The sequence below is a fragment of the Eupeodes corollae genome, chromosome 3 (genome assembly GCF_945859685.1).
Source record: "Eupeodes corollae chromosome 3, idEupCoro1.1, whole genome shotgun sequence".
NCBI classification, from domain to species: domain Eukaryota; kingdom Metazoa; phylum Arthropoda; class Insecta; order Diptera; family Syrphidae; genus Eupeodes; species Eupeodes corollae.
In genome coordinates, this window is record NC_079149.1 from 136,538,927 (window position 1) to 136,611,015 (window position 72,089).

At 32.1% G+C, this 72,089-nt stretch overlaps 2 protein-coding genes across 2 annotated transcripts; both read right to left on the reverse strand.

Annotated features, from left to right (window-relative positions):
* Positions 1-25,934: 25,934 nt before the first annotated feature.
* On the reverse strand, positions 25,935-28,321 carry LOC129952092 (fork head domain transcription factor slp2). The gene has a single exon (XM_056064520.1). The coding sequence runs from the start codon at positions 27,665-27,667 to the stop codon at positions 26,381-26,383; it is 1,287 nt and encodes a 428-aa protein (XP_055920495.1). The 5' UTR covers positions 27,668-28,321; the 3' UTR covers positions 25,935-26,380.
* A 17,710-nt stretch (positions 28,322-46,031) lies between these two features.
* On the reverse strand, positions 46,032-47,362 carry LOC129950106 (fork head domain transcription factor slp1). Its single transcript, XM_056061922.1, has one exon. The coding sequence runs from the start codon at positions 47,250-47,252 to the stop codon at positions 46,353-46,355; it is 900 nt and encodes a 299-aa protein (XP_055917897.1). The 5' UTR covers positions 47,253-47,362; the 3' UTR covers positions 46,032-46,352.
* Positions 47,363-72,089: the final 24,727 nt, after the last annotated feature.

Sequence of the window (72,089 nt, forward strand, 5' to 3'; positions counted from 1 at the left end):
CTGAAAATGAATTCAAGAAACAAAAAAAAAACTAAAGATGATGATGAAAAATGCAATAATAAGCCTTAACGCATTATGGGAACACTAATCGCCACATGAAATCATTTCAAAAACATATTTTTTACAATTTCTCGAACATATTTTCCAAAAAAAGCAAAGAATGCAAAAACTAATTGAACCAAAGTAGCTTGCGAAAAAATAAATTCCCATTTAGCGATAGCGGGAAACAGTGCCAAAGTTAAGGGCTTTTCCAGTTCCATCATCATCAGCAATCATCAGCACCAACTTGAAGAGTCAAGAACTTGTAACTAATTGCGAAAAGAAAACGCCGTGTCGGCCGCCGCCTCGCCCGTCCTAAAAAAATATTGGCTTTAATTTTTTCTATTACTGAGACTTCAAAACGAGAAAAATCAAATCAACCCTCAAGGCTCCGCTCAGAGGTAGGTTAGGTATGTAGACGTAACTTTATAGGTAGAACTGTGTGAAAGCAATTTGGACATGAATACGTATGAGGAAAACAACTCAATCAAAAGAGAAATAAAATCGTCGTCATCGATTCCAATCGACTGCACCTAATTAAGTGAAGTGATGATTGCCAAAATGAGTCTGCGCGAATGGTGGCGATCGAGCTCGAGCAATTGACATTATTTCCCTATATCAAAACGTTTCTTGTTTTCTTCTTAAGTAATCGTTTCCCACAACCTCCGGGCTTTGGGCTTTGACGACTCTGATTGCCGATTACCGAATTTGATGCTGATGCTGATGCCAATGCCGATGCCGGTGATGACACTTAAAAATCGTTTTCGTCTTTATCCCATCAGCGGGGTTTGCAGACACTTGAACGCCATCCAGAAAAGAACTGAATCTCAAGTTGCAGCTTCGCGTTTTCGAGAGTGCAAAACTATGAGAACTTTTTTCTTTTCGGGAAAAAATACTTCCCAGTTAGTCGAGTTGGTCGAGATTGAAAGGAAATGAGAAGCCCACACACCGTCTGAGGCCTGATGATGACTCCATATACATTCTGTGAATATGCGAATTCAGCTTCAGAGAGCAGCGTTAATAAAGTCTGTACGATAAATGAAAACATCCCGTTTGTAAATTCAATTCAATTAAGGAGCATTCGAAGTTTATTGGAGCATTCTTATGTATTTTTTATTCGTAATACTCCTCCGCGTATTTTTCGAGACATTACTAATCATTGTTGGGTCAAAATATTTACCACTTGACCCTTGATTTAATTAAACCGTTGCTGATACACTTGCCAAGGGAAAGATTGTGCTCTTTAGTTCTACGTTTTGCTTCGCCGCCGGCGCAGAACTTGTGGGTCTGTATAGAGATACAGAAGAGAATGATGTTTCGTCTGATTAGCATACGCGCTGTTGTAGAGTGCGCGCTTCGAGACAAGCTACATGTGTTAGATGGGCGCGGAGCCGCTGCTGCTGCCATCGGACAAGATGTTTACGCCCGACAAGATACAGATCCTCGAAAAGCAGAGGGTGTCACATCGAAAGATAGCAGAAATAGGTTCGGATGTGTTAATTACCGGGAATCTTACTAATTGCCCCATCCACGCAAAGTGCAGAGCATCAGTCCCGCTTTTGCAATTTGATATCCAAACCAACGACAAATACTTCGGCGGCGCGGTGACGGCGACGGCCAACAGCAACATTCGCGTCGCACGAGAAGATGGCAAAAGCCATTAGGTTTCCACCTTGTCAGCTCGTTTGTATATCTTCTTTTGGATCCTCTTTTTGTGCCGCTTTTATATACAAATGGAGGTACGACGAACATACCTTTTTTCAGTTGTTCGTGTAGCCGATCTGTATAACTTATATATCGGCGAATCGGGAGATGTTTTTATATATTTTTACATTTTATGATCTGTTTGAGTTATGGTCTCTTCTTTTCAGAGTTTCCAGAGATGGGTGCAATAAGCGTGAGAGATATATTTGTTGACTGGGGCCGCTTATTAATATTGATGGGTATATTTTGTAAACGATTTGGCTAAAGTCCAGCAGGTATGAATGTTTTACAAGCAAAGCTTGAATAAGGATCAAGATAAGGTTTGGGTTTTATTTGCGGGAGTTCTAGTTTCATTTTAGTTTTTTTTTTGAAGAGCCATCAAAAGCTTAGACATTCATATCGACATCAATAAAAAGGGTTGTGTTTTTGAATTATAAGATAATTTTGAGAGTATCTACGTATTCATTTGAAAATTAATAGAAAAAACTACATTAAAATGTTTGTTTATGATTATCTCAACAACCAATATTTAAAAATCAATTTACAGTTTTTTTCTCTTTAATTTTTAAAAGAATTGTCTGTTTTATAGAAATATTAAGAATTGTAGTTGTGATTATTTGATTAATAAGAAGAAAAAAGAAACTAAGTGAACAAATTTTAGTTTTTCGTTACTAAGAAGCTTAAAGTTTTAACGTTTCAAAAAGATACGCCAGTGGATAAGCTTTTAAGACTCCATTGCAACGTTAGGTAAATCCATGTTTCAAAAATATTATTCGATCTATCTATTTAAGATAGATATGCCTTTATTAAGGGTATAAATAATATAAAATCTTACCAAGTTGGTCTTAAAATACAACGTTACATAACCTTCATAAGTTATTTTTTGGCGTTTAAAGAGCTTTTATAATTTTACGTAGCCTCAGCTTTTACAATTATTATTGTGTATCACATCGAATTATTAAACAATTATGTAGTTTTTAAAGTAACACAGATTTTTGAACTCTATTCTTGTCGGTTTTAAAGTTGAGAACCTGAAAAATACCATTTTATTTTAAATTTAAAATACTTACCTACAAAATTAACGCCTATGACAGATCCATTCTTTGGTTAGATCTTAGATTCAGAACATTAAAATCTTTGATTAAAATACACTATGATCTAGTTATTACAGAATTATTTCGTGGACAGATTTTCGGAAATGGTTTTGCTCTGTGTCTTCTTAGCTCTTATTTGACCAATGGAAATGGTAGCCAATGCCTCATTCCAAACATTAATAAATTTGTATCCCATCTCCGAGATTAACGAACCTGAATTATGAGAAAAGAATCAGGTTCCCAACTTTTAAAGATGGAAAAAAATTCCAAGAGAAATTATTCCTCCAAAAATATTTAATACCACGAAAGTTGTTCGATCTAAAATATCGGAATCATTTCCTGCTTAAAATAATATAAATTAATTAAAAAAAAAAAAACTATAATTAAAGACTATGAAAAAAAGCTTATCATTTTACTGCTTCAAACCTTAACTAAACTTTTAATAACAGCGGTGCATCTGAAAATGTAAGCAAAGCAAAGAGATTCTGAAATCGGAGGATCATTAAAATCTCATCGAATTGTAAGAAATAATTCTATGCTAAATTCGTCAAAAACCAGAAAAATAGTCTTTCTAACTTAATCCTTTTAAAAGTTTTGTCTATTTTAGTTCTCTTAATGTCAGGTATTTCATGCAGTGTTTATGCGTTTGAAATTTTGTCCGACCTTTAGGCAACTGTAAATGCTATATAAAACCTAATGCTATAAAATATGTATTAATTGTTTTTATTTATTTAATCTTTTAAATCTTTTCACTTGAATATATAAAGAACAATTATAAATGTTGCATTCATAAAAATTTCTTGACTTTGAGTCGTGAAATGACTTATACAATAACTTGTATTTAAACAAACATTTCCAGATTAATATCCTTAATTTTTAGTCCTTTACAAAATCTAAAGAATGTTTTTAATATCCGACAATTACCTATATTAGCTTTGAGTTGTAAAAATTCTCTAAAAATAGTGTTTTGATTATTCGTTTTTATATTTTTCAAAGACTCAGGTTCTCAGCATATGTTTACTAAAAAAGGAGGGTGGGATGAGACCCACACTGATAACTTCCTATCCCGTATGTTGATTTGTATTGCTTAAAAGTTTGCCTGGTTTTGTTAAATAGATTTTTAGGCGAAAACAAATGTTTACCAATTTAAGTAAAACTTCTTAAATTTTCACAAATGGGATGAATGAAATTAATTTGAGAGATATCAAGAACCCAACATCAATTTTTAACAAATTTGCGTACTATTTTTTGTAGATTTTATGTTTTTATGAAATAAACTGTTGGATTTTTATAAAAAAAACTACTAAAATATCGAAAACAATATTTTCTGTGAAATAAAAAAGTTTGAAGACAATATTTTTAATTTTTGAAAAGCTATTTGAGTTGAAAATCAATTTTTACTAACTTTTATTAATTTTTTTTAAAGTTTTTATTTTTGGTAAAAAAAACTGTCCATTCGATTTTTCTCAACATTTTTCAGAATGTTGAAAACAATATTTCTTATGAGATAAAATAAGTTTGAAGCCTTAATCTCAAGTTTTTGAAAAGATATTTGAGTCGAAATTTAGTTTTTACCAACTTTAGGTATTGTTTTTTTAGGTTTTTATTTTGTAGAAAAAAAAACAAGCAATATTTGATATTTCTATCAACTGAACTTTTTATTTAAACAATTCTTTAACCTTTCTATCATTAAATTTTCTTGACAACTTAATAAAATTTGGAAATTTGATTATATAAAAAAATATAAATAGCAGCTGTTAGATTTCACTGCTGTTCGTTTCAATCCCGGAAAAAAGTCCAAGCACTTGCACGTCCTTACGCCACGCCATCCACGTCAAATGAATGAACGAATCCTTATTTATAAAATATTTTCCTGCCTGTTTCAGTTACACCCTGTTTATGTCAAATATTTTAATAAATAATATGACCACAATATTATAAAAGTAAACAAACTAACCTGATTTCCGTAAAGAATTATTTTTTACTGATTAATTGAAACAAGTTCTCAAAAGATAAATTAGCTGGGATAAAGTTCATAAATACAATAAATAAATCAATCACAAATTATAAATAAACATCCATATTTTTAAAAACATTTCTTTTACACTCTTTTTTGAAATGTCAAGTTGATATTTGGATAGTAAAACGACTTTACTCGGATTTAATATTTTAATGAAATAGTTTTAAATTGCTCTTCAATGTTAAAGGTGTTTTAAGGTCGGAATAACCTGGCTCCGCGACAATAGCGGATCCGGGGGGGTGGTGGTTTTCGTAGTATAGGTCATGACTCTCCTCCATCTGGAAGATAAATGTTTTTATTTCAGTAGAAACTCCCTTGAATTCAAAACTATCGCATTGTGCTAATGGATATGACACCAGTTATATTTTTAAATATATTTTTATATTTGAAAACAAAATTTGTATTTTACTTCCTTAAAATTTGTTTGCTTAAAGTACTACTTTTTACTGAAGACTACTTTTTACCGTGAACATAATATGAATCTGAAATTCAGCTTTTTTAAAATAACGCAGCACATGTTTATCCACTTTTGACCAATGGACGATCCAGGGGGGAGTCATATGAGCTAAAAGTTTATACAGTTAAGGTGTAAATCAATGATTTCTTCTAAGGATTTGTTAGTAATCTATAGACATTTATCAAAAACAACAAACTCTTTTGTTTCACGCAATTTAGAATTTGGAAAAACCTTAGGAATGCTTTAAATTATTTACATAAAAGTTGTTTCTAAGAAAAAGAGCAAATATTTAGGTTCTTAAAAAGAAACCTTGAATAAGAGATGGTGAAATTGATATTAAGTTGCCATTTAATTCCTAAAACTCGCCTTCAATTACATTTAAAAAATTCGTAATTCGAATTTCGAATTCGAGCTTTTAATCTGTCCATTTTTTCAAAAATGTTTTTTAAACTTTCTCTAAATTTTTTTCTTAATTTGGCTTCTTTCTTCAAGAAAAACTTATTTCATAAAACAGTTATTTTTGTAAGTTTTCTCAAAAATGTCATTATTTTTTGTACTGACTTTTAAAAATATATTGATTTTTGTTTACAAAACTCGATATCTCAGAAAGGGGTCACCATGTAAAATGTATAATTATAAACACTAAACAACTGCAAACCAAAAATATTTGTAAAACAAAATTTAAAAATTTCATATGTAAAGTCATTTTAAAAAAAGTCTAGGTTTTTTGAGAAATAAAATGCTTTTGAAATGTTTGAGAAAAAACTTATTTTGCTTAAAATTTAATAAATATTTTTTAACATACTTTTTGGAAGACATTAACCAGTTCTAGCGACCCAGTCCTGCATGTTATTCCCTTCAAAATTAATTTTCTGTTAAATACAAAAACTTTTAAGATCTTAAAATTAAATAAATCTACTTTTTGATGTGAATTAGATGATCGAGTACTAAGATTTAAACACGAACTTCAATAATATAAATGTCCCAAAAACAGCAAATGTGACACTTATGTTAAACTAATGCCTGATTGAAAAACATAATGAACGTTTCATATCTATTGATATATGTAAAGGCTTTGAATCGCTTGAGATTTGAAGTAAAAAGACTCTAAAACGTGTAATTTGTGAGTAGTGCACAAAAGTTTCTTCCCAACTTATTTGTTTACCTTAATTTGTTTTTATTCAATTTTTAAAGACATTGTGTATGCACAATTTCCTTAAATTTAAGAACCAAAAATTGTTCTCTTTACAATTTTTAAGTTTTGTCGACGCCTTTAATATCAAAATATTTTCTAGCATTTTAGAGTTGTGAATAAAAACTCGTCTAAATGTTAAGTGGATGACCCCCCCCCCCCTTTTTTAAAAAGTCTGGACACGCCCTTGCTCCTTCAGCAAGAAGGCTGTACTCTTTACAATGTTTTGGACAGATATCAAGAAAAGTTGATTCCAAAAGGCTCAAAATTTAAAAAAAAAAATCAAATTGCGCACACGATTGCTTTGAGGTAACGCTTATTGCAAGGCTTTTCTCACTTTTTAAAAACTTCGGTAAACGTGAAAAATAACAACTAAAAAATGTATTATATAAAAATAGTTATAAGAGTAAAATTCGTCTTAAGCTAGCCTGACTCAGATTTAAATTCAATCGTCAAATAATGGATGAAAAAGTTCTATTCAATACATCAGCTATAAAGGATAACTCCAAAATGCTTTCTGTAACCAGAAGGTAAAGATTTATGGGTAAAATCTTTTGACGAAACCAAGTGTCTGTAAGCCTTTTTTATATATAATTATAAGGATCAGTAAACGTCGTTAATTTTAAGTCTGTAACAACACCACGGATAAAAAAACACGATTCTCTATTCAGACGTTACGATTTAAACATTAAGTCATAATTTATTATTTACGTTTATGTGTAAAACACATTGTCTTAAATTTGTCAATATTTAAGATCAAACAATTTTTATTCACTCTATGGAGTCATGGCTGAAACACAAACACGCTTGAACTTCGGCTTCGCCTGACGTTTACGAGTTCAGCCATAGGAATTCAATGCATGCTATCAGAATGAAGCTTCGTCCTCACGTTTCATTTGACAATCGTAAGGAAAAGAACGTTATGCTACGTAATGTGACTCCAAACGAAAACTCTAGTTCAAATTTGCTGAGCAGCAGTAAAAAAGTCAAAAAACAAAATACATTTGCTTTGGAGAGATTCCCATTGGTTATTAGAGGCTGTCTAAGCTACTCCCGCGTTAAATTTAATTTTTTCGATTTAAAAACTCATTTTTTTTGTTTTGTATTTTGAGAAAAAATTACAACTGGCTTATGACAGAAGTGCATCTCTTGAGGTTCACTAGAATTGACTCTAAATTTACATGAAGGGTAACTCCTAAAGACAAGATAAAATCCACATAAAGAAGTAGTCGTTAATTCCAATTTAAGTTAATTTACTTTATTTTATTACATTTTTATTGATATTATTTAGCTTTCAAACATTGATACATTTATTTGGAAATATTATCATAATACTCTTAAGTCTCGTAAGGAAAAGAACGTAATGTTACGTAATGTGGCTTCAAACGGAAACAAAAAAGTCAACAAACAAAACACATTTGCTTTGGAGGAATTCCCATATAGTAAGCTACTTTCGCAATAAATTTGATTTTTTCGATTTCAAAACTTATATTTTTCTTTGTATTTTGACAGAAAAAATAACAGCTGCTAATGAGAGAAGTGCCATTTTTGAAATGTCATATCGGAGGTGTCATTAAAAGCAACCTCGAAGCCGAAGCTGAAGCGTGTTTGTGTTTCAGCTATTAATAATTCGATAAAACTTAATTATTTAATAAAGAAAATAAGCAGCAGTGGATCAAGGTGCCTCTCTTGAGGTACACCAGAATTGACTCTAAATTTAAATGAAGGGTAACTCCAAAAGACAAGATAAAATCCACATAAAGAAGCAGTCGTCAATTCCAATTTAAGTTAATTTACTATTTGTCTTATTACATTTTTATTGATATTATTTAGCTTTAAAATATTGATAGATATATATTTGGAAATATTATCATAATACTCTTAAGTCTCGTAAGGAAAAGAACGTAATGTTACGTAATGTGGCTTCAAACGGAAACGAAAAAGTCAACAAACAAAACACATTTACTTTGGAGGGATTCCCATATAGGCTGCGTAAGCTACTTTCGCGATAAATTTAATTTTTTTCGATTTCAAAACTTATATTTTTCTTTGTATTTTGACAGAAAAAATAACAGCTGCTAATGACAGAAGTGCCATTTTTGCAATGTCATATCGGAGGTGTCATTCAAAGCAACCTCGAAGCCGAAGCTGATGCGCGTTTGTGTTTCAGCTATTAATAATTCGATAAAACTTAATTATTTAATAAAGAAAATAAGCAGCAGTGGACCAAGGTGCCTCTCTTGAGGTACACCAGAATTGACTCTAAATTTACATGAAGGGTAACTCCTAAAGACAAGATAAAATCCACATAAAGAAGCAGTCGTCAATTCCAATTTAAGTTAATTTACTATTTGTCTTATTACATTTTTATTGATATTATTTAGCTTTAAAATATTGATAGATATATATTTGGAAATATTATCATAATACTCTTAAGTCTCGTAAGGAAAAGAACGTAATGTTACGTAATGTGGCTTCAAACGGAAACGAAAAAGTCAACAAACAAAACACATTTACTTTGGAGGAATTCCCATATAGTAAGCTACTTTCGCAATAAATTTAATTTTTTCGATTTCAATACTTATATTTTTCTTTGTATTTTGACAGAAAAAATAACAGCTGCTAATGACAGAAGTGCCATTTTTGAAGCCGAAGCTGAATCGTGTTTGTGTTTCAGCCATTAATAATTCGATAAAACTTAATTATTTAATAAAGAAAGTAAGCAGCAGTGGACCAAGGTGCCTCTCTTGAGGTACACCAGAATTGACTCTAAATTTACATGAAGGGTAACTCCTAAAGACAAGATAAAATCCACATAAAGAAGCAGTCGTTAATTCCAATTTAAGCTAATTTACTTTATTTTATTACAATTTTATTTATATTATTTAGCTTTAAAATATTGACACATATATTTGGAAATATTATCATAATACTCCTAAGTCTCTATAGTTAAGCAAAAATATACCCAACTTAAAAGTCGTAGGTAGTTACATGTATTTAAGTCAACGCAAGTGTGCCCTCAATTCAATCCACCCTTAACTTGTATTCAATTATTGTATATTGAGTAGGTACACATTTCATCATCAACATATCATATCATCATCATAATATAACCCTCTTTCGACTTAGTTATGTTATGTTTAAGTTGTAGGAAAAATACTTAATATCATTTCCTTATTTCTTCCTCCTCGATATATACGAATATGATGTAAATGTTCCACTTGCTTTTACATATGATGGGCTGGGAACACTGACCGTAAATTCTCTCCACTTAAACACGAACACGTAATAATTCTATTGTACCGCCACGCCATCTACATTCAAAGTGACATGATGCCATTAAACATTATCCGTATATTCCGTGGCGCTGCTGTTTTGTGTTATTCCTATTATTAAACTATAAAAGTTGTTACGTTAAACTTATTCGCTTTTCTTAACCAAATTTGCCTAAACTAAACATCGTACATCACATACAAACTTATACCTATGCCTTGACGACTACGCGACGCTTCACCGTTACGTGCGGCTATACTATTTCTTTTATCATTATATTTTCATCCAAGTTATTTGCTAGATATTTGAGTCACTTTTGCTTGCAACACAATTCCATTCAGCTTGCCAATTACCGGACCATTATTCAATCAAGACAAATTTATTTGTTTATCCAGGCGAGTGCATCATTTTCATCATTTCCATACCCTCATGATGCTATGATTCCAGTGCCAGTGCCAGTCAAAGTACTCGTATCTTCGTCTTCATCTTTTTATACATCTTCTGAATATAAAAGCTAAGCAATACGATACCATCATTCCAATTATTGAATTTCGGAGTATTATCCATTTCTGCGTCTTTTTTTTGTATTATTATTATTATTGTGAATCAACCTTAAAGACATACAACTACAACTATTTGGACTTGCAAGACTTTAGCTTTATAAATGTAGCTATAGAAAGTTTTGAAGGAGCAGCAGTCAAAGCCGCATAATAGAGAATGACCTATTATTGCCGTGGTCATTACATTGGTTGGTACACATCTATTATTTTAGTTTGAATGGAAATTATTATGCACGCTTGACAGAGAGGGAATTCTTTTGGGACGGACGGATTTTGTGGGCCGGAATAAGTCATGGTTTGGTTCTGGCATCAGCCGCCGCGGTCTTGCAAGCGACTACGGCAACGGCAACGGCAGCGTTCAACATTCAACGTTACTAGGCGGTTTTCTTAATTATTCATTTACGCGGCAAGGCGGCATCGGCTTCAGCTTCAGTTTCAGCTTGTTTTGTTGTTCCCCGTCGATTAGACAATAATTTTCACAACTCACTTTGCATGACAGCCATTGTTACTTTATTTGTTATCTGAATTTACCTATCGCGCATTTATTTATGTTCATATACAAAAACTAAAGTCTCTGTGCGAACTGGCTGAATGGCTGGACTGGACATGAACATGAATATGAATGGTGGTGGTGCTCTGGCGGCCGCGGCGGTGGCGGTGGGTTCGGGTTCTGGATTGGACTGAAAACACTGAAGAGCTATAAGGCCTTACCCCATATGAAAATACCTGAATCGAATCGCCTGAGTCTTAGTCTTAGTGTTAGTCTGAGAATGAGCCTGAGATCAGGTGTTAGTTTGCAAGCTGCCTTATGATGACGAAAGCAATTATCGTTATTAGTCTTACGTTGTGGGGCTTTTGTGTATGGACTCTTTTTGTTGTGTGCCTTGTTGAGTATCGGGTCTCTACTCTATAGTTGTGCTTCTTTGTGGTTTCTCACATCATTTGGACATGTTTTCATTGAAAAGACTATATGAACAAAAAAGTAAAAATTGAAGAATAAAGGAGTCCCTATACGAACATATGTATATCTACGTACATCTATCGGACTGAAAGGAAGAATCAAGCTAGACTTACAGACGATCTAAACGTTAAACACTATACTCGTATTCACTTCACACTCAGTATATGGCGCTACAAAAGCCAATAGGGTAATATAATATTAGCAATATAATATACAATGTAAAACGAACCGATAAAACATAAATAGAATAACCTAGGTTAATGACATTTATATGTGCCTTATAGCTAGTTTAAGCTTTAATTAGATTGCCATTTAAGGTGGGGAAAATTTAAAATTATTGACAAGCCGTTAAATAACTTAAACAATTGAACATTCCCAAAAAATTGGGTGAAAAAAGAACGATTACTTTGACGGTTTTTTTTTTAGTACCCGTGTCATGATAATTAGTGCGTTGGACTGTCATATGAGAAGTCTTGGGTTTGATCCCTGCCTGTGCCACCTAAAGTTTTATTCACCGATACCGCCTTTTGCGATGAATTGACACATTCTCCAAAAGTAATTCTTGTCATGAAAGAGAAGTGCTTTCTTAAATTAGGTGGGTGGATGCGCAAACAGGAATGGTTGTAAGTCACTAGGCCCTGGTTCTCCACGGACTGTTGCGTCACCTAATGGATAGATAGATAGAACTTTGACGGTTCGTAGAAAAAAATTTGTTTTTAATTATTGAAACCAATGATTGGAATTTTTTTAGCTGGTGGTTTAAAGCCATTATTTTTCTGACATAAACCTTTCATTGGAATTGTGTGAAATTGACAAACAAATAAATGGAACGATTCGATCCATGATTGGCATTTCTTATCAAAAAAATGGCTTAATTGATTTCAATGATAGCTATAACTACCTGCTTATAATCGGTTATACTTAAAGTCAATTTGAATTTGAAAACTTTAATAAGAAATTTTTTCGTCGAAAATATAATTTTCTGTTACATTTGGTGGCTTAAAAAAGACCTAAAAACTATTTACAGAAAAAATTGGACAACTGAAGGTATTTATTTTCTTATATAAAAAATTCCACCTGGGCTTTGAAAAAACAGTGTAAATGCTCATAATAATTATGAAAATAACTTGTTGATAAAAATTAATGGTACTTACTTACTTAAGGTGACGCTACAGTCCGGGCGGAAATGGGCCTCAACCAACATGCGTCTCCAGGCAGCACGGTTATAGCTAGCTGTCACCAGTTTCGCATGCCAAATTGGTTGACGTCTTCACCCACCTGCGTGCGTTACTTGAGTCGCTGTATTCCTTCCGGGCTGAAGCGTAATATCCATCCGCTCTACATGACTAAGCCATCTAAGCTTTTGAACTTTAATACCGGGATAATTAGTGTCTTATAGATGGTGATTTTAGATGCTCGAGAGAGGACTTTACTCCTCAATTGCCTTCTAAGTCCAAAGTAGCAGCGATATGCAAGTGTAATTCTTCGTTTGATATCAGCGCTGGTGTCGTTGTCTGTGTTTATAGCAGTGCCAAGGTAGACAAAGTCCGTAACTACCTCAAAGTATTTATTTAGGAAAACTTATTTGATAGCATTTTTGCAAAAGAGAGAAATATTTCTTTTTAAAAAATATTTGTTTTTATTTAAGAACTTGGAAACTATAAAGACAGAAATATTATCAGAATTAATTTTCCAATGTTATACATAATTTGGTTGATAAATTTATGAAATCCAGTTCTTAATTATAATTTCCGAGTCACATAGCCCATTCTTATACATAGTCTAATTTTTCATTAATTTTCCAATGTTAAAAGAGCTTCTAGTTTATCGGAACATCCCAATGGTTTAGCATTGTTCCATACGAAGTAATCGACAGGCGTTTAAAGGACCACTTCTATAAATAAATCTGTGATCGAATTGCAAAAAATTGATGGGTAAATACGCTGTATTACAATTTGCTCCGTATTTTTCCAAACCAGGCGTCATCGGTGTTAAGCTATTTAATTTCTGGAAGTAAGAAACCATAAATTAGAAATCTTTTTCCTCATTTTGAAATAAACAAGGAAAAATGATAACGCCGGCTTATAAACCACAGCAAATAGTCAATTTTTTAGTTTTCTTATAGATATTTAATTTGTAACTCATGTTCTCAGCTCAAGTTATAAGGGCTTGGTAGACAAACATATCAAGAAGGCTTACGAAATTTATATTACAAAATGGTATATATATTAATATTAAAAAATAAAAGAGCAGTTTTGAAATCGATTGCACAGATTGTTTGTTTCACGAAGTGCCTATATATATAATATTTGTCTCAAAGGAAGTTTTAACAACTTGTAAGCGTTTTTGTGGCGTTAAAATAATAATTCATGATGAACAGAACTAAACAGAAATGTCAACAGATCTTGACAATCTCAACTGTCAAACTATTGACAAAAGCTATCACAAATTTGTATGTAGCTTACAAAAAAACACCTTTTATAATTTGGTTTGCAGACTTTAAGATTTTTGTTTTCCGTGTAAGTTTGTATAAATAATCATTGTTTTTATAGCCGATTATAATCAATTTTACTGATTCCAAAGAATGTGATAACCATTCTATATGATTAAACAAATAAACAAACAAACAATTGTTTACAAATGTTATACTTAAATGAATAGGCAGTTTTTTAAAAGGCCATATTTTCTTTTCCATCCACGTGTGCAAACACAGTAGTTTGTTTTAGTACGGAAGCATTGTTGTTATGTAAAACCTTGATACGATACAAACAAATGATAATCACACCAACAATGAAGTCAGATTCTAAAAATGGTATAAATGACGGATTTCATTATTATTAAAGTTCTCATATTCAAAAACTTACAAAAAAGAATATGGTTATAAGTACGCTTTTTACAGCGAAATGTGCTGAAAGTAATTAAAAAGTGTGCAATTCCGTCTGCCTCAAAATATTTCACTAACTTCATTTAAATTTCATATTTCTTATAGCGTTAATGAACCAAAAAATAAATTCTGTTCAGTTCTAATATTTCAATATATATTTCACTAGCGGCCTGTCCCGGCTTCGCACGGGTAGACAGCAGAGACGGGCCGCTAGTATTCTATAATATTGTCGAACATTTGTTTGTCCTATCATTAATACTCTTCGCAAAGGATGCGATAAAAGACATTTTATGGCAAATTTTGTACACCTTTGGTTGGTTTTAATAGGAATTTCTTAAGATTTCTTCAGTAATCTAGTACTAAATATAGCCTGTTATAATATAGCTTTCTAATGGAAAAAAGAATTATTAAAATCGGTCCAGTACTTTGTGAGTTTATTCGTTACATACAAAAATACAAATCTTTCCTCTTTATAATATTAGTGAAGATAAATAATTATTTTAGAAAAATGATTCACTACAACGAATGATGATTCAATTGTTCTACGAATGAAAACACTTTTTGGAAAAATATAGACAATATTGTTGTTAACATTTGAGTATTGGTAACATTTGTAGAAAAATTATTTTTTCTTTAATTTTACAAAAAAGGAACCAACTACAAAAACTTGGAAGAATTGTTTTTCCACTCGATATCTTTGTAGAAAATGATATTTAAACAATAATTTCCTTCAAGGTTTTATGTAAATGTTTTGATTTTTCCAAAAAATTAGAAAAATTTCAAAAATACTACTTACGTCTTGAATCTTTAAACACAGCCTGAATTTCAATTTTAAGGGAATTCAAAAGTCGTATCCTATAATAGAAAAATAATACACCAAAAACTTAAGAAGATTATTTTATTTAGTTAAAAACATTATTCATATTTAATTAGTTAGTTCCTGTGTGATTAATTCATAGCATCAATTTTGTTCTTAATGTTATAGTGGCTGCACTTTTTCAGTAAATCACTAAATTATATGAATTTCAATTACTGGACTGAAACTTGTGATGCTAAGTTATATTATTGTATTTTATACTAATGAAAAATTCACTGACCTAGGATTTTTGAGTTATTCGTAATTTAAGGCCTTAGGCAATTATTCTGGTAAAAGGCCCAAAAATAGGCTTCTTGGGTAATTCTTTAGAAATACTATTAAATAAAATGAAATAACCGTCTACAATAGTCTACAATAATTTTTTGCAGTGATTTCTCTCAAAATGGCGACGGTTTTCGAAATGACATTTCCTACTATTCAGAAGAGCTTATATAGCTCCTTTAATTTTTAAATCATAATGAAATTTTGTTGATTTTATTTATGTTTAATTTATACAATAGCTGTTAAAAAAGTACGCAGGATTTTTGCGATACATGTATTTATTATGCTTCAGATAATTGTTGATTACAAAAATTGAACTATGTAATACAAAAAAATCCTACGTACGTAAAGAATGTGTACATAATCAGTATTATTTAAAAATGCTGTATAGAGCCTATTAAAGTTATGTTATCTTTATAATGCCCCTAAACGCAAAAATAGTATTCATAAAACTTATGCAAGGTTGCATAGTCCTATAATAAGCTAAACGCGTTTCGAGTTTGAATAGAGCCTGTGTGTATAAGGAAATTATTGTTATTATTATTTCGCAAATGTTATTTTGATTTGTCTCCATTATTGAAACTAAAAAGAAAACAAAAATTTCCAGTTTAGCTCTTTTATTGAAGATTTTTATAATTTAAACTCCGTTTTACCAATACCTAGAGGGCGGAAAGTTTATAAAAAAGGTTCTAATTAATTAGTCTAAGAAACGAAGAATTTTAAAAAAAATATATAGGGCCTTACCAATAATCAAATTCAGTGACGACTTAAATATTTAAGTGGACTCTAAATAATGAACCATACCAATAAAATCAATTTAATAGTCAGCTAAACGCTAAACGTCACTCTAAATTTTAGAGTAGAGAAACGCGTGTTTAACTTCGTGATTAAAGTTTAACGTCATGTTTGTGCTGTCATTCTGACAGTTGGCAGAAAACATTTTTCGTATGTTTCTTTTATCTGTTGCAAATTTATTTTTGGCTGTGACTGTGAGCTCACAAAAATTAACAAAACTAAAAAAAAGTGATAAAAATTAACAAATAGATAAATTTTCGAAGTCGGTCCGTTAACTGGACAGCAGCAATGTAGGAGTTGCTGGTTGAAGCAGTGAAGCCGTTTTCTATGACAGTTGAGAGTAAACTCAACGATGGAAAAACACTCAAAACTAAATTTGAAGCTTGGCAGAGCATTCAGGAAATGTTCAATGCCACTGGCTATTGCCTTACAGCCAAACAAATAAGAGAGCAATGGAACCGGCTAAAAACCCAAGCCAGGAGCAAAATAAGTGCGTTTAGTCGGTCTCAGAAGGAAACTGGTGAAGGAAAACCTCCCAAAGAACCTTCTGAGATCGCGGAATTTGATAGCGATGCAATTCACTCATATGTCTGTTTGGCAACGAATGTAGTAGATAATGTAATAGACAGTTTAGTTAAAGACGTGTTAAAGTTGGTTATTTGTTAATACACAAATAAACTCGGCTTGTTTAGTCAATAATTATTGGTAAGGCCCATAGATTTTCGAAAGACAATATCATACAAATATAACGAGGTAAGCTTGTACTAAATAGTCACACCAATTCAAAATCGTTACCTTCCATGATTTGTTTATAGATTCAAGACGATGGAGCAGACATTCACGGATTTAGCCAACCTACGCTTTGCCAAATTTTTAAGAGAGTGGCAAGAGCATTAGCTACCATAAGGCCTTTGTTCATTAATATGAACAAGTTCTCTCAAATACTGGAGATTTCAAAGGTGGTTGGGACTATTGAATGTACCCACATAGGGATCCCAAAACTAGGTGGCCCATCAGGGCAGTACTATATAAACAGAAAAGGGTATTACTCGCTGAATACCCAAGTAGAATTCGACGCATCCTTAAAAATGAATGACATTGTTTGCCGCTGAAGAGGCAGCTCTCATGACTAACCAAATTTTATTGAAAGCAGAATTAAACAAAGATTTGATGATGGGAAGTTGAATGGTCGTCTTCTTGGGGATGGTGGGTATACTAATATCCTCTTTACCCCCGTTTTGAATACTCGAACGGATGCTGAAATCAGATACAATATATCTCATATAGCTACTCGTAACACGGTGGAAAGATGATTTGGCGTCTGGAAGCAAAGATTCCGCATTTTGTTATCAGGTATGAGGTGCAAAATGCCAAAACAACTATTATAGCCTTAGCAGGTCTTCTTAACTTGGCAATTGAGTTCCAGGTGTTTAACACAAACTTTTATATTTTACTTGTTGACCCGACAGACCCGACCCTACTATCTTAATCGATAAATTAATTTCAAAACAAACGAAACGTATTGATTAAAAAAGCATTTCTTTAATTTTAATGAACCATGAAGTTATTTTCGACACATAACGTTGCTTACTTAAAAAAAACAGAGTTTTCCTAAAATATTGGCTATTTATAAGGTTTAAATTTTTTATTAACAGACACACACTGTTATGATACAGTTTTTTAATCAATTTAAAGCTTTCTCATAAACTATATTTTTTGTTTTGTTTTGTGGACCGTAAATAAACAAAGAAGACGGTTTTCTGGCGCGCTAACACGCGACGTAAAATTATCCATGCGCGAAATAGGAAAACTCCAAGTTGATTCCGCAAACTTCTAAAGGCTGTCCTTGCGATTTATTTATTGTCATCGCAAAGGCCAGACGTACTGGAAATTGTAAGCGTTTAAAATCAAATGGTAAATCCGTTGGAATCATCGGTATTCGTGTATTTTCTTTTTATGATTGTTGCCTCAATGACGTTATTCATCAGCTTTTTCACAGCCAGTCTTGTTCCATTGCATAGTCGAGGATGATTAATGTTACGCTGCATGATGACAACTGATCCTACTTTTAACTGCAAATTGTGAGGGGGTAATCCAAACAATTCCAGTGAATCTAAAAACTCCGTGAGATAGTTGACTACGTCATCTTGGTTCATAACGGTGTCGACGATTTGAAGGAAACCAACTTTTCTGGAAGCAAATTCTGAATGGTCGCATTGAGATCCTCGACATCTTTATTTTTCGCTGCCAATATTGCTCGTTCACTCAGCCAATTATGGTTATTGAAATTTTGCGCTATATCTAGGAAAGCACGCTGAATAAGCTCCTCTTTTGAATCTGTGATGTGACAGAAATATGTGGGTAATGTGATGCATCCGGTTGAGGTGTCTACTGTCTATTGCAACTTTATTATTTCCAATATCTAACAACTGCTTCGCAAACATATATGCAGTTTTATCATGTTGCAAAAATACTCGCAAAGTTAGTTTCTAACTGGAGTGTCTTTACTTACTGCCAAAAATTTGATGATTTAAAGCATGCATTTAGTTCATCAGCAACAGTTGATCGGGGAATAGTCTGACGAAAATCATATGACAGCAGAATCAAGGCACCACCAAAAATATTTTGGTTGTCACGAAGATCTGTCAATGTTCTGCTGTCCAGCGCCTCCAGTCACCTCTTATGGGCCATTGTGCATTTATTCCAAATAATTCATTTGCATACATGTAGGATCTTGGCCATTGCGCTATTTTTGGCGATATAGCAAATCGGTATGTTTAATGGTAATTTAAAGGCAGAATGCGCAGTTAATCCGCCTTCTAGCAGAGCCGCAGCTATTCCAGATGAAGCCAACCCTAGAGCAACATCATTTCGCGATTTGATCCTCGCCCAAAAGCAATGAAATTAAGAACGTTTTTCCGGTTCCTCCGGGAGCTTCTAGGAAATAAATTCCACCAGATCCACTATTCACAGCTTCTATCAAAGTGTCGTACGCAATTCTTTGTTGTTGATTTAATGGTGGAACTGTTTCAATTTCGTGCTGTTGTTCCCTTCTCAACTCGAGGTTTAATGCGTCGTGCATATGACGATTGGGTGCTCTCAGTTGTTTGAACGATGTCGGACCACGAACATTCACCAACAACAATCGCAAATAATAACATTCATCGTTATTTGGAAGTACTGTGTAGATGCGACCCAGAGCCTAAGTCGGTCGTCTTCTCCTCGGGATCGTAACGTAATTAATCAAAGTGAGAAAATTTCTCGCTCACCTAACAGTAACAGTAAAGTGTCACTATCACAAAATATCAAAAAAGAGCACGTGTTCAGATTTTTTTATTTTTTTTTTTTTTGGAGTTTACCTTTAAGCCATAAATCTCTGTGTTCTGAAGTGCGACAGAATGATTGACATATTAGTTGGTTGTCAAATCTAATGTCAAATATTATGGTTGTGTTCATAAACTTAATTTGTGACAAAACTTAACATTTATCAAACTTAAAAAAATAATCTGGTACAGTTACAACTGAAATAAGCTAAAATTAAGTTTCGCAAAGCCGACCAAATAATTGGAAATCAGTACTATTAATAGTTTTTTTTTTACATTTTTTGTCGCTTTTGCGTTTCACTTTTGTTTTTTTGGAACGCGATATTAGATCCTCCAAAGCGCACGCGAAGACTATTTTTATAGAATTGACTCTTTGGCGTTAGGAACACACCTAAAGTGCTAAGACACCAGTGAGTGATTATAATTTAATATGAACCTTTTTGTATAGCAATAAAGTTTAAATTAATTCTAGAAAACGATTGTATGGGAAATAGAAAAAGGCTGTTTTTAGGGCTTCCCCGGAAATTATTCGATTTTTTCTCGCCTTTAAACCTTCCCTAGACCTCCACGAGCATTTCGAGACTAATATAAGATAAATCAGTTCAGCCGTTCTCGAGTTTAAGTATAGACAGAATAGATAGAGAGATTTGTTATGAAAAGCAGCTGATTTGATAGACAGATAAATGGAATAGATTGTTTCATTTTGGTACTTTTTTTGATTATTTTAGCAACGTTACATAGAGCCTACATACATAAATCCTTATGCACTTTATAACTATACATCTTTTTAGCGAATTCTATTAAATAGGACTGAATATGTACATACATAAATTCAACATTTCAAGCCAATTGATTAAAAATGTGTGTAAGAAAATACAGTATCGAAATAAACTCGTTTGACACCTTGAGTGCTAGAAAATCAGGAATAATTCTTTTTATACCAAAATTCTATACCAAGTATCTAAAGGTTTTTAATGACCGCTATGGGAAAATATCCTACGTCCTACGGGAACATTTTAATCTAAAATCTGCTAAAAATATGAAGTAAAGTGAAGTAATATTGAACTTCAAAGCGGCTTTGAAAGGATACTAAATCACCACCCAACTATATCGAAAAAGCACTACCTTCTTCAAAAATCATAAATAAAACAACATCATTTAAACCGCTGGATACCCAACTAACGATGAGCGTTGGATCCATTGGATCCATGAGCTGAGTCACCTGAGTTATCTTTTCAGGAACTAGGAGCAAAATAACAGAAATACCGCTTAAAATGCACCAGCTCACGATTAAATCCAAGAGCGTCTGACACATATTGTGCTGCTGAATATTAACTATGGATAGAAGAAACTGACCTATTTATAGTACGAACACTAAGTTAACAAAATTATGGCAATGAACAAAACGACTTGATTAAATACCCAAGGTGGCACTCCAGTGAAACTGGTAAATCCACTCTCTTACGAGGTCGGTCCTATGGATTCTGGGGAGGACCAATTATTGCTTACAAATATTGAGAGACGGAGTTCAAAGATGCGAAGAACTTCCCCAAACAAATTTACTTCGGGGTTACATTATCGACAACTTCAAATAATACTATAGATGTTAAAAATATCAGCGAAAAAGGAACCAAGATCAATGAAGAGATCGACATCACAGATCAACAGAGTTTCAACAAAGTCAAAGAGAAAGACCAATTAAAATCAAAAAACTACTTTGAAGAATGGTAAATTGAAATAGCGGCAAGAAAAGAACTTGGAGTTCTAGTTAAAAGTCTTCAGCTGCAAGTGAAAAAACTCGAAGAGAAAGTTTCCTTGCTTGCAAACAAAGATTCAGAGTACACGATTCAGTTAAGTCCAAAATATATTGAACCTGAATATCAAACTGATGAAGAAGAGCTCTTGTTTGAAACTGAGAAAAAGAGAAATAAGCATACCACAAAGAAGCGTAAACGTAGTCCCGAGACTCGTTCAAGAAATCAGAAAAGCTCTAAAACCGAAAATAACAAAGAGTTGATTACATGAACTAAAGTGGTAGCTGTTGCTAAATCAATATCTCACGCTAAAGGCAGCAAAAAAATTACACCACCACCAATTATGATCTCAGGATTTGCAATTTTTGGAGATCTTAAGAAAATAATAGAAAAATGTACTAAAAAAGCTTGCAAATACACATCGTACAACAAAGACAACTGGAAAGTCACAGTCCAAAAAGCCGACGAGTATAGATCTGTCACTGAAGAACTGAGCAAACACCAAAGCTACAAGGTCAATAAAAGTAGTAGCCAGATGTCTTCATTCCTCGTGCTCTCCCGAGGAAGTAGTAGAAGTTGTACAAAAAGGCTTCCAAGCAGGGATGAGAATGCTAAGCACGAAAAGTGAAACATTTTGCCCAAAAAAACGAAGTAGATTTGTAAAATATGTAGCAGATAATGAAAAAAACATAAAATACACCACCTAGTCTTACTTAGACGTAAAATTGTATGTATTTGAAGGTTAAATGCTTCTTGGAATTCACAAAATTCAGTTTGTCGTTTAGAACTGTGAGCAAAATAAAAATAAAAATCTTGTAAATATGGCTTAATTTGAAATTCAATTTTCTTTATTGCCGCTGATGCATATAAATGCAGCGAATGACAGGCACAATGAATCAATTCACCACATCTTAAATGAAATTTTGTGCGTTAGACAAAATTTTAAAACGAAGCAGAAATAAGTTGCTACGTAGCAGATACATACAAATAAATTAATGAAGTAGATCTGCTACATATGAAGTAAATACTCATCTCTGCTTCCAAGCCCTTGATGCAGTCAATCTATTTAAGAATGAGACAATTAAAAACTCCTCTCGAGAATCGATGACAAGTAAGAGGTTACTGCCTTTATTTATGCTTACTTTTGACTGCAAACAAAGTCTCGAGGAGATTTATAAAGTAAGATCAATCTTGGGCATAGCTGTCAAAATTGAACCACTGTGAAAATCTAAAGTTGTTCCGAAGTGCAAACGTTGCCAAGATTTTGGTCATACCCAAAAATACTGCAACCGAGAGTTTACTTGTGTAAAGTGCGAAGGAAAACATGCAACTAAAAATTGTCTTATGAGCAAAGATCAGAAAACAAAATGTGTGAACTGCAACGGTAATCACCCGGCAAGCTATAGAGGCTGCCCAGTTGCAAAAATCCATCTGCTAGAGACAAACCCAAAAACACAGAAAATACCATACTAAGAAGGAACCGCCTAAAAAGGCTGTTCAAATTAAAAGCGATGAAAAGAAAGCCTATTCTCAAATTGTTGAAATATTAAATTCATCAAAAAAGGGCGAAAAAGATTGAAATTTTTGGTGTCAAATTATTTTAAAACACACGCTTACATTGACTTAACACAATCAGTCTACGATAAGATTAAAAATCTTAAACAATTCACATAATCATCTCAAACATATTTTTATCTAAAATCAAACCAATCAAATTAAAACTTTGCCCTATTCATAATGTCGTCGTCGCGTTAATAGGAAATCAAATATACATAATTAAAACATTTAATATAAAAATCCATATACATATTAAGTATCATTTAGGTACCTAAACACGTAAATTAACTTTTTATTTGAATGTTTACCTATCACTATAGTTTAATTAAAAAACAAGAATTAAAACTGCTTTGCTATGCTTTTACTAGTTTCGGATGCTGGGCTACATTAAATTTTTAAGTAGTGTTTTCGAGATCTCGTCATGTAAAAGTGATAAGCAAATTTTTCACTTCTTATTTTTAAATAATTATTATTAAATTTATTGATTTCAAAATAGTTTTTAAGTCTTTGCGAATGTATTTTTACTCTTCGATAATTCGTTTATAATTGTCTAATAATTAAAAAACTAATTATTTTGGATTTATCCAATCTTAATCTTTCAATTAAATGAGATACAAAACCATTGAAATACGTAGTTCAAAATAACCTACTACGGCGTGGTGTTTCGAAGTATGTGCTCGGTTTAATTTATTTTATATTTGTACGTTTTAATCTTAAGAAAATGATGTATTAATCACAACAAAACTATACACACAAAAACTTCATTAGCGGAAATGTTATTATTAAAACTAACTCTAACTGTATCATGAATTCATATGACCAATAATTTTATATATCGAGCATCTGAACAAATGTTTTAAAAATATATTAACATAAATATTGACATTAATAAGTTTTCTAAATTCATTAAAAAAAGATATGTATAGACAAAGATGATTCAATCAAGCAAACTTAAATTTTTTAAAATGCAAATTATATACATAAGTATATGCCTACGAGTATATAGGAATAATTTATCAATAATCTGTTTATCATTTATCATACAAATTATTTCGTTTAATAATAATATGTTGACTTCAAAAGTTAGATAATTTGAAGAAAAAAAATCAAACTGATAGAAGGAAATACAATAATTGAAAAATATTTGTTTTGAAATATTGTTAAATGAGGTGAATGATTTAAAATTTTGTATAGTGTTTGTTTTTATGTTCAAAAGGAAGTTTTATCATTTCACATTTAAATTTGTTTAATAATTTCTTTTGGAATATTCATTTCGTACAAAATAACGTACAAAGATATGATAATTATTCATTAGGCTTATAGTTTTGAAGTTCTTGATAATAGAATTTGATATTGGAGAGTTTGTTTTGTTTGCTTAACAACGTCAGATAAGAATTGACATTTGCCGCCATTTGCAAAAATCATATGAACAGAATTTAAAAGAACTCATTGCTAAAGGATTTGTAATTTTTTTTTAAATACTCGTATGTAGTGATTTATAAGATATTCTAAATTAGTAATAATTTTCTTTTTTGTTTTTACTAAGTCCCTTTTATTAAAAATGGTGCATCTGAACAGGTCTTAACAGTGTCAGTTCCTTAAAAAAAAAACAATGCAAACAAACCTAACTCTAGTTAATGATTCAATTAATTTGAAATGTCAGAAATTTAGAATTCTTATGGACAAACTACTAAAAGTTGGAGAAGATATTTGGTGATTGTGAGATAAAAATAAGTTATATTTAAAAATTGGTAAGTTAAGTTACTTTAGTAATATGTCTTTTACATTTTACTAAAACTTTGAAAATGTTCGCGATACTTTCACCAGAGAGGTTGATGAATTTGTTTGCGGAGGAGCAATTTCTTTATCAGTATGAAAGAAAATTAGTTGCTAAAAGTGTTTTTGAAAAAATGTAAATCTTAAATATGATTTTGCTTGCAATTTTTATCTGTAATTGAAATATGTATTTTTTCAAGCTTGAATATTTATTGAAAAAAGCTGTAATATGTCTGATTTACACTTAGGTATGTGTTTTTAAAGAAATCTATATACTTCAGTTTGTGTGTTCACGTGTGGAACGGAAATCGTTAATTGTTTTGAGAGACTTACAAATTGAATTTTGGGTTTAATGACATGTTCAAAGAAACCGTATGAATTGAATTATGTTGACACTTGAAAGTGAGGCAGAAATTCTTATTTTCTTAAGTTGGAATGAGATTACAATGATTAAACGTCAAATGAATAAATGTGAACTGTCAAATATAAAATAAATAAGGTTGTATAACTCTTTTTTGTATTAGGGTGATACTGTATGGAAGGGTGTTATTTTATAGTTATAAAAGTATCGTATTTTTCTGTTATTAGTTATTTTTTAAAATGGAATTCCATGCATAATATACTACTTCAGAATCTAGTGTTGCGAAGTAAGTCTTAATCTAATTTCCTGCACTTAAATTAGACTATCATATAAAAAATAAGAAGAACTCAAAACAACATAAATTATTATCATTTCAACAACAGATCATAAAGATGCTGGTACAGCATCAGACAGAGCCTAGTGTCTGATGTGTGGCAAAGTAATACTTTAGATTTTAACCCAAGTGCGGATGCACAATTCGATTTGAAGCTGTCACTATTCGCGCAGTCCCGCACCATATCTCCATGTTCCAGAAACAGAAAAACATAAAACAAAATGTGTGGTGTGTGCAACACGCAATCATCATCAACTACTTTCTTGTTTTCTGTTAAATTATGTGTGGGTGTTGTCGTGCAACACTCTGACTGAAAAAATCTCTTTTTATCAATTACTTCCTGTTCAATTGGTCGCATGTGTCAACTTAATTAGAGCGCGCCGCCACCAACACGCTTCTTAATTGACAGAAAAAATAGCCTGTACAGCCAGCGCAGCGCAAGTGCTTGTGGATGGCATGGCGATGGATGGCGGCGCGTTCTGCTGATGGTAATCTTATCGCCTTACTAAAGAGAACATAGTGTAAGAACATTCTATGTTTTATTGGTTTATTAAATCACCCTTGCACCATATTCATCATCAAATGTATGTAAGTTTAACAGGCTTAATTAATCTGGAAGAAAAATCCGCGCAGAATCGCACAAGTTCGAAAGCACTTCGAAGTTTGAGCTTCGTGCGGAAAAACAAAACAAACAGAAAAAAAAGAACATCCGTTTTTAATTGTATGTATTTTTTGAAATATTTTTATTATTAAATCTGCTATCCGTATTTTTCCGGATTAGAGGATTTCGTTTACAACAATTTCATCAGTTCACAATGACTTTGAATTAATTTCCTATTCTAACTACGGGCTGTTACGATAAGAGAACTATTTACAATAGAACTGTCTTAAAAAGAAGGAGAGAGCTTTACCAGTACTGTTATTTGTTTTGTTTTTTCATACAAAAGCTGTTGGTTTTCTTTTTGTTTTTCGTTTCGTTTATAATAATTAAATGTCAACAAATAAATTAATAATTAAGTTAAGATACTAAACTAGAAGATTTATGAACTATGTATTTACACAACAAGGAATATCTGGTGGTGACAGAGTGCGGCGCCACTGGGAGCGTCTATCGGGTGCGCAGCAGCAACTGTCATCACGGGATAAGTGTTTGCAGTCTCAACTATTACGAGAAACAACTGTAACTGGCTTGTAGATGGGGCCCTGTGGTACCGTCGGCGAAACCGGCGCTGAGGGGCTGGTTTGGCCGTGATGTGTGGAAAGCTGCAGGGGCTGGAGGTGAGCGTTTTGTTGCTGCTGTTGCTGTTGTTGCTGCTGCTGCTGTCGTTGGTGGGCTGCAACTGCTGCGGCGGCTGCGTGCTGCTGCAGAAGCTGCTGATATTGCAGGCGTTGATAGAGTTCGGCAGAGGACGGAAGTGAAGGCGCTGGCGCGCCACTTTGGTGAGAGGGTGAGGAGAGAAGTCGTTCCATGTTAGCTGGGAACCCGGCATTCGAACCCATCCCAGGAGGGACGCCCGCTCCGCCGAAGGACATTGGCAGCGAAAGTCCGGGTGATTTTGGTACGAAGGGATTATATCGACTGTACATGCTGGCTAGAAGTGATGGGGCGGATGCTGCTGCCGCTGCTGCGGCAGGGTATAAGAATTGCCCGAATTGGGGATAGCCAAGCCCAGGGAACATGGGGCCAATGAGCGAGCGTTTGAATGCAGCTAATCGCGATCTAGACGCTGCAGTTGTGCGCCTACGCAGCTTTCCGGTTGATCCTCCAATGAAAACGTCTTCTGCCGACGGATCAAGCATCCAGTAGTTTCCCTTGCCGGGATCATCGTAATGGCGGGGGACCTTCACAAAACACTTATTCAAGCTGAGGTTGTGTCTGATGGAGTTCTGCCAGCCTTGCTTGTTGTCCCTGTAGTAGGGAAAATTTGTCATAATATACTCATAGATGCCGTTAAGCGTGAGTCGCTTTTCCTGGCTCTGTCTGATCGCCATCATGATCAGGGCATTGTAGCTGTATGGAGGCTTCTCGTTGCCCTTTTTGTCAGTTGTGGAATCGCTTGGTTTATCATCGCCATCCTTCTCGTTATCCCCGCCGTCGTTCTGCTGACTGCTCACACTTCCCTCGCTCCCGTCAATGGGTGGTGGAGGTGACATACTCGTCACGTCTAAATCGGATTCGATGTCGGATAAATCCTGCTCTTCAGAGCCCAAAGGCGATCCAGGGCAGTGCTCTGGAGTCGGAGTGTGCCGATCCATTTCGCCGCGATTACTTTCGACAGTCTCGGGTAATATCGAGTTGATCGAGAAGCTCGACTTGAGGTGAGGCGTCCGGGCCATACTAAAAATTGGGGTATGCGGAAGTTCAGTTTGTTGATGATGGTGAAAAGAATGCGTTTGATGGTGAATCGGTGTAGCTTGAATACCGTCAATTTTCACCATTGTCATGGGTGGTTGTCAAGTAGAATCTATTTTTCTTGTTCAACACTTCTTTTTTTTTCGTTTCACAGTTAAATCATTTATTTTGACACTCTATAATCCAATTGGAGAATTGTTTGAAAACACTAGCTCTAGCATATGTTATGATTTAAGATGAATACTGGATTAATATCACATATCGCGTTCAGGGGGATGGTGGCCGATCGAGAAAAACTCAGAAAGCGTTCGCGACCAATTCGTTCTGAATAATTTCGTAGACTAAACTGGATTGATGTGGTGCCGGTCGCGCAACGGTGTTCGATTGTGACAGTTCGAGTGGAGAGTTTGTGAAACCACTCCTTGGATTGCAGCCAATGAAATGTGTTCAAAATCTCTCCATTTATGGAGAGTCTCTGAAAATAGGCGTTACTTGTAGTCTTTGCGCAAAAGCGGGTTTTCTTCTTTATCTTTCCCTTCACCCAAACTCGATGAGATATTGTGCCGATGTATTTGATACTCTGGGGCTCTGCTGACTACCTGGATTGAAAGGATAGGAAGGTAGGTATACCGCAATGTTTCTGTTTGTTGTTCTTGCGGGGCTGCTTCTAGTTCTACAACAGTTCGGCAAGTTGTCAGCTCACGTTGGCGTACAAATGTTTTCCAATGTTCTGATCTTTTGTGATGCGTGTGTACTGTAAATTATTGTCGAGAGTTTACAAACTGACTGTTCCGACGACAGTATTTTAGGTATACATAGGAGTAGATAGCAATGCGATGGCGATGGCGGTGATGGTGGTAGGTGGTGGTAGTTTACAATATTTTATAGAGAGGGTGCTGCTTGCGTTGAGCAATCGAATACAAGCAGAAAACACAGCTACTGTGTGTGGAAGTGGATACTTGTTTCTGGTGGTTGTTGGTTGTTGTTGAGCCAACTTATCGGGTATCCCTGCACTGCGACAGTGGGTGGCTATTGTCATGAACGTAGCAGAATTTTGTTAAATAGAGTTTGGTTAGGGGGAATAAATCATTTGCCACAAATTGTTATTGATTAAATAAATCCATTTTTTAAGTGTAGATATTTTGATGTCTCATGTGTGTATGACAGTGACAGTTCTACAAGTTTTTTTTGACACTTCGAATTTAGTTTTGTTTCATTATGACCTTTAACGAAACATTGAGAACATTTCTAACAGAAATGTCAATTTGTGTATTTTCGACAATAAAGTTTCTTTGAAATCAAACAAGTTTTTTTTAGCCTGTGTTCACATCAGGATCTTTTGAAGTTACGTCTCATAATTGTTTTTCATTTCTATTTTATAGTTGAAAAGAGACAAGAATGTACGGAAAACATATTTACTTGTTTTTATAAATAATTGGAAGCTGGATAAATGATAAATTGTCAAAAAAGGCCTTTTCAAAAAAAGTGCAACCTGAACACTGTCCGAGACATTTAAGCCGACAACTAAATTTATTTGAACTGTGAAAAATGTTTTGTATAGTATTATTTACAGCCAACTTCAAAATTAGGAACAAAAGGTGTTTTCAACACAGTAGACAAATTTGGAATTTACAATTCAAAAATTTCATTTAACGATTCGAATTTGTTTAAAACCTGCCTGAAATACTAGTGAGAGAAATTTATAACACTTTTGACAATGTTAGGTATTAAGTCTTCAAAACTAGTGTTATGGCTAAACTAGATCATCTGGCTTACTTAGGGTTTTTCAAACATTTGATTTAGATGTCAGTTGAATTAAAATAGTGTGTGAAACAAAATAATTTTATTAACATTTAAATAAAATATCGAAACAATTTAAACTCGAAATCTATGTTAAACTAGATTTGCTATTAAACTATTTTCGAAGAAACTCAATAATATTGGGCTCTTTTTTACAACACTTTTGCCAATGTTAAGTATTGAGTCTCTTCAAAACTAGTTTAATGGATAAACTAGATCACAAACGGTTTAGGATTTTTCAAAAATTAAAGTTAGATGTCAGTTAAATTAAAATAGTGTTGAATAAAAATAAATTTTTTGACATTTAAATAAAATATCGGAACATTTTAAACTCGAAAGTCGAAATCAATGTTGGACTAGATTTGATATTAAAAAGTTTTAGAAGAAACTCAATTATATTGGGCGCTATATAGACATCACTCTTTGGTTTATTTTAAGGTCTGTTTATTCTATAAGGCTTTGCAATAACTGTCAAGTACGTCAAATTGGTATATTTTTTGCCCATATCTGCAAATGTCAACTCTTCTTTTATATACGTCAATTCTTCTGTAACACTTGTCAAACTGTTGTATTTTTTTGAAGAATAATTTTATGAGGGGTAACAACTTTTTGTGTCGGGAAACATGTAAAGTCTCACATTCTGTGTCACTTGTAGACCTCTAGAAAATCACTTCATGTTCATTATCAATTTTGGGAGTATTTCTTTTAATATTATTTTTTGTTAATAAAGTCAAGAGAACCCCATACCAATTCTCATTAGCTACGTCCATGGTATAAATTCAGTGTGAAGCGATACTGCTGTTAAAATGGTGGGGTATGTACTTTGTTGCTGCACCGGAAATCGCCGCTCGCCGGCCGTCGCGACGGATTGTCTATGCAAATGGAAAGCAAAGGTAGAATGGTTAGAGAATGGTTATGAAGATGGAGATGGATATGGATTTGGGTGGAATTGGATGTGGATGTGATGTGTTTGTTTGGTTTTGTTTGGTGGTGCGCGCAACCATTTGACGCTTGTGTACACGAAGCTGCTGTGGTGGGAGTTTAGAAGAGCTGCATCCAATGGATGGAATGTGGAGACTTTTTATGTTTACCTTCGATAGGCTGCCCTTTTTTGGACGATAACAGAATGGCTTAGTGTGTGCGGAGTTTTTTGTTTACAAAATGGCTGTAGTTGCCTCCTCATGTGGTTTTGTTATTGCACTTGCACTTCAAATTGTTTTCATATATATTAATATTATTGTGTTGTGTACTTAGGCACTATTTTTATTTTTATTTTTATTTTCGATGACTGTTCCTCTTTATAATTTGCTTATTTGGCAGTTTTGACCTCTCATAACAGAGAGAAAGAGGGGGTCATAATGCATACCCCAGATAAAAATTAAATTATGAATTATAAACGAACATAAGTCACGTTCGCAAAGTTCAGCCTCGCTGGAGCTCTCTCTCTGTTCAAAACCATAGTACGACTATACTTTAGAGTAGACCCACCAATTAACCTAATCAAATCTAATTACGGCCCAAGTGTTAAGAATGACAATATTTAACCTCTAAGCGGTGGCGTGTCCACACACATAACATAACATAGAGCACATAACATATTATACGGGAAGCACTTTTATGGATATGACTGTAACGACATTTAAAAACGAAAGAAAAATAATAATTGCTCCTCAAGTCAATTCGATTAGAATAAGACCCGTCTAATTCTGTGAATGACTATTTACAGTACATTCTCGAAGTCGTGTCGTAGTCAGTCTTATGGAGTACACTTTCCCGCAATGAATATTCATTATTGTCCGAAACATTTCGTTGAGACGGAGGAAACTCTCTAATTAGTTACATGCATTGAGCAGTGGCCTTTGTTGACCCGTTTTTCAATTAAGACGAATTAAGTGAACTTTTGTGGTCGTTTGATGGCTGGCGTTGGATCTTTGAATGTTTCATTTGATGGTTTCGTTGGATGGTTATAGTTCCATTTCTATAAAATTGATCTGATGTGATGTGATGGTTTTAATGTTGTCCACTATTGTTGTTGATATAATGTGTCCTGAAATAAATCAGAGTTTTCTATAATAGTTCATTCATGAGCCCGCAGATTTTGTTGTTGTCGAAGATGATGATGATGATGCTGACCATCATGATGGTTACACATTCTACTTTAGTTTTATTAATTGATGTGCAAACATAATGGAAACAATTTTGGACAAAATAATTTTGAAGCATGTTCTATTTGAAAATATTCTAGGGGTTTTTAAATAAAATACAAAACAAATTTATTGTTAAAATATTGATTTTTACAATAAATTCTTATAAATAGGTTTTAGAGGAGTTTGAGTGATGATGGTTAGAGGATTTATGACACCGCACACTGATGAGTGTTGTGGCATAAAGTAAATTATTTATTTATAAGAAAGACTCTGGATCATAATTTTCTTTAAATATTAAAAGCGACTTCTGGTTGTTCGTTAAATATTTACATGAAATATTACATATAAGGTCATAAGTTCTTACGAATTGTGTAAAGAGATAAGTTTGGGTATTTTTATTTTGAAAAGTGATCACACTTCAGGGTTCCATAAGTTAAAACGTTGTTAAATGTTGATTGTCATACTTTATATCTGCGAATAAAATGCCTCTAAAATAGTTTTACAGATCTTTAAGTAAATTGGTTTTTGTATAAACTTAAGCTTATACCAATATTTGACAATTTTATTGTTTGCTAGAAAATCAGCAACTGTCGACAATTTTGTGTCTTCAAATTAAAAATTGTCCATTTACACTGTTGGTAGACTTTAGAAAACAAAAAAATAGTTATACTCATTGGAAGACAATTTTCTTGAAAGATGACAGGACATTTATTTTAGAAATGAAAATAGCACGTCGTGCAAAACCAGTATCGGCTTAAAGAATTTAAAGTACGAGATTTTGAATTTTACATTTATTCCTCGCATTTTATCAATGCGTCCAATCCTTTTCAACTTTCTTTGTATAACATTCTTTTTCGTTATTTTACCGGACATTGTTCCATCTTACTTCTTTCCATTTTCGTAGTTTTGAATTTTTTTTTCAAAATTCTGTAATCTTTTGTTGTGATTTCCTGGTCAAAAAAATATCTGCCAATTAAAAATTAAATGATGTTTTTGGCAAGAACATCATCCAATATCCAATTAATGGAAAATCTTCTAAGTATTTGAAAATACAAAAAATTGGGTGCTTATATTTTTCTGTCACTTTTGACAGATAAAATTGGGTTAATTTATTTGCAAAACATTGGAAGACTTCCAATCGCGTATACTAAACTTTAATTTAAATTTTTGGTAAAAGCTACGTTTCAATTCTTTTAATTTTCTTTGTATCGTTTATAGCTAAATATTTACTATGCGATATTACAGGACACGGTCCGAGAGTGTTTAGGTCTATTGCTGAACACGCCTAAACCTAGAATTCACAATGACGTTTGACTAGTTTATTTATATAAAAATAAGTTAGGTGGCGCAACAATCCGTAGAGGACTAGAACAATCTATAGTGACTTACAAATTTCAACCATTTCTGTTTACGTGTCATGTCAGATATGGAGGTAACCTACAATTCTTATGCCGAATCAAAATAAATTCATGGCAAGAACACACTTTTGGAGGATAAACATTTTTTAGGTGGCAGTGGCAAGGATTGAAACCAAGGGTCAAATTAATTGCCTAAAACATAAATTCTTTGACGTTATTTTTTTTCTCTAACAGATTTTGTTCTCTTTAAGAATGTTTCCAATAATTCCATCTTATATGTTGTATAATGGCGTTTCTTCTAACAATCCAAATGAAAAATGCAAATACTTTGCCTCTTTCTAAATATTTGTTTTATTTTTTTAAAAATTAATTAAATTCAAATGTTTAGTGATTCTAATTATATTATATTCTATAATAATAGAAAACAGCTCCTCAGTTGCACCAGAAAGCATTGCACCATTTCTTTTGAAAAACGGCTGGGCTTGTATTTTTAGTCTTTGTGGTCAATTTATGCAAAAAAACACAATATTTTCACAAGCTTTGGAAAACAGCTAAAGTTATACCTATTCCAAAGCCTGGAAAATTTAAAACTTCCACAAAGCAATCGACTAATAAGTTTGTTGAGTAGTCAGCAAAATTTTGTAAAGGATTTTAAAAGAAAAAATATTAGAAATTACTGATCAATTGTACATTATTCCTAATGGACAATATGGGTTTAGAAAATTTCACAGTACTACTCACCAAGTGTTGCGAGTATGCCAGTATCTGAAAAAGAATTGTAAATCAACTGGACTGATTTTGCTAGATATTATAGATATATATAGATACTGAGTGGCATGATAGAATGGTACAGTAACTAGTTTTCTTAGGCTTTCCAACTTATTTAAAACAAATTATTCAAAGTTTCATGTGTGATAGGTGTTTTAGTGTTTATGTTAATAACTGTTCGTCAAATTGTTACCAAGTTGAACATGGTGTTCCACAAGTATCTATATTTGGCCATTCCTTTTCAATATCTATATACGTCCGATATTCCAATGATACTGGAATTTTTTCATCGCATAAATTTGGTCTCAATATAGGGACAAATTTAACCCATTTAATCGATCTAATAACTCAGTATTATTCTAAATGGAAAATAAAAACTAAATGCTGATAAGGTACAAGTTATCTTTTTAGTAGAAGTGGTTTGCTTAGACCAAAAACTTATCTACATAGAACATATTGAAAAAAACGTTAAAGAAAGTTGGTATTTCTATAAAACTACTCTATACCTTTATTAATAGGAAGTTCGGTCCTAGTAACGACAATAAAATAAAAAGTGATTTTTCAGGCAATTCTTTTGTATGGTTGCCAAATATGGGGGAAGTGTGTGGGAAAAAACTGCAGATATCGCGAAATAAATTGCTTAAAATTATGCTTAATCTTCCTTGTTATTATTCTAAAGTGGACTTGCATGCAAGAGCAAATGTTGAAAAAATTTGTAAAAGAATTGAAAAGCTAAATAATTCATTGTTATTGAAATGTGATTTTACTTTACTTATGTATATCCTAACAAACTACTTTAATTTTGTGTTAAAACTTGTAATTTAACTTATCTTGTTTTGTATTACTTATTTTTAATATTAATTACTGATTTATTGTTTATATTTGGTTTTCCTTTTATTTTTCTAAATTGTTAAATTATGTTATTTACTTAAATTGTGATATTAACTTATTCTTTTAATTTGCTTATTTGATTTAATGTTTATTTATTATTTATTTACCTATATGTGAGTTAAACAACTATTTATCTACTTGTTTTTTTATGTATTGTAATCAATTAATTTATTTATTATATATATTTATTTAGTATTTATTATTTTATTTACTTATTTATTTTATGGGCGGCAGTTTATACCCAAAGTATTTGAAGCAGTTGTTCAAAATAAACTTTAAAATTTGGTTAAAAATCATATTTATGTATATTAACATCGGTTTTTGAGTGCTAGATTGACAATAACTTGTTCGAATTTTAGCCCAAGAAATTTCTTTTAGCTGATTTGTGAAAGTGTCAAATTTGGTAGAACTTCAAATTAATACGGTTTCATAGGTTTCAAGCTGGACATAACTAATACGAAAAAATTAGTAATGTGCTTCCAAACAAAATCAACAATTTTTCTGGTGTACCCCAGGGCAGCTACCTTAGACCACTTCTGTTAATTTTTTTCAAAAATGATTTACTTGATTGAATTTTATATTAAAAATACTTATTGTATGCTAAATGGACTATATAATGAATGCAAAAATTTTCAATGATATATGTTTTGTGTAAATAATTAATCGTTTAAAAAGATAATTGAGTCAAAAAGATCTTGTAGTTGTTTTTGATTTAAAAATAAATGTTTCACTTCAAACATACCAAACAATTTCTAAAGCTAATTTTATTTATAATAAGGACTTAATGATTACAAATTTAAATTATCCTTGCACCTTTTAAACTTTAAATTTATGTGTCCGATTTTACTTTCAATATGTTAATATTATTCTTGTATTGCATTAAATGGTTTTGATCTTGTCAAGACATAAGACATATTGAACTTTTTGTAAATAAAATATAATTTACTCCAATCGCTAAAACACGGCTTCTTAAAGTAAGAACTCACATTTTGTTGATTAACGCCCATGTCCCAAATTTGGATCGAAAGTGAATTGAAATCACTTTTCGATTTCGCGTGAAATTAAATTACATGTTCTTCAATTCTATCGATTTCGAAAACTTCGAACTGTCAGAACTGAAGTATTATCCATTTTTATTTTGTTTCTGAAGTAAAATTCTTACAATTTTGAAGATGGGTGGAATATTATTGGCAATTTTAGGTGAACAAAGGAAGCAGAATTGAAGAGAAAAAATTAGAAGACGAATTTTTAGAGACAAATCAAATATATTGGATTCTGACACAGTCTAAAGTCTGTGAAAATTATGTAGAATTGTTATGATAAATAATGTAAATTCTTGATTTCCTCTTTTAAGCTTGTATTGTTATTTTACATTAAGCAAGGATGCTTTTTATATGTTCTAAGGGAAATAGAACCTCTTATAATACCTTCATCGATTCTATCAATTCAAAAATTTGATGCAACCTTCCGGCTTCTAGCAGAAGGAAGCTATCAAAGATCAATTCACAGAAATAAAAAATGTGATTTGTATGCGTTCAAAAAATGTAACAAAAAAATAGAAATACAGAACATCTATTTGCATGTTCGAAAATCCAATTCACAATAACGAACTGTGAACACCCAAATTCACTTTCGCAAAGTGTATTCACAATAAGTGAAATGCAGAACATGGGCATAAGTTTTAAAGTTTAAGAACATTCATTTCTTATGTAACTTTATTGACGAAATAAATCATATACAAATATGTAGACTGATGTTAACTTTCTCAAATTCTCTTTTTAATCTAAAAAACAGCAGAATATTATGTGAAATTGTTCTTCTTTAAGCTTAAGAAGAAGACATTTTAAATTTCTTTAGTTTTACACATTTTTTGACATTTCGTAATATAAGTTTTTGTTTTACAAAAAAACTATTGTCTATACTATTAACTATTGTTTTATTCATCATAAAATCTCCATTCAAGTCATACAAAGAAATTAATAGCATGTTATAAAAATTTACTAAAATATGACATATCATAAATTGTGTAAAGAACTTTAATTGTTTTATGAGCTGTTGTTAATGCAGACCGCATGCCATTTAGTAAAATTCAGGTAAAAACATCGTCTTTTTTTGTGTGCAATTTTTATATATTTTTTCTACCTACCTACTTTATTTAAAAATTCAACAGATTATGTGTGTATTTTTTATATTATGTATTTACATTAATTGCACGTTATTCATAAGTTTTTATAGAAATATTCATTCATCCAATTTTAAGAGAAACTTCGGCTTGCTCTACAGTACTTAACAAATTATGCAAATTAAGTTTGGATTATTTACCTAAGTTGCATAAAGATACTTTTTGTGATTTATCTTCTGAACCTTCTAGATCCTCTTGCAAACTATATCTTGAGTTCATCAGTGAATTAAAAATAGGTTCTTATTTTGGCTTAAGACGCAGTGTTTCAGCGTGAGGTTGAAGTTAAAGTTGAAGCCCAAATTAGCTTCGAATCAACAACATTTTTCGGCAGTTCAAGAGTACTATTAGAACTCACTAACTAAACACAATTTTTAACAAAAGAAAACGTTTTGAAAATGAATATTTATACTAAAAAGTTCTATTTTGAGGACATCGATAGATAAAAATGTAACAAAACGTAAATTTTTGAATATGAAATACAAATAGCTATCATTGAAATCAATCTGGAAAAATGTTTGAAATGTAAATTTAACCGCTTGTTCTTTTGATAAGAAATGCAAATTCTATCGAATTCAATATTACAGTTTTGTCAGAAAAAATGTCGGGTTAATTTCAATCAGGATTTTTTTCAATGATAGCTATAAACGATATTTCAAAATAATGCCAATGATTAGTTTTAATGATGAAACCCAATAAAAGCTATATCTGGCCCCTAAGAAATAAAGACTTAAACAATTTTATCGGTACTTTTTTTGATATCATATCCTTGGAATTTTAAGGTCTTGCAATATGTCAAAAAACTTTCTCAATTGTTCATTCATTTATTTTAGGAATTAATCAACCCGGTCGATTTATAATGAAATATCTAAAAATCAAACTGCTTAAGATTACAAGGTTTCGCTCTATTCTTAGTGAATACCTTCTTCTATTTTTCTGGTTGAAAATTCAAAAACTAATTTAAATGTTTTGCAAATATACCTCGACATGTGGTATTAATTGAACGGAAGCCCATACAAAATTTATTTAATTTGTGCGTGCATTTCTATTGTGTATTGCCAATATGGTTTGCAGTAGTCATAAAATTTTACAACACCTTGTAAAATATTATAAAGAAATAAATAAATTTAAATAACTCTCAAAGGACAACTCCTATGCAAACATGTACTCGTATCTACCTATTAAGATTCTATTTCAATAGGAGAACAAAACATTTTTGATACTTCCTTGCGGATTATCTTTGTTTTAAAAATAAATTTCCACTTATTGTAGTGAAGGCAAAATTCAAAATTTTAGTGCCTTTTTAAATTTGGTCTATTTCGCTGTTAACCCTTTTGGCGCGTTCTGTTCCTTTATAGATATATTTATAAATGAAGAAATTCTACCTTGACCAAATCATTGAAAAGATATGAATGTTATTTACGGAATACCAGGAATTCATCGTTTATTTGGGTAGGCTCAATAGTCGCTTAACCACAGGATTAGCATGTTGCACTAAAAACATTGCTCATGGCTTCTGAATTTTCATTGTTTTGTGCAAACAACCCTTCGTTTGAAACAGTAGCTAAATTTTACAAATTGTCCTCTCCCTCTATGTGTATATATGGATGGTAGTTGTTTTCATATAATAAATATGCACAAGTACCTTCAAAATATTGAAAAAGGACGACACACGGTCAAACTCATAAACGGATTATCTAGTATTCAAAAAAAAAAAGAGTTCTTCGGCAGCGCAAAAGCATTTAACGTGAATGTGAAAAGGGACAAAGTTTCCATTATCACCAGGTAGCGCGGGGCTTAAGCGACGCAAATGCAAACAACACCCACCTATTTCACTATTTCGAGTTTTATGGAAATCTATTTTCCGCACTAATTGCCATCCATATTTATTTATACGAAAGGGCTAAAGATACAGCTACATATAAAGATACAGATGCCGATGCCAAAGTATATATGGAAATATTTCCATGGTTCATAGGGATTGATATTGATTGTTAAATTTAATGAATGGCAAAGGGTAAAACAAGCGGTGCGATGATGATGGACCCTTTTTTGTGTATATGACAGTTCTTGACACCGTGGTGTCCCCATGGGCATCGCATCATCAAAAGGCCTTCGGGTTTTCTTGTGCTTTTTGTTTAACCAGTTTTGCCCACGCTGCAAGCTTTTGCATTTAATTGGTTCAATTTAAAAGAAATCATGCTCTTCAGATATACGAGTTACGAGATTCGAGATACGACTGGCGTTAAATCTAATCCCAGCGTTGGCAAAATAATGAACCAAGTGTGCAGGGGTGTATGAGAGCAGGATATAGTATAAAATGTACTTTCGAGTGTTAATGGCCTATAATAATTTATATGTACGTTGATGCTAGGATAGGACTCACCCCTCAAAACTATAAATGAAATTCTGGGGGTGAGTATGATAATAGTTTTGGGAACTAAAATTCTATGTAGGTGTATATAGTGTACACATATGTAAACATGTTTATATATTTTTGTAATTGTAGAATATAGGATCAAAATCGAAATATTGTGATTTTTGCCTCAACCAAATCCAATCAATACAGTGGTGGAATAAAACTAGCAACACATTTTAAAACAGAGACACAATTATTTGCATCTCTAATAAAATGAAAAACAAAATTCGTCATCTCTTGGAATGAAATAAGTACTAAAAGCAGTAGTTAAACCTTTTAATTAATTACAAGAAATGTTCACAAGTTTTTGAAAATACGTAATTGAAAAAGAATAAAATGATAGTGTTAAGTAAATATTGTATTTTTTTAGCTGCATGAAAAGTTTTGATAGTTGTTGTGTATAGTAAGACTTGGCATTCATCATGAATCTTTTCACGTTTTTAAAAACGCATCTAACCGAAATTATGAAAAAATATCTCAGAAAAAAAACTTAGTCTCTTTAAGAAGTTCATAGAGCCCTTTTTCGGAAGAACTATAGAAATATCTGGTGTGCTTTCACCAATAACCAAAATTGCTTTAAATGTAGAGAAGACTATATTTAATTTAAATCATAAGAATTCAACATAACATTATTTTAAAAACTGTAATTATTTTTGTTTGTTCGAAATTAAGAAAAAAAAAGCTGTTGTTACAGTATATGGCAAAAGCTTTCAGATTATGTTAATAATACATATTATCAAAAAATACTTTTCTATTAAAATTAGTTCTGAATTTCATTAATTGAAATACCAAATTTTGGAAAAAACAGAGACACACTATACTAATTGTAAGACCTGAAGTTTACCAAAAGGTCGAAGCTATACTCAGGCTTACAATGTTGGGCTGTTTTCCAGAAATTGAGATATATTTTTTTAAATGTTTGACAGACATTTTCTTTTGACAGTATCAAAGTAAATCAAGTATTTGCCCAAATACAAGGACTGAAAATCTTTAAAAAGCTTTGATTTTAGCATATTTCGCTATACAATTGAAACATTTTCCTATTTTTATCGATAAATGAGGATACCGAGCGAAAACTTTAAAGTCACATTGATAGTTTAGGTTCGGTTAAAGTGGCTGCGAATTCATAATAAACATTGATAAAAATCTATTATTTTTCTTGTTTTATTTGTTCATTGACTTTTTCTGAGATTGCAATACCCAAAAAACTCTGAAAAATGTTCAGTCCTTATATTTCCAAATGTTCCAAATGCCACATACCTCCTTTTTTATCCAAACGCTTTAATATTTAGCTTTGGCTGTCAGCAATGCTAAAAATGGTGATAACGAGAATGGCATTTTGATGAGGATATCATCATCTTATCACAATAAATCTGGTAATAGTGTTTCACCTCTTCTTTTTGTAAGCCAAAATTATTTTGTAAGGGACAATTGTGATTGAAATGTTTTTAACATTTTCAATTAATGTTGGGGCTCATTTTTAGCTTTGATTTTGGGCTACAAATATTTTGAAATTCAACCTAGTTTAAGACATGGCTTTTCTGATCACATATAGTCAAAGTAGTTCAATGTAATCATTTTTAAAATTACGCAGTGGGGCAGTTATAAAAAAAAGTCCCAAAGAAACAAAATACCTCATAAGCCTCGTTTGATTTTGAAAAAAAACAAGTTCATAAATAGAAGCTATTTAAAACCTTCCTTATTCATCGACATTTTTTCACAGGTCGCTTATAGCGTACATTAAATTTTTCTATCTTTGAATCGAAAAATTGAATTCAAGCATTTAAGGATACAGTTTATGATTGAAAGAAGAATTATAAAATCAAAATCAATGAAAAAAGTAAATATGAACTACAAGAAAAGTTCTGTGTTAAATAAAATATAATTTATTAAAGTAAAAATGAAAATATAGTATTAAAAATTTTACTTTTTTAAATCGATTTTAAATCTAGAAACTAAATGTTTAATGAAACGAGTCAATGAGCTATAACTCTCCCCTTGAGTTTTAATAAAGTTCGCCTTATTTAAAAGAATCATATTTGTTACGAAAATTCAATAAATAGACGATTTTCTTATTTTAAATGATTTTATAAAATTAAGCTACACAAATTTCTATTTTTAATTTTAGTATTTTGCTCAATCCTTGACACTTCTGAATTTCTAATAACTCATGTTAAAAGATCCGTTTTTTCACGAACTGTCAGAGTTTGGATATGTTACGCTAAGGAATTATAATTTGACTAATTAGGAAATGATTCAAGTTTAGGAGTAGTACATTTCAAAAGAGTTGGGGTTGAAATATTGTGTGGGTCATAATACTGTATTCAAAATACCATGGGTATGTCAAAATTGATTATGATATAAAATTCTGTTCGTGCAGTACAAAATTCTGTATTTTAAAATTGTGCTTGGTTAAAATTCTGTACTTCAAAATGCCGTGAAAAGTCTGAAAAAGAAAAATCGTAGCATTTTGAAGCCTAGTTTTCAAGTTATAAGTGACTTTTTTCATGAACATATCAATGTTTTGACTTTTTTTAATTGTTTATCTTTGTTAATTCGTATAAAATTTTATTAAATTCTGATAAAAAATAAATTTGTATGATACAGTATTTTGTTAAAAGAAATTTGGAGAAACAGTATTTCAACATAGGTAAAGTGTTTTGTTCTTCTAAGTTAAAACTATTTTGAAATATAGAATTTTGAAACGGACGGGTTGAGGTCGAAATACTGTATTGCAAAATACCGTTTGTATAAAATACTGCATAATCAAAATACTGTATATCAAAATTCGGTATTTCAAAATACTGTATCTCAAAATTCTGTATTTCAGATTTATCTATAGCAAAATTCTGTATTTCAAAATGCTTTTAATAAGGCTAAAAAATACGAATCGTTTTGACAATGTAAAAAAGTGCGCACATTATCAAAATGATTTTTATTTGTTAGCCTTATTTACAGCATTTTGAAATACAGATTTTTTAAAACAAAATACTTTTTTTAAGAAAACATCATTATTATAATTTTTCATAAGCATAATGTTCTATTATACTCCCTTCAACAATAATGTTGATAATTTATTCTCTGAAATAGTAAAAACAAAAAAATATATTTTCATTTTTACTATCTCATTTTATTCTTCATAGTTAATTGTTTCACATTTTTACATAAATTGTTTCTATCATTATCAACAATTGCACCAAACAAATTGATCTGTCAAAACTTCCAGGGTAATACAGTGTTATGAGATACAGTATTTTGACAATATAGCATTTTGAAACACAGTATTTTAAATGTACAATATTTTGAAATACAGAATATTAACCATACAGTATTATGACCACATAGTATCGTACAGTATGGTACAGAATTTTGACCTTACAGTATTTTAAAATACAGCATTTCGACCTGCTCCCTTTTGAAACAAGTAGAATTGTGACCAAAAACTTTCATACAGAATATTCCTCATAAAGAATTGTGAAAAACAATAGTTCTACCCGCTACCGTATTTAAATATTTAGAAAATTGTTAACGAGCAAAATGCTGACTCCGATAGAACTGGTCTTTTAAAATTGTGCGCCAAGGTTTTCAGCAGGCTTCTGCAGATTAAGAGTAATTTTTCAATTGAAGACTTATTTTTGTTGTTGTATACTTCCCATTTCTCTACATAATTATTTTTTTTTCACAATAACAAAACAAAAGAAAAATGCATTTTCCGAGAAACTGGATGCATTTGGTTTGATGTAACCTTTATTTTTTCTAGACTATTGTCCAACTTAACTGTTCGTATGGTCAAAATTCTGTATGATACTGTATGGTCATAATAGGCTGGGTTCGAAATGTTGTATGGATCAAATAACTGTTTTTAAAATACTGTATCTCAAAATATTTATGCACTGAAGTTATGACAGATCAATTAGTTTGATGCAATTCTTACAATTAAGAAGAAAATGAGAAAGAGAAAATAATATATTTTCTATCCGATTTCCAAACGGCTTTATATCTGGAAGGTCTACAACCACCTAATCTTGCATTAATGACTAACTTTATCATAAATAATTTTGAATCTTATCGTCAAACTGATATAATTTTAATTGATTTTGCTAAAGCATTTGACCCCGTTAATCATACTATTCTTTAACACAAACTTTTGGAACTAGGATTTCATTTTAAGTTTCTGGATTGGTTGAAATCTTATTTAACATCTAGAGTTCAAGTCGTTAAGATTGACGAATATCAATCTAATCAAATATTGGTTCCATCTGGTGTCCCTCAGGGTAGCCACTTAGGCCCTTTAATGTTCCTGCTTTTAATTTTTCAAAATTCTCAGTGTATTCCTTTTGCGGACGACCTTAAACTAAATCGTTGTATTAAATGTTGTGATGATTGTGTTTTATTAAATGATGACTTAAATAAATTGGCATATCTCAAAATGCCAAGTTATGTCTTGCTTTCGTAAGATTTATCCAATCCTTTACGAGTATCAAATTGATAATTCAATATTGGATCGTGTAGCACAAAGGGAGGATTTAGGTGTTATCCTTGATACTTAACTTTCTTTTCTTCCTCATATTGACTTTATAAATAAATCGAACCAAATGTTAGGATTTATAAAAACTCTTTATTTTTCTCTCGTTCGATTTTGCTTGAGTATTGCAACACACAACAACTCAATTGAAAGAATCGAGAAAATCCAGACAAATATTTCAATGTTTATGTATTATAAACTTCATTGGAGTATTGTTATTCCATCGTATGAAACTAAACTAGATGTCTCTTATTTGGTATGCAGAGTTTGGCAAATGTAATTTTAATAAGAAGTTTACTTACTAATCATATTTAGTAACTCAACTTCTTGTTCTCATGTGTATATATATTCGTGTTCCTAGTTTTAATTCCAAAGATAATATTCTTTTTTACGATTTCATAGATATCTAACTTTGTTTGTAATAAACCGATTTCTCAAATTTAGTGACTTTTTTAGAATTTGCACTAAAGATACTTTTAAAATGTATGATTTTAAATGTACTTACATCTACTTGACGTTTGTTTATATTTATATATTATTTTTATTTTTGTATATATTATTGCAGTTATATTTAAATATTTATCTATTAGTCTATAAGAGAACTTTGTTCCTTAATTGATGAATAAATAAACATAGGATTGATTGAAGTAAAATACTGAAATAATTAAAAATTTTCTATAAAAATAGCAGAAAAACGACAACCCTTTATTCTTCACTATTCGTAAAAAAATATTTATCTAAAGTTAGAAACTAATTCTTAATTAATCAATTTTTCCATTAAGGTATAATTTTTCTTGGTTTTTAATTGAAAACAAGACATTTTTGATAGTTCAATGCACTTATTAAACAACTGATGAATGATGATGAAATAACAACAAAAGCTGATGGCTCAACTAATTTCCATATGATTTCCCTTAAGACAGCTTAACTAACAGCCATTTTGTATTTTATGAGCTGACTCTTGACTTGTGGTTAGTTCATAGATGATTAACTATCGACAGAAAACTTGTTGTGAAAAATTGTGATCAATTTCTGATAAGTCTTTAATTTTAATATTTTGCAAAACTAAAATCTTGAATCATTAAATACTTTATAACATTAAATGAGAACTTAGCATTGATTTTGGTGATTCTTAAATGATAACATTTCTTTCCAAATCCTTTTTTTTCTTCTTTATTACAGAACAATCAAGGAGTAATTTAAAGTAAACACATCTGCCAATAGATCGTCGTCTTCTTCGTAGCACCATAAGCAATTAATCCACTTTTTTCTGCTCGGTTACCTTCCTTAATTCACATGTGATCTTTACTTACTCTTGAAAAACTCAAAAATGGTTGTTTGCTTACGAGTACTCGTATATTTATAACAAAAGTTTCTAAAGTACATAAGCCAAGCAGAAGATAACCTTGTTAATGTCATTTCGAGCACTCTGCATGCCACCGTTTACATTGTTTCCAAAACTTACCTTGTATACTGTGTAAAGTGGTTGAGTGGATTTATTTCCCGCTTTTGAATAAAGATACCTCTGCCTACCTTTGGCTGCGTTACACAATTGAACCACAAAAGCGAATTCGGATCTTCCTGAACGAGTACACAGTAAGGTTATAGATTATAAGTGGATTTGTGAAATGAATCCAATTCAGGAAATCTCTGCCGTTTAATCTGGCTTAAAATAGAGAGACAGTCGATAGAGACTGTCCGTAGGTACCTACATATATCGGGGGATGTGTAAAGATTACAATTATTTCAAATGTTATGATCTACTTAGAAAAATGTATATCCCGGAGAAAGATTTAATTTCCAAATGTATTTACCAGCCTTAATCGCTTTAAAGTCTTTAGGAATTAGGAATTATAGAAATGTCTGTGTGCACTTGTTAGAATTCAAAGGCGTGTCCAGCGAAAGATTCAGAAAAAGAAAGGAACTATGAATATTTTTTTAAATAAACAAATAAATTAAAAATCCAACCTTTTGACCATCTCTAAACGAGTATATTGCGTCCCGTCCTAGGATCAAACAACTGCCGCCGCTAAATGAGAAATTGAGATGTCAGAAAGTGCGGCGAAGGTGACGCCTCACTCGATATATAGTTGTCTTGTATTCATTTAGAAAATACAAAATAAAAAAGAACACTAAACCAAAGAAAAACGATCCTCCAAACAAGAAGAAATAGAAACAACCCCATAATTTCGGTTGTTCTGTTCTATACCTGTGAACTATAGAGACCCAGCGGGGCAGCAGTGCGCAGCTGGATCTGTCATTAGATATGTCACTTTCAATAATGGAAACAAAACGCTAAAGATAGAAATGTAGACCAGCCAACGAACTTTGTATCAAAAGAAATAAGAAAAAAGCCGAAACACAGAAAATTCATTTGAATATAAATTTATTTATTAATAAACAAAAGAAAAGTTTTGTTACAATTTTGTTTGTTGCTCTTTTTTTGAGTGGACGAGTTCCCATCAACGCATCACAACGGACTCGCCTGCAGAGTGAATTTTTAGGACTGTTCCGCCCCCCTATTCATCTATAATATCGGTCATTTAAATGTGGACCCGTTTGTTTTGGTTTCCCACTTGGTGGATGAGTTACACGACTTTGTCACAACAAGGCTGATCACTGATCACATCAATATGGCCTCGGCAAAGAGGCCATTCAAAATGGCTTCCCAGGAGGAATCACGCGATGATTTAACTGGTTCCGTATTTGTTGAAGAATTGCATTCGCTGGAGCTTTTCTGCGGGATTCATTGCTGCTTGCTGCATGGACATGCCGTATGGATTTGCTTGGTATGGGTTCTGTCCGGGGAAACTAGCATGGTAGGATGGTGGAGCCAGGCGGTGGTAGAGGGCAGCAGCTGCTGCTGCTCCCACATAGTTGCTGTAAGGCGATGCACTGAATTGGGGAGCACCTCCATAACCTCCGAGAATGGGTGAGAAGACTGCTTGTCGGTAGGCTGCCAATCTGGATCTATTTGCTCCAGGGTTCTTGCGGCGCAACTTGCCAGTGGTTTCTCCAATGAACACTTCCTCGGCACTGGGGTCCAGAATCCAGTAGTTGCCCTTGCCGGGATCGTCGTAACTGCGGGGAATTTTGGTGAAGCACTTGTTGAGACTTAGGTTGTGGCGTATAGAGTTTTGCCAACCGCGCTTGTTCATCTTGAAGTATGGGAATCGATTCATCAGATATTGATAAATACCGTTCAAAGTCAGGCGCTGTTCGGGACTATCCTGAATTGCCATCATGATCAAGGCGTTATAACTGTATGGAGGCTTCTTCTCGTCACCATCTTTCTTGTCGTCACTGCTATCAGCATCACCGTCACCATCCCCATCACAACTTTCCCCATCGATCTTGTCTTCACCAGACGATAGCGACTCGGCTACACTGCTCATCGGTGTACTGGTCCTCGATGGATGTTCAAAGTCCTCCGATGATGAAGTTAATTCGCCGTCGCAAAAACTCGCTGCCAACACGTTCTCCTTTTTCACACTCACTTCCTGAATACATTCCTTTTTAACATTGTTCGAGAGGATTGCATCGATTGAGAAATTTGTCTTAAACTCCAAACCAGACATATTTTGCACCATTTTCACTAAAAGTCTACACAATTTGTTTCTTTGATATTGATATTTTTTGAACTGTCACTGAACTAGGATTTTACCGTTGTTCACAACTTGAGAGACTGCTTGAAACTGATTCTGTCAGCTGCAAGTCCATCTATTTATACCAACGCCTCAGTAACTCCGCCCTAATCTGTGCCTCACGGAATTCTATCCATGGCCATGCGGACTAGGCTGCCTGTTTAGCCGGTTCTTGGTTCTGTTTGTTTTTGTTTTTGTGTAACGTCGGTCGTAGTGTAGAGAATGCAGAGGCATGACGCGATTGGTCGATTAGTCGTTGGCAGAGCATTTGTATGCAGACAGAGTCCGATTGTTTCGCAAACAGAAATCCCTCGCAACAAGGGTTGTTGGACAAACAGTGCGACGAATTGCTTGTATTGTTTGTAGACTTTTCTCGTTTCCTTATTTTTGTTGTTTTTTGAAATGTTTTTGCTGGTGTTCTAGTTTGGGGATGAGATGTTTTGTATTTATTCGGACAACAAAGATTTTGTACATTGCACAGATATTATTGCAAGGTTTAGGGTAGGCTTGGGTAAGGTATAGGGTGAGTCTGAGTGTTTCATCTCTGGCTTTAGGGCTTCTGTTTTCTTTCTGTGTGTATTTTGTTTTTGTTGTTATCGAAGGTTCAGGTAGCGAATGTGGAAACTATATACACTGGATATGAGGAGAGATGTCTTTTTTTGGTTCAGATCTTAAACCAAAATAATGTCTTAATTTGGGGTTGATGTGATATTTTGATTAAACAAATGGAAATTGATTAACGTTTTTGGTTTTCGGGTTTCAGTTATGGTGATGTTCGGTGTGATGTGATAGCTAGGTATTTGGGTTCATTAGCGGGGGAGAATATTATGTGAGTTTTAATTGTTTTGATAAATTGTTTTGGCATTTTTCAATTAATATTTTAGTATAATTCGATTGTTGGAACTTGAGAGTTATGAGGGAATTTCAAATTACATTGTGGTCTATCAAAAACTAAATTATTATTAACTTGATCACATATTCAAGTTGAACCTGAGGTTATTTAGTACGTTTTGTAAGCTAATACTGGACTTTGTTTTACGATTTTAACAATTAACGACTTTTTTAGTTAGCTTCTTATTGATTTCTTTTTAAACCAAAAGCCTTCCGAATCCTTGTGGTAATGTTCGCTTTGAAAAATTGACAGTTCCAATTTTGAGAAGAGGAGCAGTTCGGTTCTCAATGTTAAAACAGAATCAGATCAAAAGCAGTCCCAGTCATACATTTCTGAAACGTCATGTTAGTTGTCATTTTTTTTTTAATTGTAACTATGCGAAGTGATTTTTTTCAAATTTCATTATTTCTGATTTTATGACGTTAAACATAAATTTAAAGGTTTCAAATAAATTAATCAATGTATCAAAAAGCGTTCAGTTGCAATTTGAATCCCAGATTGTCAAATAAACACAAGATTTTTAAATTGATGCTTTAAAGGATATTACAAGTTGACGATTTCTTTTTATTTAAACATCTTTTTGATCAATTAATAATGCCATTAATCGTATTAATTTTATAAACAGATTTATTCCGACAAAACTGATAGACTTACAATAAAATCAGCTTGGAGGACTTCTTGTGTTTTTGTGGATAAGATTGAATTTGGCTTAAAATTAAAGTGGTTTAAAATGTATTGTGCGGTGATTTTACAATGAGATACTAGATAAAAGTTGAATTATTTAAATGTTCGTAAATTCCTTTTAGTCAGGAGATGACTTATTAGTCTTCATTTTAATCTGAACTTTTTAAAAACCTGAATGTTCATTTATTGTTTTTTACAATTCGTTTTAGAATAAATGTTTGGTTCCGGATCATTCTGATTTAAGCTACATAGGTACTTCTTTTTAAATTCAGAAATATCCATTTAAAACATTCTTTTTTTTAATTTTTTTAATACATTTCAAAAACTTTGTGTAATAACCTTAGGACTACGAATTCGTAATGAGAACAGAAATTGCTTTTATACCGTTTTGTATTTTTGTTTTAAGAACTTAGCATAAATGTATCAGCGATTTTTTGAGGTAGATACTGAAAATATGCAAACGGCATTTGAAGGAAGAGATTGAAGATTTGGAAAATAATTCACGAGTTTCATTTGAAAAGAAAACGACTTCATGAATTTACAGAGGCTAAAAAACCTGAAGTGATAGATTGATTTTGCAGTCGGATTCGAACTAAGGCCATTGAAATACCTTAGAAAAAGTATAATTTAATTCCAAGCTACATAACCTTGTTAATCTGTGCTATTATTATTTTTGTTGGGGCAAGAGGACTGCTGGGGATCTCGCAAAATGTTGGCTCAAAAACATTTTCATATTGTAAACCTAACAATATCTGCATTCTTCAACCGAGACAAGGACAGGCTATAGTCCAAGTCTTTGTTTCGTCCTAGTTTATTAGATGGAGTATAAACAAATTGTAAACAATTTGTCATTGTTCTAAATTGTTTGTTTATTCCAGTTATAAAATATACCCTCTTAAACTTCTTTCTTAGTTTTGACGTATTCTTCTATTAATCACTCAAATGCTTGATAATATTTGTCTAGGTTTTTGAAGAACATTGTAGCCGTATAAAAACCATTTGTAAAAATGCCGTGTTTTAATCAAACCTTTCAATTCCAAGAAAGAAGCTGAATTAAGGGTTTTAAAAGACATAAGCACAATATTTTAAACTATTTGTTCTTGAAAGGTGTACGCATTGTTATAGTTAGAATTTGTCTACTTACAAAATATTAAAACTAATTTCTTTTTATCAAAGACAGTGCATCTGAACACTTCTAAATAGTGACAGTTCGTGAAAAAGAAGTTAACAAACCTAAATTAAGGAACGGACCTATTAATTTAAACTGTCAGAAATCCACAATTGAGATTTAGAAAATAGCTAAAAGTCAAAGTGGCTATTTTATGATTTTAACTATACTTAAATGTTGATTTTTATTTGCTGAAATAGTTTAAAACTTATTAAAAACCATCTTGAATCGTTAATAATTTTGAACAGCATTGTTCTAAAAGGACAAAGATGTACATAGGCACATGTACTTTCGAGATTTTGTTCCTTAATTTTCACAAAACCTCCACTTCTATCCTATCCTGACAGAAAACTTGAAAACAAAAAACAACTATAAAAATGCAATCAGCAACGCTTTGTTAATGCATTCAAAAACACGTTATTGGTGATTTTGAAAACAACTGAATTTTATTAGCTTCACCACAGTTCACATTTACAACAGGATAATGAATTTACGAGACCTTCAATTTAGGGGTTGATGAATTTACAAGACCTTCACTAAGCGATTTATGCGTTATTTTTGTTATAAAGAAAAATTGACAATGAGAGGAAACCTCGTTCATATACATAGGTATTGCATTCGATGAAGGAAAAGGACCTTCGCGACCGCAACGAATTGGTTTATGCGTGCTGTGCGTATTGTATTTTCAAAGTTCAAAATCTTCAAATGCTCATAGTTTGTAGTTATATCCTTGTTTGAATGCAAAAATGCAACCTTGTAGGTTTTTGTAAGAATGCACAAAATTATGGCCAATTATTACGTTCAATGTGGTCCAGTGGTGAGACTAAATAGTTTGCTTTCTTTGTGGCTTACACCAAAGACCAGACACCATACCACCTCCATAACTAGTTGAATATTGAAAATAAGATAGAAAAAAAGAAAAACACATTATTGGAAATGTTCATGGACATTTAACTGCTTAGTATCGATAATTACGTTGTTCACAGGATAATTTGAATTTATTTCTTCCTTTTGACACTTTGTGTAAGGAAAGTCATGTTATATACCTACAATTTTGAAAGTATAAGGCAACCACACAGGACACCATGCCTAATAAAGGAAATATGCTCATTTTTCAATTTGGTTTTTATTATTTTTTAGCACTCCTAATACTCTGCTGATGGTAATGCAAAGGACTACGATTCGAGTAGAAATGCCCAAAGGACCAATATATATTTCGGATTCAAGAAACACCCTCTCTCCAATGTGGTGTTTGAAATCAATTAGTTTTGTCGATAGTGTCGCCTTCGACTCCTTTGAAACCGGAGACCACCGCATTCAGGATCGACTGATGGTGTTGGTGTTGGTGTCAGTGTCAGTCGGTGCCTTTGGTCCAGACTATGATCCTTTAATTCATTTGGTGTAGTCTGAACAACTTACTTTATTCGTATGTCACGGTGTTTTGCAAATTTCATTTCCAACTCACTCAGAATTGGAATACATAAAGTGGGCGGGCAGGTTATCTTCTTTCACCTTTGACTTGACAGGATCCCGGCTGATTGTTCCTTTACTGCTCTACCACCTCCGCTTCGTTTAATCTTTGCCGAACTGTGCTACCGCATTCAATTGATAATTAATAAGGAAAACACACACAGGCTTAAGGGTAAGTATAAGACGTCACAGGCCGGTGCACCGTGGTGGGAACCCTGTCACGCCGAGAACCCGATATTTCTATTTTTAGTTTTTTCGTTTTCTCATTCGAATGTGTCCAAACAAAGAGTTTCCACAGAGCATTGTTTTCTATGTTCAATTACATTAAGGATCAATTTTTATTTATTTTTGTGTGTGTCGCATTTAAGCGTTTTTTTTTGTTGTGTAGATTCTACAAACCATCAGTCGGCGTCATTGTTGTTGCTCGTTGATCGCAGATGAAGATAACAAGCTGAGCCCGATTTGATACGCGTCCTTTCACTAAAAGAGAGAAGAAAAATTCATTATACATATAAGTTGTATAGAGATGTCTGTGGAGGTCCTTTTATTTAGTCCTGTTCTGCTACGCTATATATGGGTAGCAAACACTGTGGCATTGGTGACCATATTTTGTGTCCTAATGTCAAATGATTGGCTTTAATGGATTTATATATCAGTGAAACGAATCGATTGATACTGGTCTTAATCTGCTTTGATACGTATATATGCTGTAAAGAATAAAAACTAGGCTCTTTGTATATATGCTACATTCTACAGGACCGTATGTTTGCAATTTCTAAACTGTGACGAATTGTTGGAATAATGTTGACAGCTCAATATGGACAAAGCGGTTGTCACGTAGATCCTTACATGAAAGACATTTGGCCATAAAATGTGTGATAATCTTAGACTGATAGAAAATGACTCTATCTTTAATTTGTCGATTATAAAAATAAATAATGTATGTCCTTAAGCCGACAATTTTAAGAATTAATTCAAAGTGGATTATATGTTTATAAAATGCGAACTTATTTCTTCTGAACTGCACTATACTGTACAGTTAATTTATATATAAAAATATCAAATTAAGAAGAATTCATGCGATGAGCATATGTCAATATTTTTTCAAAATTCTTCACATGCGATCATTTTAAATATTGGTTTTAAGTGGATTCATGATGCCAACTTTCAACAATTTTCTTTTAAATTAATTATTTTAAATAAGAATTCATAGAAAAAAGAGGACATTCATTTTAGTGACAATCGAAAGATTTGAATATATTCAAGGAATACAAAACTTGTTCTGCCTGTAAAAATGTTTGTATTTTGTTTCATGCATACTTTTCTGAAAATTAAAGTTAACTTCTGCATTAATTTTTTTTTTTTAATCTTAAAAAATATAACAACATGAAATACTTGAGTACACAAATTTCCTGGAAAGAAAGACACAATTTGCAAAGCTATTTTTTCATTTCTTAGTCTTTTTCGTTTAAAGCTCACAATAAAAACCCTAAATTCCATATTTCTGTAATCGTTTTCATTTTTTTTTAAATAAAGTAGTAGTGCATTAGTTGACAGCAAACATCCCATACACGTTCGTTTATTAAACATTTTTGCATTTGTAAAAATTCGATATCTTTGAACGATTTGTGAAAACTACATTAGTAAAAATAGTAAAAAAAAATATAAAATAAAAAAAGTACGTATACGCCCGAGTGTACCAATGCATAATATTCAATATTATCAGCAAGACTAAGGTATCCCAAACACCAAAAAAATCCCAGTGTAGAACTACATTTTTCTTAAATTAAATTACAACTTAAGGGTTATTCTTTTGTGTTTCAAGATGGCAGCGCTGGAAAGCGTTTGACACCTGTTAATCTCAGCTGTCATTTAAAGTGTCATAATATTAGCAGAATTTTTGCTATTTTCGGTAATGAAAATCTGAACAATCAACAATGCATACACGTTTTGAAAGCTTACTGTACAAAAGTGGTAATTTACTGTCGTCATAATCATCCTCTACGGAAACAATCTGTAACAATACCCGTGTTTTGTTGGAAAATCTATCCATAGTATAGTAGGATTTTACACCAATAACAAAAACAATATCCGCAGTATGAATACTACCGATAAAAGTTAGAGTAGAATTTTGCTATGGATGGGTTTTTGAAATGTATACGAGTCTCGAATGGATGTTATGTGATTTCGTTCTGATTGATATTACATTTGTATCTCGATGGCTGTGTTGGTTGAGTAGTTTTGCATTTGGAATTATGTAAGTGTTTTCCATTGTCGAAAAAAATCAATATGTTACTGAAAATGCAATAACTTGGTTTATTTTGCAAAAGAAAACAACTAAAAACTTGCTATGTTTCCACCAAAGGTTTATCTCAGTTTATAAAAAATAAATCTTTTTGATGTTTTCACCGCACAAGAAGATTTAAAAATGATTAGGTATGACAGCACTTTCTAAAATGCAAATGGTGTTTCGATGTGTGAAGTGCAATATAGTTTGATTCGTATTAAACAATGAAGAACTGATTAGTTCAGCACCATTTAAGAATATGCTACCTATTCCATGTCCATTTTTTGTTTTCATTTGATTTTTTGTACACAAACATGCAAATAAACATACCATAATGCATTATCTGTTAAACCAAGTAATCCACAAAGGTTTTGCTTCTCTAATTTTGACTCTACTCCGATCTCCTACGGGAAGCGAGTCAAATCAAGCTCATTTAAACTCGATTCAGGTATATAAAGAATTGAGGCGAGCTTCAAATTCGCTTCAACACCACATGTTAATGTAGCAGTTTAAGAACAAACCCCCTCCTTAAAGAAGTTGTTAAATGAACTTTTTTTTATAGAATCTCAATTTCCAAATATTTTCTTACCATTTCTTCTTAAAAATTGTCAATTTTATTAGTTTTGGTTAGTTTTTTTTTGCCAAGTTAATTTTAACATTTGATTTTCACAAAAATTTCTTCTATTTGTGTATTTTTTATTATTATTCTGACAGATCTTCTTTCAGCTTTACCAATTTTGCGGATCGGCTTGTTGGCAATTTCTCACTGTACTTTATATGGAAAACCAAAAAACTCACTTAATTTGAAGAAATTGTGAAGACAGTCAATGCATTACTAGCGTGTTAAGAATTGTACCAGCTCAGAAAAAATCGCTAGGAACTAATCGATTTCCTAGAGTAAGTAGTTTTTTTTTGGCCAATAATTAAATCTGGGCAATATGCGGTCGGAACTAGATGAGGTGATTTTACGATTTGGCGAAGTCCAAACCCCAAGATCATGGGCTTTAACGCCATTCGATTTTGTTTTCTATTAGGCTACATAAATAACAGTTCTTACTCAAGTACTCCCCGAGCTTTAGACGCATTAAAAACTAATATCTGTTAAGAAATGACCGAAAACCACCTGAATTGTGCAAATATGTTGTTAAAAAATACCTTAAATGAATCTTCCTGAGGCTGCCACTTTAATACCATTATTTATCACACGAATGGCTATGGATATGTCCAAACTTTATTGTTAAATAATATTTTCTTTAAAAGCGTTTTGCTGTGTGTATTTAACTTTTTTTTAGTTTCGATTCAAAAAAATGAAAAAGAGGCTGAAATGCGACCCACACTAATAAGTACTCCGTCTGTCTATTTGTCTTGCTTAAAAGTTTGTAGGTTTTCGTGTTGGGTTAAAAAAAATTGTTAATTGAATTATTCTTACAAATTTTTAAACTACCAACAATATTTTTCATATAAAGAAATAGTTTATTTTGAAAATTCAGTTTTGTTAAATAGATTTTTAGTCGACAAAATTTCTAAACAATTACAGTAGCATTTCTTAAGTTTTTACAAATTGTGTGAATAAAATTAATCATCATTTTTTACCAAATTTGCGTACAATTTCTTGTAGATTTTATTTTTTTTATGATAAAACGGACTGTTGGATTCTTATAAAAAAAAATACTGAATATCGAAAACAATATTTTCTGTGAAATAAAAAGAAAAAATATTTTTAATTTTTGTAAAGCTAGTCGAAAGTACATTTTTACCAAGTTTTAGCATTGTTTTGTTTTTTGTTAGGTTTTAATTTTTTTGTAAAAAAAATGTTGATTAGATTTTCCTCAAAATTTTACAACAATATTTTTTAAAAGATAGAGATTGAGATAGAATAAAACCAATATCTCAAAGTTTTGAAAAGATATTTGAGTCGAAAATCAATTTTTAACAACTTTGAGTAATGTTTTCTTTAGATTTTTATAAAAAAAGTTGTCAATTTAATTTTCGACGTGACAATTTTTTTTTCGTTTTTTTTTTATTTATAAAAAAACCGTTAATTGGATTTGGATTTTTTTCAAAAAATATACTTGTGTGGTAATACGTTACAATATATTATATTAAATTTAATTCAAGTCTCGAACGTTTTTGGTTCGTAAGATATTAAGGGTTAACCAAAATGTTCACCTTTTTTAAACTGCTATATGGTAAAAAAACTGCCCCCGCAATTTTCTTGAGAGCCCTTTCTGCATCTTTCTGTCTTATTATCTGTATAACAAAATTTATTTGAAGTTGATATCTCTTCTGGTTCTTGAGCTATGGACGACGAAAAAAACGTCGGACATACGAACGTATGTACACACGCACGCACAGACATCTTTCTAAAAATCTTTTATTTCGACTCTAGGGACCTTGAAACGTCGAGAAATGTAAACATTTTCAATTTGACAAATCGGATCCATTACCATAACTTCCTTTGGAAAGTTAATAATATTTTCTTTAAAAACGTTTCGCTGTGTGTATTTAACTAATCTTTAGTTTCGAATACGAACATTGAATAACTCTGTATTATTCCTGTTAATAAGGTTCCATATATTTTTTTAAAAATTTGTTTAATAAAATTTAATAAAATCGTGTGTTTATAACATTCAATTTAACATTAACATTTGTCTTAAAAACAAATAAAAAAGTTTTATATAAAAAAAATAAAACCGTAAAAATTTCAATAAATGAACTTTTTAAGGCCAGTTATAGCTATTATTGAAATCGATCCGGAAAAAATGTTTGAATTGATATTTTATTGTGTTTCGTTTTGATTAAAAACACAAACAATTGATTGGAAATCACTCAAAGAGTTTTTGTTTAAAATTATTTTTTGCTTTTCCTAAACAACTGATTCTATTTTATCAAAAATTAAAAGAATCGTATACACTGATTTGTGCTTCAAATTGTTCACAATTACAATGACAGAATTTTGTCAAAAGAAAATTCCGGTAGATATGAATTATTTAGAATAACAAAGATTTTTAATGATCGCTTCTAACGACCTTTTAAATAAATTCGAATGATACGTTTCAATAGCGAAAACCCATGATAGGTTTAACTGGCGACTTAAGGGCTGGGGTGGAATCGGCTAAGGTGATTGTTGACTATCAATTTTTTGATAGTCAAATTGACTATCATTTTCATTCCGTCTGTGTAAGATGATTCAACTCAATTCAATTCGATTGAACAATTTCAGATTCAAATTGTCAAAATTCGTTGTTGCCTTGGTGAAATTTTAAATTGATTCTTATAAAATATCTAAATAAAAGTTTCAAATTGAATGATTTTGAATAAAATTATTACTTTTCTTGCTCTTTTTCGAATGTCGTAAGCCTTGTCGGTCACAGGAATGTGTTTTTTAAAAGAAACAAAGTGAACTAAGAAAATTTTCCAGTCGTTTGTGTAAGCGTCTGGTAGCTCTATTCGTAATAAACAAATTTGTTTGAAAACGACTATCACATTTTTTTGTGATAGCTTTTTAGATATCAATTTGACTATCACCTTATGTAGATCAAATTCGATCATTTTGATTGTCATTTATCAACAATCACCTTAGCCGATTCCACCCCTGGTTTGTTCACAGTTGCCTTAGTTTAAAACAAACTTTAAATTATGTAATACTTAAAATATAAATTCCTGTATACAAATTTTGGTTTACAAGTACAGTTGAGAATTAACTTTTTAGAATAACTACAAATTAAAGAAAACTCACAGTAAAAAAACTAGCTCTTAATCTACCTCCTCTCCAAACTTGTTCTCACCAGTGTTAATTATTGTAAGAAAAGCTTTTATTTGATAAATTTCCAAGTATCTTGGATTTATAAACGTCCATTTTTTTGTTCATACTAAAAATCTGGACTAACTTATATAAACAATCTACAATTAAGTTGTCACATTTAATTCAATGCAACTACCTTCTGGGACAATAAGAAATTTGTGTCACAAACATTTGCATGGGCACAACATGAAGGCGTCTTATTATTTTACAACATATCCTGACCAAATTGACTCCCAGACAAAATTACACTTCTTTGAAGATTTTCCGCTTCACTATTATCGCATTGACCAGCGAAGAAAGTAAAAAAGTACAAAAGTCCTTTTTTATCCTTTGAACTCAAAAAAGAGCACACACACTCTTTCCACATGTTACACTCTTCCAGCAAAAACAAGGCGGAACTCACGGAACCTTAAAAGAAATAAAATAAATTATTGTCACCATTTGGACATGTAATTGCTCTAGCCAGTATTGTCAACAACACAATAAAAAAACAAGGGTCGCCGCCGCCAACGATAGACGTTGAAATTGAAATTGAGACGTCTTTAGCTATATCGTTTGAAGTCCGCAGCGCATTTGCCATTTTTTCGAAACAAACCCAAGAACAGAATAGTGTATAGTCCTTTACCCAGTAGGGGTTTTTAATTGTGATGCTGAGCATGGCAAGTCCTTTTCTCAAGAATAAAATAGCAAACGATACTGCTGGCTTGGTTGTTAGTTGCTCCTTACAAATGCGCTCTTGGGGTGAATGCAGCAGGTATTAACAATGACTGCACATCAAAACGTTTTCGGAACACATTAAACGTGTCCTTTCTTTTGATACTCATTATGACCATTCCTTTGATTTAATTGATCGTTTTTTTATTTTCTTCTTCTGGTTGTGTTTTCTTATAAAGTGCCCGAGATATTTTGATATTTCTTTGGTAACCTGGTGCGGTTGTCGGTGATGTGACCTTTTTGTCGGGATCGGTATCGGCTGGGGTTTGAAGTCATTGTTGCGGCAATGGTCAAAAGCAGTGTAAATCTGCTTACACAACAAGATATCACAAGGAGCCCAGTGTATTCGTATTGTTGTCAAAAGCAATCCTCATGATGACTTCATTTGATTTTTCAATAAATCAAGATATTGCAATGTGTCTAAGGCGGCAAGGTTGCACCTTGCAAGATCGATAAATTCCCATATGTATACAAATGCCTCATTGAATCCAGAACAGTGTATATTATAGTTCGGGCGATATTGTACTTGCATGAATATACATATAGTTATTGGCTTATGTAATTTGAGATTTCCAAAAAGGACAACACATTTTGTCATGCGTCTTCATTATCGTAAACGTAAACTGTCAGAGCCGCACTTGCGCATTTCAGCTTATTTGGGCGATAAAAATATGTTTTAATAAGACCGTCAATTCTAATAAATAAATAAGCTTGTGTTCCAGCCCGTTTTTTTGTCCGATTAGAATTCAGTTTGATTTTGAAGTCTTCAAAAAAAAATGTGCTGCCAATTTTAACCAAATTTGTAATCCTGTTTTTTAATCCTTTTGGCGCAATCTCCCGTAATTAAGGGATTAATATTTTGTTATTTAGTAATATTCAAACTAGTTATTTCAAAATCGTTTTGAAAAATAGTAAAGTACTAATTCTAAAGGTGCATCTGGACACGTCGTGAAATTTCATAGACAAAGTAAAAACAAACAAACCCAAACTCATAAGGATTTAGTAAATGGAGTTTTCAATTTGATATTTGAAAACAATTCTTAAACGAGTATTGGGACAGTTTTTTTTATTATTAGTGGGGGCTAAAGGCTTTTTACCCTTAAGGCTATTGCTACCCTTTAGGGGCTCAAAGTTTTGAATATCAAAACGAGAGGGAAACCCAGAGTTAGGTAAAGAATTCCACATTATCGATGTGCAGTTAAAGGTTAAAAGCAATCTATGTACTGGGCAATACGTCCGAAATTCAGCTCAAGGTTAAACTGATGAGCACTCCTGGAAGTGCGACTATGGCGACTGAACTGTTTGAGAGGGGAGGAGAAATATAACTGGCTGATTCGAAAGAACATTGTTTTTAAAAAAATCAAATAACTAAGGCATGAAACATTGCGGCAGTGCTCGAGCGACGAAAAAGTTTCAAATATAGTTCTACCGTCTATCATTCTCAAAACTCTATTTTTGGACCTCAACTTGCTTTAGGGGGCACCTACAAAAATATGGAAGTTTTATTCAAGTTTTGGTAAATTACAGCTAGATCAGAATAGGTAAAAAATGTCTTGAACCGTCTAAGTTATCCTATTTTATCATTCCATAAATGATAATGTACACCGAATACTGAAAATTTCCTTGATGCGAGTGCCGCTCATGGATAGTGGCATTACATAGAGGTTACGCTTTAACAAAACAAGACAGCATTTATTTCTTAAAGATTTAAATTCTACGTGGTTCAAAATTCCTCATTCCTTTGTCAACATTTTTTAAGGAAATTGAAATGTAAAATATTTATTTAAAAGCAATAAATAACTGAATACCAAAATATTTCTTATTCTCCTTCTTCTTAAAATTAAAAATTGAATACAGAATTTTTGAAACAACAAAATAAATAAAAGCCTTTTTTAAAAATGAAATGGCATTTAAATTTTTGAAAATCAGTTTTTTTGCAGCCATTTTTAAAATCTTAAATTGAAGATACTATTTTGAACAAACTCTTCCGATACAAGAGTTTATTTAATTGTAAAGGAAAAGGTTTGAAATTAACAAAAAATAACGGTACTATCCAAATGTTTGACACTGCTACGATTCCATCTTTAGTGTCTTGAATCCACTGTGGAGTTTTGATACAGACCAAAAATCAAAAGATCTTGCTCTTCAATTGTCATTCAATGCGTTGGTGAAGAGTGAATCGTTCTATTTTTATTAAAGGCTTATTTTTAACTGACAAATATCAAAAGAATGCTACTTTAAAAGTGACAGCTGTCAAAATATCGGCCTATTCAAAATAAGAGTCTTATTTTATTGAATTATTACCTTACACATCAGCGTGTTAAAGAATTGTCTCACTACGAACATAAACAATGATTTTAGGAATTGGAATCTTTTGTTTGCCTTTAGTGATATTTCCTACCAAAATCAATGCCAACAAATGCGCCCCTGTGTTTTTCTTCCTCATCTCTGATGCCTTGGCCGGGGTGCAGCGTGCAGCGAATGACTATTAAAATATGACTATACGTGTTGCTTGTTGACATCGTCATAAACACCTCCTGAATGGTTATGGCGATGATGGTGAACATATACGGAGGAAATACCCGGAAAACATTGTCACTTCTCCAATTTCACATCAAAGGCTCCGGCTGTTGTATCCAAGGATTCGAAACAAATCCGATGCGTGTTTTTCTTTGGCCTTAGTGTTATTATTTTTATTTTTTCATGTTCACACCACTTAAAGGAACCTTAGTTGTGACACATTCCGCGTGGTAATTTTGGTAATTTTAAGCGTTAGCGTTCCAATAAAATGTGGTTGACCATTTGGATACGTGTTCGTGGAAAAACTACACAACACACTTACGTTCACATACCGCGTGTATGGAGAAAATAAAACTCTATGTTTTCACGCATTGTACGAGTAATTGAGTTTGAAAATCTTATTTTTCAAACGATGCGATGTTGAAAACCATATTGAAACAAAAAAAAAAAACAAGGGCAAAGGATTACAAGGAATTTTTGTTAAATATTTTGAATGTTCGGTGTCCTTTTTGTGTTTGATGTTTGTTGTCTGAATGCAAAGAAGATTGCTTGATGGAAACAGTGCAGCAGCAGCCAGCGCAGCGTACCAATTTACTTTCGAAACAAAGCAACTGTATACCTACTTGCCCTAATCTAAATAAGTAGTTGATCCTTTTTGCATTAAAGGATTTCAATTCTTTTTAATTAAACAATCTTGTATAGAATGCCGAACAAAATTATTACATTTTCGTCGTCGTATGTCGCCTCTGATAATCTCATTGCTGCATTTAAATATATTTCAAAAATGTATACATATATTTTGTTCAATCCGTTTAAAATGAGCATAATGGTTTTATCCTTTGAATTTGAAAATAGAATTTGGTCCTGAAATCGATACACTTTTGACTCAGCTAGTGTTGTGTGTGGGATTTAAAATGTAAATCCATTTTGAAATTTAATTTCCTAGTAGTTTTGAATATTTGTGTGGTTTGGTATACTTACTTATAAATGTAAGAGGATTTTGGTAAGCGCATTCCCAAAGCTATTTTGTTGTACCTATATTCGAAATCGGTTTTTGTTAACATTTAAAGCAACGAGTTATTTGTTGAGTTATGAATTGATGAAGGCTGTAAGTAGGGCAAATTTGACACGGGATAAAGATTTGTGGAGAAAAAAAACTTAAAAATTAAACAATATAAACTACTGATGGATATTTTGGCAATTTAGAAAACAAACTGACAGTAGGCAACTTATGTGTGGGTTGTTTGTATAAACTTCTTAAAAGAAAATCTGCAGTGCCTACTTAGATAAAACCCTATATCCTATAAGTCAAAAACTCGATATAATTAAATGAAAGATTTAAAATTGTGTATATTTGTTTTCTTCTTTTTTGTATAAAATCTTACCGATAAGAAGTTCAACATTGTCAATCGTTATGCCTGAAAAATATCACAATAATGGGTTTGTCAAAATAATTGTGCTGGACAAAATTACTCAGAAATCGGTCTAGTTTTTCAAAGAGTATTCGGTATTAGCGATAAGGAGAATTTCAAACCATTTCAATATCTTACTTTTTTATTTCACAAAAGTTATAATTACAAAATGGCTACCTAAAATTTTAGAAATTTGTTACGATACATAGTTTCTGACATTTTAAATGAAAAGATTCATTCCTCAATTTTAGGCTGTTTGTTTTTTTCCCGAACTGTCAGATTTAGACGTGTTCAGATGCACGGTTTTTATTAAAAAGCAAAAGATTACAAATTTGGAACAAAATACTAATTGCTGATACTTAATAATTCGAAAATTGCTAAGAAGTAAAATGCCCAGCAAAATAAGTTGTTTGGAATTATTATTCGTCATTGACTTATAAAAAGCTTTATTCATGCCTATTACCGATGTCGTCTCTTTTTTTCGACGACACTCGCAGATTTTCGACGAATTTGTAGCAGATTTTTAAACGATGCAAAAGTAAAACATCTGTCAAAATGAAATCAAAGTCTAAATAAGAAATCATTGTTCAATGTTTAACAAATGCGGATTTATTTAATCATTGGTAAATAAATAAGTAATTAAAATGATAAGTGTAGAAATGTATTACAATACGAGTAGCGATAGTGATGATGATGAAGAAGGTGGAATGCGAAGTTTTGCGTCTGCATCTGCAACTGCATCTGTAGCCTGAGTTCGTGTTGATGTATGTCCGGATGTAGTCGTAAAAGTATTTGGAAGTAAATTGGGCTGGGATACACCAATTGGATTTCCGTTTAGGTTTAACCACTGTTTGTTGTATTCAAGCAAATTTGCTACAGTATCTTCCAGCGTAGATAAAATTTGCAATTTTTTTTGCCAACCATCTCCATCTCTTACTGGAGGACCCTTGCTGTTCAGATGCTCAGCTATGGAATTCCTGCAAAACTGCTTACCTTCTTATGTCAGTTTTGTTTATTCCCTTCAAAAATCCCCTAGCCAACTGCTCGGTGGTCTCCATCAGCTCGACGAGGGCCTGATTCTGATTTTTTATAGGTATATTTTGTTTTTATTTATCCCAAATGAAGTAATAATAAATTCCATAAAATAAATATTTAACAAGGAAACTTACAGTTTTGCGAACTTTCATTTCTTAGTCGAGAGCAAATTCTCAAACGTCATCGTTTCCTTTCGTCTTACAGAATGCTGAATGAAAGCGTTCAACACACTTGACGTTTACACACGACAACAAAACGAGTGACAAAAGTTGAAAACGACTTATGGAACGCAGATTGTATCGTGTTGTAAATTTGTTTGTAGTTTACGACACCGGTGATAGGGGCGAATATTTTGTAAGGAAAGGAGAGGGCTAAGTAAAATTCTAATTACCCGCTTTGGGGTAAAACTATTTATCAATGATATTTAGATTAAGCGAACAAATTTGGCATTCTATAAAAACAAATTGTAAACTGATATTTTTAATAAGTGGACATTTTCATAAAAATCACGTCATGTTTTAACGTTTTTTAATGTTTTATCAAGTCAGTAAGAATTCTGTTAAAAATAGATGAATTTATTAATCGTATTTATTTCCGTTTAAACGCATTATTATGAGCTTATTTATAGTCTAATTGATTAGCAGATTTCAAGTACTTATTACTCAGTAACTTAAGATTTGAGTTAAGCTCAATGAGAACTTTCGAGTGAATTAAAACCATTTCAAAGATTAAGAACGCGAGCAGGTGGATTTTAAAGATAACTTTTTACCACGAATGACATTTTAGAATTTAGGTGAAATCAAAGTGTTTTTTGTCTGTAAAAACAATATGCTCATAAATGGCGCCCATCGCTACTGCAAAAGTTTTCGAAGTTTTTATAGAAAATATTGAATTTCCAAAAAATCGCTTTTTAAACTAAAAAAATGACAAGTTATTAGCACATTTCAAATATACTTGTAATTGTAATTGAAAAAATACACTTACTTATTACATGTAATTGAAAATTGGAAATGGGTTTTTCAAAGTTCTTGAAACATAGCACTCTTAAATTACTTTATATGTTTTCACTTAAATAATAAAATAAAAATAAAACTAATTTATAAAATGAAATGCAACAATTGGTAAAACAATTGGATTATGAAACAAAACACAAACAAACAAAAGAAAATTTAAAGTTATTCATTTAAAGCAAGAGACATAAAATAATTTATCTTTTCAGTAAATTAATGACAAAAATCATATTTGATTATATTTTTGTGTAATAATAATTGATGATTACTTTTGTTTTGAATTACATTTATGTGATTATTTTGCAAGTAACTGTTGTTTTTCAATTACATGTAATTAGTAATTGCAATTCTTCACTGACAATGTAAGTTTGATTAAAAGAGTGTATGGAGATTTCCATTTTTCTCTCAATTATGCTTCTTGGAAAGTAAAGTAACAAATCTAATTAACAAGGAACAAGGATCTTAAAAACAAGGACATTTTTTGTTCATGTATTCTTCAAAAACAATTGTTTTAATTTGAAGATTGTTTTCATTAAATTCACCAAAACATTCGACTTCACAACAATTTAAATTGTTTATATTTCGAATCAATCAATTACGAACATTTTCTGTATTCATGTTTAATTTAAAACGAAGTTAGTGATTTAAATAAACTTTGAATAAATTTTGAATGAATGAAAGAATGCAAAGACATAAAGTGATTGCTTCAATTCTCTGAGGATTGCAGTTAATATTTGGAGGAACAAAGCATTGCAATCTATGTAAAGTAAAATAATTAAGTAAATAAATTAGGTTGCGCGACAGTCCGTATGGCCTAGTGACTTACAGCTCTCAACCATTCCTTTGTGTGAGTCATTTTAGGGATAGAGGAGACCTATAGTTTTTAATAAATATGATTTAAAATCATGAAATAATATTTTTATTTTTAAAATCATTAAATGAAAATAAAAATAAAAATGAACCAGCATAGTGTTCAAATATGCGTTTCGCCCCGGTGCAATGGTTGGGCTCATCAGAAGATGACCATTGCACTTTGTCTTGACGCATATTTTCTCGAATAAATCGAGATTCCATATAATATGAGCTGCATAGAGCTACTGCGAATTATATGGTTGCTACAAGTCTTCATAGAAGATAAATTGTAGCTGTTTTTATTTCCTTGCTAAGGGATTTAAGAAGATGAAATGTTAACAGTCGAACTGTTTGTTCCTATAGTTTTTATTCGAACGGCTAATTTAAGCATTTTTGATGGCAAGAATAACTATCGGAGTGTTGTCAAATTCACGCAGAAGCCAAATCCGTGAAAAGAACTTTAGGTGGGACCGGAAGGGATTGAACCCAATACCTCTAGCTTGACAGTTCTATACGCACAAACCATCACATCACGGGTACTAATGGTCAAATAATTTGTGGTCCTAAAATTAAAAGTCTCATACTCGAAGCGAATTCTATGAATGAAATCCTAAAGTTGAAGAGCATGAATATTTCATTAACAAAAGATTTTATTCTTTTAAAAGTCTGAGACTGCAGTCGATTGCTAACTTCGCTCTTTAAGATAAATATTAAGGGTTAGTCAAAAGTTCTTAGAGCTATTTTTTCTATTTTATGTTCACACCTACTCAATGGTATTCTTAAACAACAAGACTCAAAAGTCAAAAGATTTATCAACCCATATGTACATAAATACCTTAAGCATCAAGTTCGTAATAATTTTCTCAAAATTGCTAATAAACTTCCAGAGAAACTTCCCCACAAGAATTATGTCTTCCAGCGTAGAGAAGAACTTCTTAGAAAACACCTTAACTATTTATAATTGTGTTTGGTAATCCCACAATGACATATTTACGTAACCGATTTAGGAATCATAATCTCATCATCTCACATCTTAAAGATCTAATATATGAAAGGTTGATATCACACTTTGGACTCCTCAAGAAGAACATAGTACATCAAATAAAGGAACTTAAAGGGCCAATTTTCCCAATAGCTTCAGGCACTTCTGCCATGTTCAGTCTTCGGAATCCAGACGCAGCTCTTTATACACATTTAATGCCACAATAAACTATTGTGCTTAGAAGGAGCTTATATGACAGGAATTACTTGCATCTACAAGACCTCTAAGACATTCACAATGCCACTTCAGATGTTATATCATCGCATCGGTGCTGTGTGGTGTCTCGGAAGGGAAAGGTCGGGACGGGAATTATATAAATTTCAGATCCACTCATAGTTTCATAGTTTCATTTTCATTTGAAACGTATGTGAAACACTTATCCCGACCTCATCGTGCCCAACTATTTTACCGCCACTATAATATCTTGGTACACTAATTGTTGGATGGTTTTTGGGTCTTTTATGCTACAAAACCTAAATGGGGTGCTTTGGACTGCTTAGGAGGACCATTGAGAGAGAGAAACATATCGGGCTCACAATCGGATTACATTGCCGGGTGTTGACATGCGATGTGATAATTGTATTCGGGCCGTTGCCGATGGATGCGGATGCGGATACGATGTTAACGAGGGGCAACCATTAACTCATTTAAAATTATTGTGCTCATAAAATGCTCGCCTTTTACGAACATACTTATTTTCTAGCGGCGGCGGCGGCGGTGGGGGAACGATTATTATTATAAAAATGTGCGGCAACAAATGAATATTGTTCTAAAATATAATAAAAGAACATAATTTTGATGGTTACGACCACGGCGGTGGTGGTGGTGGCAGCTTGTAGGTCGGTGTATATAATTTAATGCTTTGGGAATTTTCAATTATCGGGATGTTAATCAAAATATAAACATGCCTAATCCTTAAGTGAATGACACCAGCATTTCTATTGTTGAAATATCTGTTTTTTCTTAGTATTTTTTGGGAGATAAGGAATCAGCACATCCACAGTGGCCAGAAAAATGCTGGTTCAAGGATCAATGTTTGTGTAATTAGTAAACAATACATAACCGGCAGTTTTGTTAAAATATACTCTGGTCAATCCAATTATAAAAATGATCTTTGATTTCATTTCGAAAAAGAGTTTGTTATTCTTCACCCAAAGAAAATAATATAAACAAACCCTGTTACCCGCACGTTTCGCTGGTCGCTATTTGAACTTAATTCGCAATTCATATTAATAAAACTTTATGTACAAACATAATTAAAGTCGATAAAAAACGACGGTGACCTGGGTAACTAAACATCCAACTAAGCACGATAGGTAATATTGATTAACAGAGTTTGTTTTTAGAAGTATAGAACTTTAAGTTTGTCAACACTATTTTAACTGTCGGCTTTTTTTTCCGTTTGACTGATAACTTAAAGGCTTTTCACACCAAACTCAAAACCGGGTTTTCGGCAAAATGTTTTCGAAAACCCGAAAATCGTTCACACCGAACATTTACACGTTTTCATTTGACATTTGTCAAATTTTGTATTGATAAACAAAATTTGTGAGCAGATAGTTTTGTTTTTCTCAAATTATTGGTGCATAAAGTATCTCAAGCCTCTATCATAAAAAAACGTCGTTTTCTTTTGCTAATAATTGAATTTCGAAAGAAAAGAAAAGCTTTAACCGTCGACACCCTTAAGTCGATAATTCTTTCCTGTGCTTTCCTAGTCCCGAAGAAGAGTTTGAACTGAAGTTCTGGGGACGGGCGGATTAGGCTCACGACATAAACCAACAAGAACTACAAGCTTGCTTGGCTGCAGCTTTCCTCTTTGTTCACTTCAACCGGTCCGAACAATTCACTAAAGAGAATTGTCTCGAAAATATATCATAGAATCAACAAACATTTTTTCTTCTTTCACAACAAATTCAATCCAAAATACTGAGCTTATGACTATTACTTCTGTTGGCCAAATTTGCCTTCAGAATTGCCATATATGATGGCCGCATCCGAGCAACTTATAGGCGGGGTTAGGGCCGGAGCAGAAAAGGTCAATTTAAAGTTCCACATTATTACCAAATTTACACTTATCCAGAGCGATCACTAAAGTTGTTATGATGATGGGCTGCAATTTCTCCATGACTATCTCCTTGGCTCCTTTGAAGACTTGTCTGGCTTGTCCAAAGCACTGAGCATCTTCTTGATCTTGGCAGTCTATTCATCAAGGGGCGATAGCCCACTGTTGTGGTTTTATTCACTTTAACAACGATTCCAACATTGTGGAATGTTTTGGCATGCTTATATTCTCCTCCACCAATGAACTTTTCGCCTTTCACATATCTCCCAAATCCTTGTGATTGAACCTAGTTATCGGAAAGATTTTCTCCAGGTAGTTAGCGAAAGCGTCGAACATATAGCACGTCAATACGAACTATGAGCTAGTCTTCCTCGTCCTTGAGGTCGTTAAGTCAGTAGAGATAGTGAATTCCGGTTCCTCGCTTAACAAAGAGTGTTTGAAACTCTGGAAGATCATAAAAGAACGGCTAATGCCGCAAATAGTCACCGGGGCTTTTATTCTCGACGTTGCAAATTTTCCCGCAATATTTCTCTCGCCACTCAGCTCCCCAAAGTTTCTTTCGTTTTGCTTTTTTTTCTCTTCCATATTTTGTAAAAAACAAAAAGCAATAATTCCACCACGGCCAAATTTTTTAAAAATGAAATATTTGTTTGACAGCAGCCATCAGCTGTTTTGTTTACATTAATTTGAGCGCTGAATGTTTCAAAAAGGTTTGTTTGTTTAGTTCAACTTTGAATTGCTTCTAGTTTACGAGAGGTTTTATATAAAACTTGTGGTTTACGAAAACTTGTGAATTACCAAAAATGTATGGGAAAACTTGAATTTTCGATGTAGGTTTTCGGTGGAAACCGATAATTTCGCGAAAACCAGGTTTTGGACTTGGTGTGAAAAGCCTATAAACAACGTTTCAAATTTTAAAAACTTATTTTTAAAATCATGGTTATGTTGGAAATAAGTATTAAGCGATGAAGCTAACTTTTGGTTGAATCAACAAGTCATTACCACAAAACTGTAGTATTTGGATAAAAATCAAATTCATATAACTTCTGAGTTTCTGACATTTCAAATTAATAGGTCCGTTCAACGATTTAGGTTTGTTTGGTTTGTTATTTATTACGAACTGTCACTGTTCAGAGGCAGGTTAAAAAAAGAGAAATAGTGTTTAAGAAAGTAGTATTTATCAAAGTGATTTTAAATTTTGAAATAGCTAATAAATTATTCAATATTTAGAAAATGTATGTATCTAGTGAACGACCTGTAAAAGTGTTTAGATGCACCGTTTTTACGCCAATTTTTGTGATCTTAATTGTCATCAAAAAAAAACTATTCAATAACATTTTTGAAAAAGAAGGTTTTTGAAGAGTTTAACTCGTTTATCAAAAACTAGGCAGATCGATACCTGAAATATCATTGAAAGAATTTCTATGAGCCTAATCTATCTCTGAAGAGGTTTATCTTTTCTTTGACATTGACAGGTAGAAAAGACAGATTGACTCAGAGAATACGCATACATTCATATTCAACAGGATGTGAAACATTTGTATTTTTGAAAATAGTTTTTCACATCCCAACCAAAAGAAAAAAAAAAAAAAATATTTTCAGCAAATATATGCATAAAAGTTAATTCTGATTTGTGTATGATCTTAAATCCGATCGCATTTATTTGAACAAATATTTGTACAGGAGGGTTTGTTTGTTTAGCAAATTTGTTGGGACATGCAGTGCCCATAGTTGCCTTTACATATTCGTTTTTAGTATTATTATTTTTCTAATATTTAGCTGTTTTTCTTTAATTTTAAATCTTTTTCTTTGCAAAATAACCTTTTTTTAAGTTCTGTTTATGTTTATTTATAGACAAAATAAGAAAAAATCTCAGTTCAGTTCGGGAAAAATGAAGAAGCTGTATATATAGAGTCGGTTTTATGTTGTTGTTTTTTGGAGATTGTTGATTTAAATTAGTTCTCTTGGGTTTGTTGAGATTTTTAGAGTTTTTGTTGACAAAAATATTTTTCCGTAGACTGAGATAAAAAAAAATTTGATTGAAAATTTTCTTTTTTGGAGGGACATTTGTTTACTTAAAAGCAAAGAAATAAATTTGATTATATTTCCAACCAAATAACAGCAATGAACAAATTGAAAAGCCTTTGTTTGTGTGCAGGAATTTCTAGAGCTATAAAAGCAATAGAAAACAATAAGTTCATAGTTATTCCGTCAATCATGATCGGGAATGATCGCAAACTATGTATGAATATAAAGCAACATAAATAATAAAGTTAAGAAAAAGATAAAGAACAACCAAAATAAGGTCTTTTTAAAACGGAAAATTTTAAAGACAAAAGTTATGAATGTCAACTAATCAAAGCAACATCCATCGAACGAAATGTCAGTTTGTGAATACTTTGGCGTTGATAAGTTTTGACATCTTTGACATTTATAATTCTGTCGTTCTATGTTTATTTTGTTGCCGTGTAATTTATCTCTTATTAGTTTTAAGTAATTTTTACAGTTGCAATGTTTTTCTCGTCTTTTTACTGCAATGATGTCAACTTCAGAAAATCAAAGTAAAAGATTGTTTTTTTTTTAATGAGTTATGATGTATATTTTTATCATTGTAACGGTTTCTTCTATGTTTTTGTAATTCTTATTGCTATACGTTTATGTCAAAGCCGAGGTCTACTATCCAGTAAATTATTTAAAATAATACCTTAAGAGCTGTTTTCTTGTTGGACTTTGCTTGGTTGATATCCAGCAAGCAAAGAAAAAAAAAACATAGAATGACAAAATAAGGACAACTTATTTTATCCACCTGCTTACGTTTTAATTAGTGAATTCCAATTATTTTTGTGACAGCCATTCAACGGAGACCTAAAGTCTTAAAAACTTCATTTTGGTAAATTTGCATTCTTTTAACACAGATGTAGAATCCAGTTATTTTGACTAAATTTTGACTAAAACTGTTAAACTTATTTAAATACGGCGGAATAGTGACCAACAATTTTCGTGAACGTTTAGATAAAGTTTCAAAATTTTTAGAAATATTTATGAGAAAGTGATATCGCCTCAAGCTTTGGAGTGTCTCTTTTTCAGCTCCAAAGATTGCAAACATCCGTCTTTTTATCAAAAGAATTAATTACATTGTTACTCGACAACCACACAAAAAAACACAGATTTCGTTGAAGGGCCGAATTTTATAAAGAATGAATTTTCTTGGTACATAAATAAAGCAACAAAAAAAATCTCCTTAAAATAAAAACATCTTTTTCCTCAATGATTGAAAACAAAAGTTCGTGTTAAACTAAAGAAAAACAATAAAAGTGGAGCCTTCCGGTTTGGAATCTTCTACCAATATTTTTAGTTAAAAAGTTGTTTCCTTCTTCTAAAAGACAGTATCTGAAAACCTACGTAGAAGAATACACACTTAATAGGAAATGTATCTAAAAGAATAAAAAAGAAAAAAGTCCTTCTGTACTCTGTCAACATGGCAGTTGGCGGATAGCAGTTTCGATGAAAATGGCTTCTTTTGTTTAGAGTCACGTTTTGTGGCATACTCGTTCTTCTCTTCAGTGTTGCAGCAGCCAACTCAACGCAACTGTCGTCATCCTTCCTCATCGTTCATCGATATCCCTTCATTATATCAACCGATATATTCGAAATAATAATAATACAAAAAAATTGCTATACACGTGAAGTTTATACTTTTGAAGGATTCTTTTATGCCCAAGGCACATCCACATCTAGATCCAGATCCTGTAGAAGAGAAGAACTTCCCCTGCATATAACATAGCCACAGGATGAACAAGAGTTTTTTTTAACACGAATCCTAAAGAATA

Excerpts from the sequence above, each read along its gene's own strand:
- LOC129952092 (XM_056064520.1), bottom strand. The coding sequence starts at position 27,667 with ATGACAATGGTGAAAATTGACGGTATTCAAGCTACACCGATTCACCAT.
- LOC129950106 (XM_056061922.1), bottom strand. The coding sequence starts at position 47,252 with ATGGTGCAAAATATGTCTGGTTTGGAGTTTAAGACAAATTTCTCAATC.